This window comes from Colossoma macropomum, unplaced genomic scaffold (assembly GCF_904425465.1).
Source record: "Colossoma macropomum unplaced genomic scaffold, Colossoma_macropomum, whole genome shotgun sequence".
Classification (NCBI taxonomy): Eukaryota; Metazoa; Chordata; class Actinopteri; order Characiformes; family Serrasalmidae; genus Colossoma; species Colossoma macropomum.
The window spans coordinates 49,453,271-49,525,359 of NW_023494789.1; the positions used below are offsets into that span (position 1 = coordinate 49,453,271).

The window sequence follows — 72,089 nt, forward strand, 5'->3', positions numbered from 1 at the left end:
AGAGCAGGTACTGTTGGATCATTCTCAGCATTGCAGTAACACTGACATGGTGATGGTTTGTTAGTGTGTGTTGCGCTGGTACGAGTGGATCAGACACAGCAGTGCTGCTGGACTATTCTCAGTCCAGCAGTGACGCTGAGGTGTTTAAAAACTCCAGCAGAACTGCTGTGTCTGATCCACTCGCACCAGCGCAACACACACTAACACACCACCACCACCACATCAGTGTTACTGCAGTGCTGAGAATGATCCACCACCCAAACAGTACCTGCTCTGTGAGGGTCCATGGGGGTCCTGACCACTGAAGAACAGGGTAAAAGGGGGCTAACAAAGTATGCAGAGAATCAAATGGACTGCAGTCTGTAATTGTAGAACTACAAAGTGCACCTATATAGTAAGTGGAGGTGATAGACAGATAGATAGGTAGATACATTCTTTATTGATCCTGAAGAAAATTTAGCAATAATAAATAAATTGATGATAAAATGGACAATGAGCGCAGAAACAAGAAGGTGGTCATGATCGATGTATGTTCACAACAAGTAGGAGCATAATAACATTAAGATTTGTTTTTGACCTCTAGTGGTTTTACTTTGAAACTGCAGTATATGGGATTTAAGGGGGCCTAAATGGTGTCACACTTTTTTTCAGTCAGGAAATCCTATGAAATATTTCACTGTTAAAACAAATACTAATTTAATCGAGAATAAAAATTACTTGCATAGCCTACAGTACACATTGTAGTCCCTTACTGTTTGGCACTGTACAGTTTTTGTTGTTTTGGCTTTGTACTCCAGCACACTAAATCTAAAATCAAATAATGACAGTGCCACCTGTCACTTTTAGTTTTTGGCTATGTATGCTTATGCAAGACATACATCTGGAGGAACCTGTGTCGTATTTCTTGACTGCTTCCTGCTTTTTTGCAAAATGCAAAGTGATAGAATTAGCCACAAGCTGTCATCTACTTCTGCCTCTTGACCATGAATGGTAATGTTAGTAGCCTTTGCCATATTCATAACCTTCTTCATGTTGAAATGAAGTGTTATCTTCTCATTCTGTTTTTTTTTAAACTTACCTTACAAGAGCCTTTAGGTCTTCCTGATTTTCCACTATGTGTGTGTTGTGTCATCTGCATATCAAAGGTTATTGATGTTTCTTCTACAAACCTTAATCTTCAATCCTCTTCCTGCAGTCCTGCTTGTCTTGTTGTATGTTTGGCTTAAAGTTTTACAAAGTATGGTGATGGTGGGCAGCCTTGCCAAACTCCTTTGTCCATGTGGAACCTGTCTGTTTGCTCATTTTCTGTCATCACTGTGGTTTGCTGATCAGTGTAGAAGTTCCTTATTTGAACAAGAAGATGCTCTGGTATACCCATCTTCCTGAGGACATTCCTTAAATGTTATATAGTTGACACAGTTGAAAACTTTGCAGTAGTCAGTGATGCACAAGTTCTTCAAGTCCTTTTTGAATTCCTTGGCTTTTCAATTATTCAGCATAGTAGCAATCTCTAGTTACTTTGCCTTTCCTGAATCCTACTTGCAAATCTGGAAGTTCTTTTTCAGTGTAAGGCTCTATTCTGCGTTGAATGATCTTAAGCATGGGTGCCCATACTTTTGTGGCTTGAGATCTACTTTTTCCAGTGGACTGGTCATCGTGGTCTACCTTAAAAAAAGGCTGGCCTTTTGAATGCATTTCAGTGGCCTATGTCAATATTCAGCATTACAGGGCAAACTGCTCTAAAATCACACTAACCTTGTTCTGATGATTTGCACAGAATGGTGTCAGCTAGGTTTGTGTAGTCTGGACAACTTTTCTCTTCCTGAGTTCACTTTTAGCTGGGAATTCATCATCGTAGTTTCAGTGTATAGTTCGAATATACACACCTCGACATTCCCCTTCTTTGGAAGTGCCATGGCAACTTGACATCAAGCAGATGCATTTGGAGTTTGACACTGTGAAAAAATAGTCCTCTTGCTCTGCATGGAAGAGGTATGTTTTTGTTTTCTTTGTGCTCGGTGTCGCACTCATGATCTGAAAGAGTCAGTGTAGGTTACAAAAGGAAGACACAAAAATGGCGCTACACAAACTGGCTACCGATAAATTAAAAGCTTCTAAATTGCTAGAGAGGCAATCTGGCAGCAGTGCTTTAGGCAGACTGTGGCATAGCTCTGGTTACAAGCAGTAAATTAAAGAGACAGTGGCCACATTTCATGTCAGTCAATCAGTCAATCACATTAAACTAATAACCTGCTCGCTGCAAGAAGCAGTGGGAAAGTGTTGAAATTTGATAGCCTGTTTGAATGAGGCCCGATCTACCAACATGCACTGTGTGATTGACTGGTCGATTGTGATTGACTCGTCGATTGCATCTGACTGGTCGATCACGACCGACGTATCGGGTACCCCTGATCTCAAGCATAATTGTATTGTTTAGTGATAAAAAGAAAATAGTATGCTACTTTGTGCACTTGTTCTGGTGTCCTTCCTTTGGTACTGATATATAAATGGACCTCTTCTAATTTGCTAGCCATTGAGTAGTTTTCCAGATTTATTGGCTTAACTTGATCAGTACTTTAACCAAATCTTCAGCATCTTGAAATATATCCACTGCAATGTTATCAATTCCTGTGGCTTTATTTTTTCGCAGTGACATCAGGGCCTGTGTGACTTCATCTTCTAGTACTGAAAATTCTTCTCCCTACTTAAACACACCCACTAAACCTGACGATGAACAGATGAGACTATTTTATTGAACAAAGCAGAAAAGCCGCTGGATAACAGTGAGAACAGCGGGGGTCACATCTAGTCACAAAACTTCACTCTACAATAGACACTAAACCCACAACAACTAACCTACTACACAACACAATAAAACACAGACAACTCATGAACGCAATTTAAACTAACAAACGACGACATAACGACGACATGACGACATAACAATGACGATATAACAAAATATCCTTTAAATGGACACAGGAGGCGAGTGCGGGGCAGCTTTGCAAACCCCTAAAGTCCTTTCTAAAATGTAGAGCAAGTGGCAGATGCCACATAGCCAGTTAAGGGTCAGCCATTCCAGTGGCCCACGCAGTTCCAAACAAAGTCTCAAAGATTTGCAGGAGCATGTCACCCCCCCTGTGGGGTCTCATGCAGCATGTGTTTTGGAATGTCCATTGCACTTTTCAACAAAATGCCATGGTGCACCCTCTCCATTGCCAAGGGTGCCCCTGACTCTCTCTCAGGTCTCTGTGTCTCTGGTGTGACAGTGCCTCCTGGACTGGTCTCTTGTTTGTGGTACTGGTACAGAGCAAGTCTGTTTTTTGTGGACAACAACAGTTCATCGCCCTGCCTGGACCTGATAAACTACCTCGCCCAGGCACTCTTCTACCACACAGGGGCCATCCAGCAACTGGTGTTTGGGGCACTCTGTGGCACAAGTTGTGCAGTCACCCAAGCCGCAAGTGAAAAAGGCTGTCCCTGGCAATGTGAGCCAAATGCCCGTTTCTGGAGAGCACTGGCTGCACCCTGGTGGTTCCTAGCAAGCTGATGCATGGCATGGAGATGGTGATGGAGCTCCTTGGCATGCCCCGCTCCAGGTGTGCTGTGCACCTTCAACTCTGGCGGACAACAAAAGACCATTTCTGTGGGCATTTGGAGCTTGTGGCCAAACATATATAGCTGGAATAAAACTGGTAGGTTCCTACATGGAGTAGAGACACCGCAGCAGCACTTGGGGGAGGTGTCATTCCCAATTGTACAAGTACTGGTCAGTGACTATAGTGAGCTGAGAAGAGGACATTAGATTAAAATACACAATGAGGCCATCACTCTAAGAATGGAGCAGTATAGCTCAGGCAGTCACTGAGTTCAGCCATAACTGCTGCCTTGAAGTTGTACCCCAGTCACTGTGGAGCTTCTCTGAAACTCTGAACCAGCAGAAGAACTCCTCAACTCATCACACCGCTATTAAGCTTCCTTTCTATTACCAGCACAAGTATATTGTGGCATCAGCTCAAAAGAAGAACCAAAGGATGCCGTTTATAGCTTGCTGCATGCTAAAGATGACAACATTGGCATTATGGAGCTATTACGAAATAAAGAGTAGGCATGTGAACATTTTGGCATATTTTGTGGCTGGTTCTGCTAAGTGAAACGAGGTGAGACAGGGGACCCATGCATGATTTTTGTTTTTAATAGACCAAATATTTCTACTGTCACGCCTGGTAGTATACTGTTAAAACTTGCTGATAGTGTGCATTGCTAAAAAGCTAATGCCAAACATGTGGAGTCACATGAAGATTTTACACCTTTATCTGGAATAATTTCAAAGTTACACAAGTGTACACAAACTTCTTTCTACATGCACACAATTATTTTTGAGCTTAAGCCATCTCTCTTCTGCTGTGGTAAATCATGACTATTAGACCTGGCCTTCAATTTGGACCATAAATGTCAAACCCAACATCTGACTGTCAGTTTAGAATTTCAAAAAGGAAAAGATTGACGTTTTTTCCTGTCTTATTGTAAATCAAAACGTGCCTGGTTGATTCCGCTGTCAGTTCTTACTAATGTTACTGGTCAATCTGACAGGGTAGCCCTTCAATCCAGCTCCCAATGGGAGAGGTAGCCTGGCTGTATCTCCAAGATACCATGGAGGGTAAAAAATTGGGTAATTTTCCATCAGGCATTTCAACAATTTAACCCTTTTGTTTTTCCAACTAAAACTTTACAATTAAAGAAACACTACAACTACTAATCAGTACTACAATACTTACAGTGTATACATACAACAAGCATGATGATTCTATTAAACCAAAGTGAACAAAAATTACCCTAACCCTAACCCTAGACTTTTTTTTCCACAGAAACCTTTAAGCCTTCTCTCCTGTGAAGGTTCCCTTCTGCTTTTCTGCAATTAGGGCAAAATAAAGCATCATATGCTGGAACATAAAACTTGTACTCATATGTAAAAAGCTTCCCAGAATAAGAGTGCTGATAAAGGATCAGATTCCTCTCTTATTTACTATGATTTTACTAACTGTAGCAAATCCTAGATCAGCAGTACTCTACTGTTTCCTGAATAGAGGTCATGAAAAACAAATGCAGTGCCATCAGACATGTATTAGTACAAACTCAACTTGCATGTTATAGCTTTAAATAAACAATATAGTCCAGTGTTTTGGCTAGGCTAGATTTAGTTCAAACTGTGTCACAGAGTGTACATCGCAGTGTAACAGTCTAGGATAAGTTTTTTCTCTTCCAGCAATGGGCCTCAAGGTGCAAACTGTCCTAGCTTGCCTCTTCACTGAGATACATCATCTATAACATACACTCAGAGGTCTGATTACATGGCACAAAATCGTGAAATAAAAAATCGATTTTCTTTGACTTAGGCTTGTAAAGACTGAACTCTAGGAATGAACTTCATTTGGTTCAATCTTTGTGAGGAACAGACTGCATGTTAAATACATTTTGACATATCTGAACATTTTTTGATCTCGGAATCCATAAATAAGAGGACTGAGTAACCTTGGAATAACATTAGACAGTATATAGGTACTGAACAAAACTGTGCTTATATATCTAGGGAACAATGCTAAGAAGAAATAATTTATAAGTGGGGTGATATAGCCAAGCATACAAAGAAGGAGCTGCAAACCATGGAGCAAAATAGTGTTCCGGGCTTTTCTGGCAGAAGCCTGATCAGAGGTTGCAGCTTTAGCTGCCTGAAGAACCCTGAGGTACGTAAAGAACAGCGTTATCCACACACATGATAAATAAAGGGACTCAATAGAGATCACTCTCATGAGGTGCTGATTTGTGTTAAAAAGACTTTTCGGATAGCAAATAATGGATGTTAAGAAAAGACTGATGGGTTCATTCACCAAGACAATGATGACATCGGTTAGTGCAGGAACAGAGGTCAATATCCATATAAGGCCTATGAGAATGTAGGTCCTGTTCACTGTGCAAAGCTGATGGTGATGCAGTGGTTTGCAGATGGCAATGTAGCGTTCCAAGGCCATTCCAGCTAGATTCAGTGGAGTGTTTTCTGCAGTTGTTGTGGCAATAAAAAGCAGAAAACTGCAGATTGTAACATTCAAAAGCGGAAGTGCATAATTCAGAACATACAGAGTAACTGAAAGGAAAAGCATAATTATGTCATTGATGACAAGGTGAATGTACAGAATGTATCTTGTGTCGGTGTAGAAAACTGGATTTTTAAAAAAGGCAATCACAAACATTCCATTGATGTAGGTTATGATGACACCCAACCCAACTACAGTTAAGTTCTTCATAAAATCGTCTTCAAAATCATTCTGGCTTGAGTTCATTCTCACTGAAACAATCTTTCTATGAATTGTCTCATTAAGCTATTTAGTCAAACAGAAATACAATAAATATTTGCTGTGTAATTTCTGTTAATTATTTACAGAAGATACTTCTTGTTAGTTATATTAAAGAAAGGATAAAAAGGATGAAAACTTTGGATGTTGCCTCCAGCATAGACTCCAGCAGATGTTAAGATGCTACTTTATACTGTTTTAGGCTCTGTTATTGTGGCTTGCTTTTCCCTTGTGGTAATATGACAAAAGCAGCCAAACCTAGATGATAACAACAACATGACATTCAACACAATAATACTCATCTCAAGAGTACCAAGTTTCATATTGAAACACAAAGCAATGTGCAACAGTTTTTCATTTCACTGTGTATAATGTTTAATTTTATTTATTTATTTATTCAGATAACTGGCGGCACGGTGGCGCAGTGGGTAGCGCTGTTGCCTCACAGCAAGAATGGCCTGGGTTTGATTCCTGGCCGGGTGACCAGGGTCATTTCTGTGTGGAGTTTGCATGTTCTCCCCGTGTCTGCGTGGGTTTCCTCCGGGTACTCCGGTTTCCTCCCACAGTCCAAAAACATGCAGTCAGGCCAATTGGACATGCTAAATTGCCCCTAGGTGTGAGTGAGTGTGTGACTGTGTATGTCTGTCTGTCTGCCCTGCGATGGACTGGCGACCTGTCCAGGGTGTATCCTGCCTTCCGCCCAATGACAGCTGGGATAGGCTCCAGCACCCCACCGCGACCCAGAAGGATAAGCGGTTTAGATGATGGATGTATGTATTTATTCAGATAATAATTCCTCGAGATATATTTTTTTATATTTTTGTACAATCCTGACAAAGCTTCACTCTGTATTACAGTGTTTTTAGTATTGCACCCCTCTCATTCCAATTTCTGCTCTACATTGGCTTCATTTGACACACATAAATTATGTTCACAACAAGTAGTAGCATAATAGGTAAATAATTTTATCAGGTTCATTTCACTAGTGGTTTAACTCTGAAATGTCTATGCTAGATTTAAGGGGGCCTAGAGGGTCTTTACCTTTTTTCAGTTAAGAAGTCCTTAGAAATAGTCCAATGTTAAAAGCAATACTAATCTATTTTAAGCAAGATTTAAAATCACTTGCATAGCCTACGATATACTCTGCAGTGTATTAGTATTGTGTAATGTAAAGTTTTTGTTCTTTCAGAATCAGATTTATTTGCCAAGCATGTTGACACACACAAGGAGTTTGGTTCCAGCCATTGGTGTCTCTCTAGTATTATATGCAATATACAGACAATGCATATGTAATTTATAGACAATACACAACATACGCTATACACACTATACACAGTATGCAAGCATTTTTATGGGGGCACCTCTGTCTGGGAGAGTGACTGCAGATGTTGTGATGAATCATGGCCAGGAGTGCAGAATTTCAGGCCGCCAACACAGAAATTATGTTAGGGCCCCGCACATGTCCCGCATGTGCCGCCAGTTTCATGACTAACTGGGCCCCCCCTTCAGGAAGCCCACACTAAGCCCTTATATGAGGGAAACCCACATTAAACCCTCATATACATATGCAGGAACTCCATGCTGGCAGCCCAAACTAAACCCTCAAATGAGGGTCTAAGGTTGGCTGCTGAAATAGGGGCCCATATATGCCTTGATTTCACTGACCGGGGCTCAAAATGAGCAGTGCACAGTGGCCCAAATTTTTAGCACACATTTTTAGCCCATTTCTGGGATGGCCAAGATTATCTCAATCAAGTGTGGCAATCCACACTTAGTCCCTTTTATATGGCCTGAGTGTGGGTTTGGCTGCACTGGGGCTGTCAACACTCAAGTAAATTTAACTGAAGTATATACATGACTACAAATAAATTTTGTTCATTAAAAATCAGACAGCATCCTAGCCATCAACAAAAATTCAAGTTAGTTGTAAACCATAATCAGCATCCAAAGCTTGAAGTGTCCACAGATATGGCTCACCAAGGTTTCATTTGCGTGTGAGGTACACACTCCATGCTGCAGAAGATATCCAATAACCAGAAACTCCCAACCTCAGAAACCTTCTGACTGCACAAACCTCAACCAAATACACTATAATGGGTGTCCCACTCAGAGGGAAGTTCAAACCCAGGTTTCCCCGTGTATTCCCCAAATGTAAACCAAGTGTGCCACTAACACAGGCTCAAAGAGAACCTAAATGCAAAACTAATGTAATGCTAGAATACAAACTAAAGGGTTTAAGGAGCATGCCTGAAGTGCATACAAAGACTGAGCAAGACTGAAACAAGGCTTTGCTTTTAAATAGGTTTAAATGGGGACATACCCAAGGAGGAGTACCATAGAGTGTTGTGGGCATACTTAGCCCAGATAAGATGCTTGGACCAGGAGGAGGGATTGGATGAGGCCATCCAGTTGACAAATTGGATGAGGATGAGGCCATCCAGTTGACAAAAGCCCCCCAGAACTGACTGTCAAACTGAGGACCTTGTTCAGACACTATATCTGAAGATGACCTGTTGATCTGAACTCCAGAGGAGTAGGACTGCATTCCCCTTAGCAAAAGCGAGTGCCAGTAAAGCAAATTTGCAGGCTTTGGAGAACTGGTCAACCACCACCCAATTTGTAGTGTGAAGGGCTGTGTCTGCTGGGAGACCACCCCTGGTTCTAAGGATCGCCCATCAATAGCCGATTGGATGATCCAATGAAACAAGGGCTAGGCGTAGAATTCAGGCAAGGGCTGCATCAATGAAATTGCCTGGGCTGCATCAATAAGTCCACAGAAGCTTTGAGATCTTCCTCCCACTGGTGTCCCCAGGAGATGGAGATATTTAGGAACACCCTAGAGCCTAGGGGAGGAGAGACCAGGTCCATCACAGACCTCCCTTCCCATAGCGGTCTTTGGCTTTTCCCTGGAGTGTGGTGTATGGTGCATGCTACACTAACCACAATACAAACACCTGGCTTCCTTTTTACGTGCCTCCAGCTCTCCAATACTTTGTTTGGTGTGCCCCAGCTACATGGACTCGACTTTAGCCACATCCAAGAAGTGGGTTATGGTGGGTGGAACTGAGGGGACGTCCTTAGTACACTGGGAGTGGTCGGCCTCTCTGCTGCAGTGATGATCCCAGAAGTGATTGTCTAACTGCAAGGAAAGCTTAATGAGACTCTCTAAAGTCAAAGGAGGATCTCTAGAAGCCAGCCTGTCCTTGAGTTCCTTACTCAGGCCTTGATGGTAGGCGGCCATGAGTGCAGCATTCCAACCACTCTCGGCCACTAGAGAGATTAATTAAATAGCGCAGTCCACCAGTGACCTCCTCTCCTACTGTATGCGAAGGAGGCAAGGACCAGAATCCCCTCCACCGACAGGGTTGTCAAACACATAGCGCAAAGATCAGTGAGCACTGAAGTAGGAAGCTACTCCGTGGATCCCCTGCATACCTTTCAGGAGGGGGTAGTTGGGGGTCGGGCCGGGGACTCTGTTCACCAGTGGTCTGGTGGGCTGGTTGAGGAGCAGGTGTAGGAGCCGCAGGGGGTGCTACTGCAGAAGGTGCTTCAACAGGACCAGTCTGCAGGGCTAGGGTTAATGTCTGCAACTGAGTCAGAATCTGTCTACCAACCATAGCACCCTGATTGGCCAGAGCTGTTCTGAGTTGTTGCAATTTCACACTTAACAAAGATCAGAATGTCAGAACGTAACAGACTTTCTTATCACAACTCTTTATTTTCCGCCCCTTCCACTGCAAAGGAGGTGGAAAAAGGTGCACAGGAGCGCTCTTTAAACAATGGGCTCGAAAACGAGAGAACTTGAATTCCCACCTAAACACTACAGCGGGAGGGAGAACAAAGGACTACAAGGGAAATAGGCTAGCATAAAATAAGCACCAACTGAAGGTTCCTTAACTAATGATTTATTTAATTTCACACCTAACAAACATAGTGAGAACGTAACAGACTTTATCGCAACTCTTTATTTTCTTCCCCATTTTTTAAAAGTACAAACAGTGCAGCTACTCAAGAGGACGACAAAAGGGCTCAAGAAGCTAGAAAAAAAAAAGATGCGAGAGAAAAATCCTCGTCTCTACCCAAGATACCGGCCGGGTTGTTTGCAAGAACATCATACAAAGACTGAGCAAGGCTGAAACTGAGCCGTGCTCTTAAATAGGCCATCCCACAGGTGTAGTGGCTCTCCCCTGACTAGGAGCAGCCCCACACTGCCCTCTGGTGGCTGACATGGGTCGAGCTCTGGTCCTGGCCCTTACTCACATGCTTTCAAAACTGGGATAGGGCCTGCTACTATGAAAAATAAAATAAAATAAAAAAAAAAACAAACACATTTTAAATCTTAAATAAATAAATGAATATAAAAAACAAACACATCAATAAACAAGTCTTTTAATGCCATTAATGCCTTTGCATACATTAATAATTTATTTTTTATTTATTTTCCATGTTGTTAAACACAAACACACAAAGCACACACAAAAGTCCAATTATTGTCTCATTTTGCAGTCATATTTGACAACTTAAATATTTGTGTCAATAATGTCATATGAGAGTGATGTTCTGAAGTCACTGAAGGTGTGTTGTAGCTTGTGCAGCAGTCAAAGACTGCAGCTGCCTTGCTCCAGTGAGATTTTAATGTGATATGACGTGATGTTCTGCAGCCACGACAAAAGTTGGACAAAATGTCTAACCAGTATGCATTGTTTAAAGTCCATGCGTCACTGCAAATGGCCACATTAAATCAAATCACAGTTTTCATTCCGGTCAAGCAGGGGCACACCTGATTCCAGTTCTTTAATAAGTTGATTTAAGCCTTCAATCAGCTGATTAGTTATTAAGATGTGCTCCTGCTTGGTAGGAATGAAAACCTAGATATTTTGCTGTTTGTAGATATCTACAAACAGCAATCTACTGATGGGAACTCTTCTTCTTTCAAAATAAAGTTCTGCTGTTGCCAGGCTGATTGTTTTGGGGAAGGGGCATCTATGCAACTTTAGAAAATGAATTTGATTTAATGATCAGTGCTTGTGTAAAGGTTATTGCAATTTTAATCTGAATATGAATCTGATTATTATTGCTTAAACTAAAAAGGAGGTCAGGGTAACTTGGATTTTATTTAAAGTCTACAGACCAATGCAGGGAAGAGACAGACACTTGTGCCGAGGATGCTTCAATCAAAGTAACTTTATTGGGTAAATATGACACTACAGTTGGATAACTTGGTTAATAAACAAAAAAAAAAAGAAATAAAAACAAGGGAATGGCTCAGGTAATGTAACTTATTTCACAGTGTAAAATGGTATGCAAAGGTGGCTGAGGGTGCTCCTTGGGAAAGCGGCTCGGGCCTTAAGGACAAAGGATCTATAGGGCAACTTAACCTAACTAGCATATATCTAAAAGAGAATTCTTATCAAATAAAATAGCGTCGAACCTTGACTGCACAAATGAAAGCCTTACTTTGAAGTCGGGAGACAGGACTGCGGGTCCTCTGAGATGGGTCGCTTGAGTATCGGCTGGAGCTTGCACGCTAGGCATTCCTTCGCTGGCCCTGGAGTCTTGGTGGGACTTCGCACAGGCAACGCGCTGCAGTTGAGGACTGACTTCGGCGGCTCGCCTGCCCGAGGAGGAAGCTTGGAACCAGGGCAGTCTTCTGGGGAGGGTTCAGTTTGCTGGTCGAGGCGCGGCTCTGGCTGGGCTTCAGAGTCTCTGGGCTTCTTCTTAGAGCTGTTTGAGGATGGAGCTTGGGACCAGGGCAGTCTTCTAGTGAGGATTTGGGTTCACTGGTCGAGGTGTGGCTCTGGCTGGGCTTCAGAGTCTCTGGGCTTCTTTTTAGGGCTGGAGAAATGCAGTCAAATTTCGAGGCTAATAACCTGAATTACTACCTATCTTCGCCAGAGCTGAAACTTGAAGAAATTCCTTACTTGGCCATGTAAAGAAATCTTCACTTTCTTCTCTAAGGTTGGGTTAAACTTAAAGGTATACACAAAAGACAAACTACACGAACAACAAAATCCAGATCTGATCTAAGTGTTCTAAACTTCTAAACTTTCTTTCTAACCACTTTCTAAGCCGGCACAGACTTGTGGAAGTTTCTCCTCTCGAACGTGAGCTCGAACTGACTGGAACGGGCATGCATGCCGGTTTTACCTGGCTGTTGGCCCCTCCCTTCGTGGGTGGAGCGAAGGTGGTGATAGGTTCTCTTACCTAGCAGGTAATTAGCTATTCCTAGTTCTAGATTCTGATTGGGGGTGGTTTCTCTGTGAGTGCCTTCCCAGGGAACTCACTTCTTTGTTCCCTCTAGATTTGAAAAGCTTAGTTAGATTAAACCAAACAGTTTCAGATCATTGCATTAAGTTCCTAAAACCACACAGACAAACCTAACATTTGTACATCAACCTACAGTTTTTATCCACATTACCTGAAACAACTATTGTAAAGGCAGAAATAGTCTTACAGCTAACCCTTTTGGGTGTCTTTTCATGGCAGGAGATTTAACACAGTAAAATCATCACTTCAAAGAATAAAGTCAAGTAAACGAGAATAGTAAAATAGAAGGCTAGATATAATAAGTGAAAAGAAAACCTAGGTGCATGCTTAGTGTTCTAAAATCACTACTTTAAATGGTTACTTCACACTTTAAGTCACTGGGTACACATATACAAGCACCATCTCTTGCAAATTAGATAGGATTGATAGTCAAACATGTATATCAATAAGTGTTTCTGGGGTCCTTTGTGAGCAACAGTCCTTACGGTGGCGATGTGGCAATTCTTGTTTTCATACCTTGGGGTGCTGTGGGTCCATGTTTGAGGTCCTCAAGGGAATTTAGAAAGTCTTAGATTTTCAGTTCCGATTGTCATAGCAGTTCAGTTTTTGGTATGTCTGGTTTAGTTAAAATGAGTCCTAACGAATGGTTGCAGTTTGGAGTGGGTATATACTTTAGCAATATGCTTTCTGTTACTTAAAGATAAAGTTGTCCACAGGACTTTGGAGAGCCATATGCCACATTCCGGGGGGGGGGTATCCTATTTCTTCTGCTGGGTGAGGGAGAGGGGTGCTGGTTCTTGATTCAGCTGTACATTTGACTGAGTCTGGGTTGGGGGTGTTAAGCCTGACAGATTTACACCTCACTTCCAGACTTGCTGGAACCAGAAGGCCCTTAACTTTTGGGTAAACACTCAGCTGGAAGTGAAGTTCCGGCCATTGTTCGCTACACTTGCATGGACCTTCAAGGTCATGACTTAATTTTAGAAAGCAATATAATCTTATTGTGGTATTGGTGGTGAAGAGCCAGAAGAAGCCATTATTTCTGCTAAAGGAAATGCTTTTTTGTTGAAGAAAACAGAAAAGACAACCGGATTACAGTGAGGACAGGGGAGAAGGTCATTTCCAACCATAACACATGACTCTACAGTAGACTCTAAACCCACACCAACTAAACCCCAGCCCAACACAATAAAACGCAGACATCTATAAACTGGCTGGCAGATGGCACATAGCACTCCCCTTAAGGGTCAGCCATCCTGGTGGCCCCATAGTCTGAACATGTGGCAGGGCATCCAGGCCATCACCAATTACAAGTCATCTCCACCTGCTTGTGACAGTGATGCCTCCCTTCCAGACGCGCTAAACAACTTCTATGCTCGGTTTGAAGCACAGAACGGCACGACGGCGAGGAAAACCACACCCCCTCCAAGTGAACAGGTACTGTGTCTGTCCACAGCTGATGTGTGGAGAACTCTACACAGAGTCAACCCACGAAAAGCTCCAGGATCCGACAGCATACCGGGCAGATTGCTCAGAGAATGCACTGAACAGCTGGCTGATGTTCTCACGGACATATTCAACATCTCTCTGAGCACTGCAGTCTTTCCAACATGCTTCAAGTCCACCATCATCATCCCTGTGCCGAAGAAGTCTCCAGTGTCCTTCCTCAATGACTACCGTCCCATTGCACTCACTCCAATCATCATGAAGTGCTTTGAGAGGCTTGTCATGAGGCACATTAAAACCAACTTCCTCCTTCACTGGACCCACTGCAATTTGCATATTGCCCCAACCGCTCAATAGATGACGCCATCTCCACCACACTCCGCCTGGCTCTCACCCACCTGGACAATAAAGACACTTATGTCAAAATGCTGTTCATAGCATTTTTCATAGCATAGTATGGCTGCCGTGTTGCGAGCTCCCGCTTACTTTTGCAGTTTTTTGTTGTTTTTGTGTTTGTTTTTAACTCTTTTTGCACTAAATGTTATTGGTTTTATCACCTACGACCGACAAACACTTCTGGAAATCAGATCGTCGATCACTCACCGGAAACCGGACTTTGAGTTCCATAACGCCGATCCTTTGTTTGCTAACACTGGAGAGGCGCCACTCATCTGGGCCGCCCGGCCACGCACCCGTCGAAGACGCCGGAAAAGAGGCAAGAGAGCCGGCGTGCTCGTCAGACTCAGACACCGTGCCCATCGGCCGCCTCTTCCCACCATATTACTGGCTAACGTGCAGTCCTTGGAAAACAAGTTGTGTGAGCTTCATGCACGGCTCGCCTTCCAGCGAGAGATCCGGGACTGCAGCGTTATCTGCCTCACAGAAACGTGGTTATCCGATGAGGTCCCTGATAATGCCATCGAACCCGCCGGGTTCTCTCTGCACCGCGCCGATAGAACCAAGCAGCTCTCCGGGAAAAGCAAAGGAGGAGGTGTATGTTTTCTGATCAACAACGCTTGGTGTGATCGGAGGAATGTACATTTCATCGAGTCTTTCTGCTCGCCGGATTTGGAATATCTCATCGTGTTTTGCCGGCCGGCGTGGCTGCCCCGTGAGATAATGGGACTCTGTCTGGCCGCGGTGTACATCCCCCCGCAGGCGGACTCGGACCTCGCGCTCGGGAAGCTACACGAGGCTATCAGCAAGCAGATGACTGCGCGCCCGGAGGCTGCACTTATTGTTGCGGGGGACTTTAATCGGAATAACCTGCGAACCTACTGTCCGACATTATTCCAGCACGTAAAATGTTTCACTTGGAAAGACAGGATTTTAGACCATGTTTACTCCAGCATCCGGAACTGTTACAAATCCCTCCCCCGACCCCCGTTCGGCAAATCAGATCACTCCTCCATCCTGCTCCTGCCCACCTATAGGCAGAAGCTGAAACGGGGGCCGGTCACTACCAGGGAGGTGCGCCGCTGGTCTGACCAATCAGACGCTATGCTGCAGGATTGTTTTGATCATGTGGACTGGGAAATGTTCCGTGATTCGTCGGGCAGCGTTGACGAGTACGCAGACACAGTCACCGCCTTCATACGCAAGTGTGTGGATGACGTAGTGCCCTGCAGACAAGTCCGCGTTTACCCCAATCAGAAGCCCTGGCTGAACTGTGAGGTGTGCTCCGCCCTCAGCGCACGCAGCGCTGCATTCAGAGCGGGAAATACGGAGGAGTACAAGCAATCCAACTACGCTCTCCGTAAATCCATCAGAGAAGCTAAACGCGCGTACAGAGTGAAAGTGGAAGCACAGTTCAACACAGCCAACACACGAAGCTTATGGCAGGGGTTAAATACAATCTCTGACTATAAAACTGCCTCTCGCACTCTGCCCAGTACCAGCGCTGATCTGCTGGATGAGCTTAATAACTTCTACGCTCACTTTGACGGAATTCCCGCAGCACCACTGGAGAGTGCCCCGCCCACCGCTGATCCCAACCCCCCCTCCGTCTCCGTAGCTGATGTGTGCAGAGCCTTCAAGAGGGTGAACCCACGCAAGTCAGCAGGACCAGATGGCATTCCCGGGAGAGTGCTTAAAGCCTGCTACAGGGAACTAGCAGGAGTTTTTGCAGACATTTATAACACCTCACTGTCTCTCTCGGTCGTGCCAGCTAGTTTCAAACTAGCCACCATTGTGCCAGTTCCAAAGACAGCCAGTATTACCTGTCTGAACGACTGGCGACCTGTTACCCTGACCTCCATCGTAAGCAAATGCTTTGAGAGGCTGGTCAGGGATATCATCTGTTCCTCACTGCCTGCCACCCTGGACCCACTGCAATTTGCATATAGGCGGAATAGATCCACCGACGATGCAATCGCCCTGACCCTGCACACTGCCCTCTCCCACCTGGAAAAGAAGGACACGTATGTGAGAATGCTGTTTGTAGACTACAGTTCAGCATTCAACACAATCGTTCCTTCGAGGCTCGACTGCAAGCTCCGGGATCTGGGTCTGAACAGCACACTGTGCAGCTGGATCCTGAACTTCCTGACGGACCGACGGCAGGTGGTAAGGATGGGAAGTATCACATCCTCCTCTTTGACCCTCAACATCGGAGCCCCCCAGGGTTGTGTGCTCAGCCTGCTCCTGTACTCTCTGTACACCCATGACTGCATTGCTAGACACAGCTCCAACGTCATCATAAAGTTTGCTGACGACACAACAGTTGTGGGCCTGATCTCCAACAACGATGAATCGGCCTACAGAGAGGAGGTTAAAATCCTGGAAAACTGGTGCCAGGAGAATAACCTCTCTCTAAATGTCAGTAAGACCAAGGAGCTGATCGTGGACTTCAGGAAGCAGGAGAGAGTACACCCATCGATTTCCATCAATGGGACTGCGGTAGAGAGGGTCAGCAGCTTTAAGTTTCTCGGTGTTCACATCAGCGAGGACCTGACATGGGCAGTGCACACCTCACAGGTGGTGAAGAAGGCCCACCAGCGCCTCTACTTCCTCAAAAGGCTGAGGAGGTTTGGCCTGAACCCCAGCATCCTCAAGACCTTCTACACCTGCACTGTGGAAAGCATCCTGACGGGCATCACCACCACCTGGTACGGGAACTGTACTGTTCGTGAGAGGAAATCTCTGCAGAGGGTGGTGCGGACAGCACAGTCCATCACCGGGGTTCAGCTCCCTAACCTATTGGATTTATACACCAGCCGCTGCCTGAGGAAATCCAGAAGGATTATGAAGGACCCCTCCCATCCTAGCCACTGTCTGTTCTCTCAGCTGCCGAGTGGTAGGAGGCTCAGAAGCTTAAAAGCCAGAACCAGTCGGCTCAAAGACAGCTTCTTCCCCCATGCAACCAGGCTATTGAACAGCCAGTAATCACTGCTCTGCCCAGCCCAACCCTTCCCATTACACGTACGTGCACCCACTGTACTCCTGCACTTTACTTGCATAGTTGGACTTTGAATACCTATCCAAAGACAATACTCTCCCCCTGTGCTTCCACTTAACTTCCTGTACCTTGCACTTTACTAAATACTCTGCCACCTACTGTACCATCTTCTACCTCCACACCTAGTGTGATTATTTGCACATCTACATAGCATTGTAATATCCATTACTATATATAGTATATAGTTGATTACACCCACCCTACATTCCCAGTGCAATATTATATGTCTCGGTGCAATATTATTATTTTTAAGTTATTGTGTAAGATTATATGTATATATTTTAGTTAAATTGGTTTTATCTATTCTTCTATCCTATCTATAGTTTTGTTTATCTATGTTGTAAATACTGTTCTCTGCATAATTTGTGGAACTCGCACTCAAGTTTTTCACTCACCTGTGTCCCTGTACTCTTGTGATGTGACAATAAATCTGATTTGAATTTGATTTTTTGAATTTAGACTTCAGTTCAGCATTCGACACCATCATCCCTCAGCAGCTGATTGGAAAACTGAGCCTGCTGGGCCTGAACGCCTCCCTCTGTAACTGGGTCCTGGATTTCTTGACTAAGAGACCTCAGTTAGTCAGGATAGGTAATAACATCTCCAGCACCACCATACTGAGCACCGGTGTCCCTCAGGGCTGTGTGCTCAGTCCGCTGCTGTTTACCCTGCTGACTCATGACTGTACTGCAAAGCACAGCTCAAATCACATCTTTAAATTTGCTCATGACACGATTGTGGTGGGTCTGATCAGCAAGAATGATGAGTCAGCGTACAGAGAGGAGTTGCAGTGGCTAACAGACTGGTGCGGAACCAGCAACCTGTCTCTGAATGTAGACAAAACTAAGGAGATGGTTGTTGACTTCCGAAGAGTGCGAGGTGACCACCCCCCACTTAACATCACTGGCTCTGCTGTGGAAATCGTCCAGAGCACCAAGTTCCTCAGTGTCCACATCACAGAGAACCTCACCTGGTCCCTCAACACCAACTCCATAGCCAAGAGAGCCCAGCAGCGCCTCTACTTCCTACGGAGACTGAAGAAAGCTCATCTCCCCCCTCCCATCCTCACCATGTTCTACAGGGGGACTGTGGAGAGCATCCTGAGCCACCAGCGTCGTGAACGACCCCATCCATCCCTCACACAGACTTTTTTCACTGCTGCCATCTGGCAGAAGGTACCAGAGCATCCGGGCCATCACTGCCAGACTCTTCAACAGCTTTGTCCCTCAAGCAATCAGTTTTTAAAATAACATCCCCCCCACAACACACACACACACACACACACACACACACACCTCTTTTGATGCTCTACTTGCACTATCTATCTGGAACATTGCTATTAATACTGTCTTTACACTGTTTTACTACCTCAGTAACTGCCGTGTTTATGTATGTTATCTGACGTAACTTACAGATCACAGCATGTTAAATATGTCTGCACTTCATGTCCAGAAATCTGTGCTGTGTCGGTGCTACATTGTCCTGTCTGTTTACTTTGTCTAATGTCTGTTTAATTATCGTATTTATTGTATTGTTTAAGTAATTTTTGTTTGCACACTGTCTGCACTGTCTGCACGTTCGCACTTGTAATTTTGTACTTTTGTACTTTTGTTCCTTGTTGCACCTTGTCCCTGGAGGAATGTAATTTCACTTCACTGTGTACTTGTACATAGATGGTATGACAATAAAAGCCTTGACTTGACTTGACCTGAACCAAGTGTGTGAGGTGTGGGTTTCAGAATGTCTATTATCCTGGCAGACACAAGTGCTGCAGAGCATTTGCTCCATGGGTACCCCCAACTCCCTCAGGACTGTGTCTCTGGTGTGACAGCACTTCCTGGGCTGGTGGGGTCTCTTGTTTGTGGGGCTGGTATGGGCCAAATCTGTCTCTGTGCATCACAACAATCCATCGCCCGCCCAAACCCGATACACCACCTTGTCAGGCGCTCTTTTACCATGCACAGGCCTTCCTATGGTGACTGGAGTTTCCCTTCCTGTGGCACGGGTTGTACAGTCACACCCATGCCCCAGGTGCCTGTGCCCTTGTTCCTAGTGAGTTGATGCATGACTTGGAGACAGTAGTGGAGCCCCTTGGCATACCCTGCTACAGGTCAAGTCAAGTCAAGTCAAGTCAAATTTATTTGTATAGCGCTTTTTACAACTGATGTTGTCACAAAGCAGCTTCACAGAAATCAATTAAAGACAAAGTTTTAACATGAAATGTAAATCCTCCAAGTGAGCAAGCCAGGGGCAACAGTAGCAAGGAAAAACTCCCTCAGAGCTGAGGAAGAAACCTTGGGAGGAACCAAGGCTCACATGGGGGGACCCATCCTCCTCTGGTCAAACTACCTACAAAATTATTATACTACTAATATTAATAGTACTAGTAGTAGTAGTAGTAGTAGTAATAATAGTAATAGCAGTAGTAGTAGTAGTAGTTAGGAGTCCATGAAAACTTCAGTGTAGAGTGGGAGTGGGCAGCTAGTCCAAGTCAAGTGGCGGTAGCTGGGCAAGTGGCGGCGACTGGGGCGTGGGCAACTGGTCTGAAGCGGGTAGCAGGAGAGCTCCGCAGACAATCATCCATCAGTGTCCGTCTGGCAGGTGGGGAGTCGTTTACTCGGAAAAAGGTAGGGAGATGGAATTAGTTTTGTTCTGTTTGAGTGTATGTAAAACAGAGAATGTGAACATTTCCAGAGTGTGGCTAATGACTCCGGCAAATCTGACTATAACAGCTTAACTAAAAGGAGAGAACCAAAAGGACACACAGACACGGGAGCACCCTGAAACAATCTGGCATCCCTCCGCTCCACCTTCCACAAACCTGAGTGTTCGCGTGTGAGCGGCGGGACGACAGCACCAGCGTCTCAGTTTACTATAATTCCCTGCGTCCATGGACCCCTGGATCTGCTGCCTTTATCTAAGGGGGAACATTAACTACCAAAAGCTAAACTAAACAAGTGAGTTTGCAGCCTAGATTTGAAGATTGCGACTGAGTCTGAATCCCGAACATTTTCTGGAAGATCATTCCAGAGTTTGGGGGCTTTATAAGAAAAGGCTTTTCCCCCAGCTGAAACCTTCTGAATTTTGGGAACTATTAAAAAGCCAGCACTCTGTGATCTGAGTAATCGTGGTGGCTCATAATGGGAAATAAGGTCTTGGAGGTACTCAGGAGCGAGCCCATGTAGGGCTTTATACGCCAATAAAAGAACTTTGTAATCAATACGGAATTTAACAGGCAGCCAATGGAGTGATGATAGAACTGGACTGATATGATCAAATTTTCTAGTTTTAGTGAGGACCCTGGCTGCAGCATTTTGAACTAGTTGAAGTTTACTTAAATTCTTGCTGGTGCATCCTGACAGTAGTGCATTACAGTAGTCTAGCCTTGAAGTAATAAAGGCATGTACTAATGTTTCTGCATCGTGCAGCGATAAGGCATTTCTTATTTTGGCGATGTTGCGAAGATGTAAAAAAGCTGTCCTAGTGATACTGCCTATGTGTTGATCAAATGATAAATCTGGATCAATTATGATGCCAAGATTTTTTGCTGCTGAACCAGGTATAACTGGAAAGTCAGCAAGATTTAAAATTAAATCTGGTAATTTATTTCTTGCCACTTTTGGACCCAGAAGGAGAACCTCTGTTTTGTTACTGTTTAGAAGGAGGAAGTTACGTAACATCCAGCCTTTCATGTCTTTTACACAGTCCTCTATTTTCTTTAACCTGTATTTGTCATCATGCTTGGCTGATATGTACAATTGTGTATCGTCTGCGTAACAGTGAAAGTTAATGCCATGGCTACTTATAACTGTGCCTAACGGTAACATGTATAATGTAAATAATAATGGTCCTAAAATAGAGCCTTGCGGAATTACAAATCTTACTTTTGAATAATTGGAAGATGAATCATTTACCTTTACGAACTGATAACGTACCGTTAAGTAAGATTTGAACCACGATAGGGCTGTCCCTGTGATTCCAACCATGTTTTCTAACCTTTCTAGGAGAATATTGTGGTCTATCGTATCGAAAGCTGCGCTGAGATCAAGTAGTACCAACAGGGATACGTAGCCTTGATCAGAGGCAAGAAGAAGATCATTTGTTATCTTAACTAGAGCTGTCTCAGTGCTGTGATGTGGCCTGAATCCAGATTGGAATTTTTCATATATGTGGTTCTTATGTAGATATGAACTAAGTTGTTGGGCTACAGGTATGCTGTCCTTCTCCGACTTCGGCGGGTGAACAAAGACCAGCCTTGTGGGTGTCCTGAGCGCGCGGCCAAACATAACATGAGCAGGTGTGAACCTGGTTGACTTCTGCACGACTGAGGGACATGCCAGCAGGAACGGGGTAGATGTCAGTCCCAACTGCACCAGTGCTGGTCAGCGATGATGGTGAGCTGAGTAGGGGGCATTTGATTAAAAAGCTCCACGAGGCTGTCACTCTGAGGAGGGATCAGCACAGTCCAGCCAGTCACAGACCCCAACTAGCTGGTCACACTCTTCAACTAGCAGCTCCAACTAGCTGAGCCTCCCTTCTATTACCATCTCCAGTGTATTGTGGTGTTGGATCAGAAGAAGAACCAGAGTACGCCATTTTTTGCTCAAGGAAAATGCTCTTTTATTGAACATGGCAGAAAAGGCCTGTGAATAACAGTGCGAATAGCTGGGGAGGTCACCTCAAGCCATACAACTTCACTCTGTGGTTCAGAATATCTCCATTATTTTACAACTGAATTTCAGGATCTATAGGTGGATAAAGGACTATATTTGTGGATATCTTAGTTGGCTTTGAATTACGTATCTTCTGTTGTTCTATTTTAGTCAAATCATTTTTTATAGAATTTTTATAGCATTTTCAGAGGCAATAAACATTACAATTTCAGTCAGTTGAATATGGTATATTGATATGCAGTCATGTTCTTTATATTCAAGTACACAGCCTGCTGTATGCTAGTAAGGACAATATGGGTATTTTGTAGCTTTTACAAAATAGAAAGTAGGCATGTGAATATTTTGGTATGTGTCATACACAGGTTGTGGTAGGTTCTGCTAAGGGAAATGAGGTGAGGTGAGGGGCCCATGCATGAAATTTTCAATAGGCCAAATATTCCTACTGTCACTCCTGGCAGGATATTGTTAAAACTTGCTGATAGTGTGCATTCCTAAAAAGCAAATGCAAAACATGTGGAGTCACATGAAAGACAGATATTATACATTAAGCTGAAATAATTAGTTACACACATGTAACACAACTGTGTTACAGAGTGTACATCACAGTGTATCAGTCTAGGATATATTTATTCTCTTCCAGCAATGTGCCTTTAATCTAGTGCCATATTTTAGAATATATTGAATATGGTTTAACTTGCAGTAGGTAGACATCACATGTGCATCATTCATACCAACACTTTGTTAAGGTGCAAATTTTCATGGTTGGCCTCCCCACTGAGATACATCATCTATAACATACACTTACAGCTCTGATTAAATAGTCAGAAATCATGAAATCAAATTTCAATATTCTTTGACTTGTAAAAACTAAACTCTAAACACTAAACAATCTGACAGGGTAGCCCTTCAATCCAGCTCCCAATGGGAGAGGTAGCCTGGCTGTATCTCCAAGATACCATGGAGGAAAAAAATTGGGGAATTTTCCATCAGGCATTTCAACAATTTAATCCTTTTGTTTTTTGAACTAAAACTTTACAATTAAAGAAATACTACAACTACTAATAAGTACTACAATACTTACAGTGTATACATACAACGAGCATGATGATTCTATTAAACCAAAGTGAACAAAAATTACCCTAATCCTAACCCTAGACTTTTTTTTTCACAGAAACCTTTAAGCCTCCTCTCCTGTGAAGGTTCCCTTCTGCTTTTCCGCAATTAGAGCAAAATAAAGCATCATGCTGGAACATAAAACTTGTGCTCATGTGTACAAAGCTTCCCAGAATAAGAGTGCTGATAAAGGATCAGATTCCTCTCTTATTTCCTATGATTTTACTAACTGTAGTAAATCCTTGATCAGCAGTACTCTACTGTTTCCTGAATAGAGGTCATGAAAAACAAGTGCAGTGCCATCAGACATGTATTAGTACAAACTCAACTTGCATGTTATAGCTTTAAATAAACAATGTAGTCCAGTGTTTTGGCTAGGCTAGATTTAGTTCAAACTGTGTCAGAGTGTACATCGCAGTGTAACAGTCTAGGATAAGTTTTTTTCTCTTCCAGCAATGGGCCTCAAGGTGCAAACTGTCCTAGCTTGCCTCTTCACTGAGATACATCATCTATAACATACACTCAGAGGTCTGATTACATGGCACAAAATCGTGAAATAAAAAATCGATTTTCTTTGGCTTAGCCTTGTAAAGACTGAACTCTAGGACTCAACTTCATTTGGTTCAATCTTTGTGAGGAACAGACTGCACGTTAAATACATTTTGACATATCTGAACATTTTTTGATCTCGGAATCCATATATTAGAGGACTGAGTAGCCTTGGAATAACGTTAGCCATTAAATAGGTACTGAACAAAACTGTGCTTCTATAGTTTGGGAACAGTGCTAAGAAAAAGTAGTTTATAATTGGAGTAATATAGCCAAGCATACAGAGAAGGAGCTGCAGGCCATGGAGCAAAATAGTGTTCTGGGCTTTTCTGGCAGAAACCTGATCAGAGGTTATAGCTTTAGCTGCCTGAAGAACCCCGAAGTAAGTAAAGAACAGCGTCATCCACACACATGATAAATAAAGAGACTCTACAGAGATTGTTCTGATGAGGTGCTGATTTGTGTTAAAAAGACTCTTAGAATAGCAAGTAATGGATGTTGAAAAAATACTGATGGGTTCATTCACCAAAACAATAATGATATCAGTTAGTGCAGGAATAGAAGACTGAAGCCACATCAGGCCTATGAAGATGTAGGTCCTTTTCACTGTGCAAAGCTGAGGGTGATGCAGCGGTTTGCAGATGGCAATGTAGCGTTCCAAGGCCATTCCAGCTAGATTCAGTGGAGTGTTTTCTTTAGTTGTTGTGGCGAACAGAAGCAGAAAACTGCAGACTGTGACATTCAAAAGAGGTACAGCATAAACGAGGACATGCAGAGTAACTGAAAGGAAGAGCATAATTATGTCATTGATGACGAGGTGAATGTACAGAATGTATCTTGTGTCGGTGTAGAAAACTGGATTTTTAAAAAAGGCAATCACAAAGATTCCATCAATGTAGGTTATGATGCCACCCAACCCAACTACAATTAAGTTTTTCATAAAAGCCTCTTCAAAAGGATTCTGGCTTGAGTTCATCCTCACTGCAGCAAGCTTTGGATGAATTCTCTTATTAACCTGTTTAGTCAAAGAGAAATACGCAAAATATTTGCTGAGTAATTTCTGTTAAATATTCACAGAGGATACTTCTTTTTAGAAAGAACTGTATTAATAGTAAAGAAAGGATAGAAACATTGGATGTTGCCTCTAGTAAAGACTCCAGCAGATGTTAAGCTGCTGCTTTATACTGTTATAGGCTCTGTTATGGTAGCTTGCTTTTCCCTTGTGGTAATGACAAAAGCAGTCAAACCTAGAGGATAACAACAACATGACATTCAACACAATAATCCTCGTCTCAAGAGTACCAAGAAAGTTTCATACTGAAACATAAGGCAACAGGTTTTACTCCACTGTGAATGTCTTATTTTTAATCAGCTTCCAGCATAGCAAGCAAAGTTTATTTATATAGCACTTTTTACAACAAGTGTTGTCACAAAGCAGCTTTACAGAAAAATCCAGGTCCAAGCCCCATGAGCAAACCAGTGGCAACAGTGGCAAGGAAAATCTCCCTAAGAACAATAGTTCTACAACTCTCTAACAAAAGTTCTGAGTGAAACCATATTAACAAGGAAATATGTAACAATTACACTTTTCAACACTTCTTCCCTTTTTCCCCTTTTCCCCCCAAGTTTTACCCATAAAAGAATCATTATAGGTAATTTATCAATGGCTATTCTAACCTATGCATTATAGAAAATAGCAAATTTCAAAAACAAGTTAAATCAATTTTGAACAATGCAAATTTAATTAACAACACTATGTTTTTAAGCTTTTTTCACCACAAGAATGTGTTTTTTTATCATTTTTTTTTTGTTGTTTTTGTTTTGCTTTCATTCTTTTTTTCCATTAGCTCAGTCACAAAGTCAGTCTAACAGAAGGCTTGTGTTGCCTCTTGATCATTCTTAGTTTATCAGCTGAGCCTACCGCACTGTGAATATGGTGACATCATCCCAGAGGAGGCTGACATTCTGTGTTTAAGGTATAGATGGAGCAGACATAGCTGGTGCAGCCATTTCTGTGCTCTCCAATGATCCTTGCCTTACATCACCGCCCTTAGCACTGCTTACTGTGTTCTTCTGTTTCAGAGCAGGCCTGCAAATGAACTTCATGTCTGTGTACATGCTCCCCATCAGATGACACTGGACTAGATTGACTGTGAATAACCCCAGAGAGCGAGGTTTTGGCTCAAACCAGGTCTCCTCTCTTTAGCATATTAGCCCTGCCCCTCCTTCTGGTTCTCCTGTCCAGTCCAAACGTTGCCCTCACACCTGGATGGAGAAGGTCCAGGTGAGACTTTGGCTTCTCCCTATTAACATTTATTCCAGGGAAAGCCCTGTTTTTATATGCAGAGTGATTCAATACTGGAAAAAGAAACGTTAGAGCTTGATTGAGTGAGAGAGAGATGTGACATTTTCTTTAGTCCCTCTTTCAAGGTTGCAACTGCTCGTTCTGCCAAGTCATTTGAAGCAGGGTGATAGGGCACTGTGTGCACGACAGATCCCATTTTTCTACATGAACTCCTGAACACCTCACTGGTAAATGTGGGCCCATTATCAGTGACCACAACAACTGGTAAAATGTGTAGCTAAGCACTTTCAAGGTCTTTGGGACAGTGATGTTTGACACAATGGGTGCATCTGCATTTAGTCCACTAGCACCAAAAAAGTGTGCCCCATAGATCAGCAAAATCCAAGGGCAGCCTGGACCAAGGACGCCCTGACTACTTCTAAGGATGTAGTGGAGCTGGTCCTGGCAACTTCTGGTTGCTTTGAGGTTGTAAACATGCTTTTACCTTCCCTTCTATGACATGGTCCATTCCAGGCCACCAACCAAATGTCCTGGCAAGGCTTTTAATCCTTGAAGCTCCTAGGTAAGCTTCATGTAACTCCTCCATTGCCGGAGCATGTGCTGGGGGAGGAACCAGTACTCTGGATTCCCAAAGAACACATATCCAATAGGCTTTTCCATACAGTGAGAAAGAATGCATAAGAAAGGATGATGCCTTTGCTTGCCTGGATCAAAGTGCACAAGCAGTTTTGTTGAATGCAGCAGCTTCTTCACCTGCAGATAGGTCTTATTAGGAGCTTGAAAAACACAATTACTGCACTTCAAATGTGGCCCAGCCTCCAACATCCTCTTCAACACTTGTTCTAGATTTCGTAGGTACTCCTCCTTGGTTTTGCCTGTGACTAAAACATCATCTAAATAGAAAGCAATCCCAGGAATATCCTTCAGTAGATTATCTGTTTTGCATTGTAAAATTGCTAGACTGGAAGCCACCCCAAACACCAAGCAGTTGCTTTTGAATAAGCCTTTGTGTTTGTTAATGGTTATATACTGTTTAGAATTCTTATCAAGCAGCAGCTGCTGGTAATTATGACTCATGTCCAGCTTTGTGAAAGTTTTGCCAACAAACAGCATAGCAAACAGATCACTACCCATGTTAGAGGGTGTGTGTCTACTTTTAAAGCCTGGTTTATGGTCAAATTATAGTCCCCACATATCTGTACTGAGCCATTCTGTTTCTGGAACTGGTACTGCTGGGGCTGCCCAGTTGGAAAACTCCACTGGCTCAATGATACCTAATGTCTGGAGCATGTCCAGTTCTGCTTCCACCTTGTTTATATCATATGGCACTGGGCGTGATTTGAAAAAAGTGAGGTTGCGCCTGGGCATCTACACAGTCTCATCGTTACGCCACGGAGATTGGCCAGCTCTTTCTTAAAAACTTCAGAGTATTTTGCTAGAATATCTTCGACAGCCGACACATGCTTAATCTCTGACCAGTATATCAATTTTTCAAGCAGATCATGGCTCAGCAAACTTAGACCTATCCCAGCCACCACCAACAGATTTGCTTTAATCCTCTGGCTTTAGTAAACTATGCATACCTCTTTGGCCCCAAGAATTCAAATGCACTACACCAGTGTGAGTTTTGAGTTTGATGTCAGCATCTGAAATTGCAGGTGCTGCAGGTGCTGCACCAGGGTGCCACAGTGTCTTGTACCTTTTCTCATTAATCACTGAAACAGAGGCACCCATGTTTAACTCTTTCCCATCAACGTCTAGTACTGCACAGATGGTTTTAGCCTGGGGCTCTCAAATGTGGAGTATATTATAGGAACACTCTTCCTACTCTTAGCACCTCTGCAATTTTTAGTTATGTACCCTTTTTCTGGCACTTGTGACAAACAAAGTCTTTAAAACAACAGTCATTAGCAAAGTGTGGTCCACTGTAATAGTAACATTCAGCTGGAGGACTTTCCTGACTTCCCTTTTGATATGTAATGGACAGTGCCCAACGATGCCACTCACCCAGCTGTGTTTAAGTCTCTTGTGTTAGTAGCCACTGACTTTATTGGTTGTACAATCTCAAGCACCTTTTTGAAATTCAGTGTGGTTTCTCCTAAAGCTGCATGCTGTCATCATTTATGCCACAGATTAACCTGTTGCACAAGATGTCCCCTAACACTGTTCCAAATTCACAGTTCTCAGAGAGCTGCCATAGCTCCACCACAAACACAACCACCATAACTCCTGCGTGACTGTGACTGCATGATGACAGAAGGCTTAGGGTTGTGATAAGTCCATGCTTTTCACAGAGGCATGTTTGTAGCATTTGGCCCCACAAACACTGAAAGGGATCGAACGCTGCTTAGCTCCATTTGCAATGCCATTCATCAAGAAAAAAATGCTCCTTTGGCATATTCCAGCTAGTTACTGTTTTATCATTCACAAATTCACTCAGGGAACCAAATGCTACTGTTTCTTTTGCATATGAAAGGTTACTGATGTTTCCTCTACAAATCTTGACTCCTCAGTTCTCTTCCTACAGTCGTGCATTTTTTTTTTTTGTTATATGTTTAGCATAAAGGTTGAACAAGTATAGTGATAGTGGGCAGCCTTGCCGAACTCCCTTGCTGATGTTGAAGCAGTCTGTTTATCCATTTTCTGTAATGACCGTGGTTTGCTGATCAGTGCAGAGATTCCTCATTAAAATAAGATGCTCTGGTATACCCATTTTCCTGAGGACATTCCTTATTTTTGTAGTCGACACAGATGAAGGCTTTTCAGTAGTCGGTGAAGCACAAATTGACTTCCTTTTTGAATTCCTTGGCTTTTCAATTATTCAGCATACACTAGCAATGATATCTCTTGTTCCTTTGCCATTCCTGAATCCTGCTTGCATGTCTGGCAGTTTTCATTCAGTGTAAGGCTGTAGTTGGCGTTGGATAATTTTGAGCATGATTTTATTGCCATATAGTAAAATAGAAATTGTATGTATGGTAGTTGGCACACTCTTTCTGGTCTCCTTCCTTTGGTATTGGAACATAAGCTGACCTCGTCCAATCTGCTAATTATTGGGCAGTTTTTCCAGATTTTTCTGGCATATTGATTCCTGTGACTTTCTTTTTTTTGCAATGAAGGCTCTTCTCTCTACTCAAACACACCTGCTAAATCTAGCAAATAACAGATGAGTTAAATCAGGTGTGCAGGTAAATCTTGCCTTAAGGCAGGGGTCACTAATTTTATCCTTTAAGGTTTTCATATTTTGCAGGATTTTATTGTAATCAAACAAGGGCTACACTTGATTCCAGTTGTTTAATAAGCTGATCTTCAGTCAGCTGATTAGTTATATGATCCTACTTGGTAGGAATGAAAACCTGCAGCCAAACTGGCCCTTTGTATATAAGATTGGTGAACCTTGCCTTATGGTGCAGTCTACTGATTAGAACACTTCTCCCTTGAAAATAAAATGTTCTGCTGTTGCCTTGCATGAACTTGATGATGTGTGTGCTTGCATGGTCCCTCATGTTCATGACTTAATTTTATTGTTTGAATTGTATAATTGAATAAAACATTCAGTTAAAATTGTAACTGAAATTTTTATATTATTATAAATGAAAAACAGGACTCACAGTAACAGTAGAAACACTACTTCAGTCTAGATTACACCATTGATCACATCATAAACAGACCAGGCAAATCAGCCAGTTCCCCTGTCTGGCACCAATACATGCACGTGACACTGTATTTTACAGATATTGTGGTTTAGAGCTTTGGATTATAAGCAATTAAATTACTTTACCAGGAGTAGAACTTTTGGACCCCACTTTCTTAAGAAGAACCAGAACTAGGAGGCCAGCCTTGCATCTACAGCATTAATCTTTTTTTGTTGTTGTTGTGAGCACAGTTCACAGACACCATGCTGACCTGCTCAACATAGAAAATGGCCATGTTTATATAGGCTGGCTCAGGCACATTGTTGCCTGGACCATTGCTAAATTAGATAAAGAAGCAACAGCTGTTCTTAACCTACACATAGACAGCTAGGAATAACTGTTCACAATGTCCTCCCATTGTCCTCTCAGGTACAGCTCACATAAAACACACACAGATCACATACATATTATAACATGTAATACTGAATATAATATTACACATAAAGCATATAATACAACAGATACTTCACAGGACTTACCAGCACATTTTTACTTCTTAGAGGACACACTTTTAAACAGATTGTACAGTTGTTTTGACATAATTAATGCAGATTTAGTCACATGATGGTGTGCTTCACTAGCAGTGACATTTTAACTTACTAGAATCAACTCTCTTTTGTCTTTAGTGTCATGTTAATTAATAATGTAGTGACAGAGCTGTCCAGCAGTCAGCTAAGAAGCGAGCTCTCCCATTACTTTTGGTCTTGTAAAATGGAAGATTATAGACAGGTGACAAATTATGGAAAAAATCTACAAAGTGTCAAGTAAGGTGTTGGGCCACCATGAACTGCCAGAATAGCTTTAATGTGCCTTGGCACAGATACAGGCCTGAATCGATCTCTTAGTGAATACCACATATGCACTCACCCACTTGTGGAGAGTAAAAACATACAATGTATTTGTGCAAACTTTGAATTGCTACACTTCCATTTGTAAATTATTTAGATCTATAATTTAGACCTAGATTTAAAGACATTATATTTAGCTATTAGTCTGTTATTATTAAGAAATATGCTTTAAGAATGGCCATGTGGCTATGATGATTGAGTATCTCTTAAATATAAAAAAGCTTTCCTGAGAGATTCATGAAAATCTGCCTTTAAACATATAACACACTGTAAATATGTGTTTAAGTACTTCATTTCCATCCAAATCCAGCAGTCACACAGACTAAGCTGCAACCTTTACAATAACCAGTTCACAAGAAAAATAGCGTTTGATATGACTCACAAATTTCTGGTCTCGAACTCCATAAATCAGAGGACTCAGGAGTCTTGGCACAATGTTTGTGAGCAGATAATTAAAGAAGGTGATTTTAGTTCGATGAGATGGGAAAAATGGAATAAGCATCAGATCCAATACAGGGGTTACGTAAGACAACATGCAGAGAAGTAACTGACCACCATGTAACAGGATTGTATTGCGCGCCTTTTTAGCTGAACTTTGATGATGGACAGATGAGGCTACTTTGGCTGTAAAAAGAACTCTGAAGTAAGTATAGAACAGGGTTATCCACACAATAGGCATGTAAATGGTCTGTGCACCAATGGTCTTTTGCATATGATACTTTGAGTTGTATACAATAATTGGCTGGCAGTAGGTAAGAGAGTTAAAATAAGAACTGGGTTGCAATGCAATGACAATAATAACATCAATTACTGCAGGAATAGCTCCAATACCCCATATCACACAAATGAGGATGTAGGTCCTATTCAGTGTGCAGATCTGAGAGTGATGCAATGGTTTACAGACAGCAATGTAACGTTCTATTGCCATGCCAGCCAAAATCACAGGAGTGTTCATATGAGTAGTTGAACCTATTGCCATTAGCAGGAAACAAAAAGAAACGTTCACGTAAGGCCATGCATAAGTCAAAACATACAAAGTAACTGATATGCAAATCATGAGAATGTCATTGATGACAAGGTTAATGTATAAAATATATCTAGGGTCTTTGTGAAATACAGGGTTGCGGACAAATATGACCACCAACATTCCATTTATGCCATTAATGATTAGAGCAAGAGAGACAATAACAATGTTTTTTGCAAAAGCTTCCTGGTAAGTGTCCGTGGTTCTAAATTGATCTGCTGTCACATTCATTGCTTTGTTTCTCTCTGACAATGACCTAAAGAAAACAAAATTTCTTAAGAGAACAATTAATAAAAACAGGCATAAACATATATCATAAAAATAAAAGATATATTCACATTAATATAATTTAAGCCAGAATGTAAGACATCATTAAAATTTCCACACCATAGTGCCTAAATGTATTCCCAGTAGCTAGGTACCTGTACAAGACTTATTAATATTATATTCAGTATTAAGGATGTAACGGGTTTGCAATTTTAATATTATTATTGCTAGAACCTTATGAGAGGGTGTGAGGTAACCCGGATAGAGAAAAACACTCGCACCAAGGATGCTTCAGAAAAGGGAATTTATTAGCTAAATATCAAACTACTTTTGGACTACATTCAATGATAAACAACAGAAAATGAAAGACAAAATAGCTTGAGTAAGTTAGAGTGATTCACAGCTAAATGGTATGAGGCAGTGTGGTTTGGGAAGTCACTTAGGAGAGCCTCTAGAGAATTAACCTAAGCATGGACTGGAATAACTATATGGCTGGATGTACCTATAAAAGTTCTCTTATTAAATAAATTGGCGTCAGGGCCCTGACTGCAAATTGATGGAACCAGCTTACGTTGGAGTCAGGGGCTGACTTCAGGAGGGGTCGTCTCAGGACAGACTCGATCGAAGGCTGGAGCTCACGTGGTGATTCCTCTCCTCGCTGGCCGTGGATGCTGCATCTCCATGCGGGCACGCGCCTTTCCGTCAGTGATTGGGCGGAGGCGTCTCGTGGCTGTCTGACGGTGGAGCTTGGGCAGGCTTTCGATGGTCGATCTGTTCACAGATCAGTGCGTGGCTCTGAGTGCGATGCTGGGTCTCCGTGGTGTCAAACCCGCTCCCACTCCGCTGGCGAGGTTCAGGTTGCAATCAGGGTTCTGAGGCTGGTGTTACTAATTTAACTAACTACCTCTCTTCAGTAGAATCAAAAGTGATATATTCTTCCTGGCCAGACAAGAGCTATCTACCTTCCTTCTCTGAGGGTGGTTTAAACTTAAGGTGTGTAGACGAACAGGCAAGTTACAAAACAAACAAATGTTTCAGATCTGAAAATTTAGCGTTCTAATACTTCTGACCTGTCTTTCTGACCAAGGCCGGCACAAACTTAGAAACTTAGCTATTCTTTGTTCTGAACGCAGGAATCTGCAACCAAATTTGCGGTGCACTCTGGTTTTGCTCGGCTGGAGGCCCTACCCTTTGCAGGTGGAGCCAGAGTGCTGATAGGTTCTCCTCACCTAACGGTTAACTAGCTGTTCATTGTTTCCAACTCTGATTGGTTGTGCATAATCTTAGGAACGCCTTCCCCAGAATCACTGCCTTCTTTGTTTCAGTTAGTTTTAAACAAAGAAAAAGAAACATTCTTATATCATCAAATTGGTTTAAATTACAAAATCAAGGAATGAACAACTAGAATATTCAGGTATATTTATAAGAGAGAGTTTAACCCTTGTTACCTGATACACAACACATGTTAAAGAACTCAGGTAATATTTGCCTATAATATCTGAATATGAACCAATGCATGGAGAAATAAAATCAACAGCGAAAGAAAAGGAACAAAAGAAAGAAAAGAAAACCACATTCAGGATACATATTCGTAAATGGTCTAAATTCATTACAATGAAGTGGTTGTCTCTGTCTGTTATCAAAGTTATACTCTACATATTTCTAGCACTTAATAGTAGAAAAAGATACAGGTAATATTTAGGTACTACCCAACAACAAGATTAATACAACAAGTAGTACTGCTTACAGATTATATAAATGTTGATAATCAAGCAGACAAAGCAAGAAGTTTCTCGTGTTCCTTATAAGCACAAGTCCTTACGGTGGTGATGTGGTATTTGGTGGTTTCACCCCTTGGGGGTGCTGTGGGTCCATGCTTGAGATCCCTAGGGAATTCAGAAATTTGGAATTTTGCCACCCAAAGTCGTACGAGTTCAGTTTTTGGTATGTCTAGTTTAGTTAAAAAGAGTTCTGACGAATGGTTGCAGTTTGGAGTGGACATATACCTTAGAAATGTACTTTCTGTTATTTAAGATAAAGTTGTCCACAGGACTTTGGAGGGCCATATGGCCAATATCCCAGGGAGTCGTCGTCCTGTTGCCCTCTAGGTCAAGGGAGAGGGGTGCTGGTTCCTGTTTCAGCTGTAAATCTGACTGAGTCTGGGGTTGGGGGGGTGTTAAGCCCACAGATTTACCTCTCAACTCCAGACTTGCTGGAGCCAAAAGGCCCTTAACTTTGGGTTGTTGATACGTTAGAAACACTAACCTAGGGGCAAAGTTCAGCTAGTGTTCGTTAAAAGGTTGAAATCTGTATGTTTATACCTTATTATAAACAGGTTGGTATCAAGTTTGCAGTCCAATACCAGATCTCTTACATTTCTTTAGCCACTGAAAAGAGCTGTTACAGAGAAGAGCTCAACTGCTGGATTTGTTCAGATCACTGCTGTTTTATAATGTATCAACATCAGGGGAATACAGAGGCGTGTAAGACAGAACTATAAAGGTAAACTTCATCTGTAAGCTGATTAATAAAGTCAATATATGTTCTTTGGTGCTGCACAGTAAAGTGATAAGCCTAGTCATTTAGTTTTATTATATTATTAATAGCTTTTAGTTTCTCTGAAAACTACTTTTCTCATTAAATGAAAATTATGTATATCACAACAGCAACCTTCCAAAAGCTGTTGAGTGCTACTCAGCACTGCAGTAACACTGATGTGGTGGTGGTGGTGTGTTAGTGTGTGTTGCGCTGGTCTGAGTGGATCATACACAGCAGTGCTGCTGGAGTTTTTAAACACCTCAGTGTCGCTGCTGGACTGAGAATAGTCCATCAACCAAAAATATCCAGCCAACAGCGTCCTGAGGGCAGCGTCCTGTGACCACTGATGAAGGACTAGAGGATGACCAACACAAACTGTGCAGCAGCAGATGAACTATCGTCTCGGACTTTATATCTACAAGGTGGACCGACAAGGTAGGAGTGTCTAATAGAGTGGACAGTGAGTGGACACAGTGTTTAAAAACCCCAGCAGCACTGCTGTGTCTGATCCACTCGTACCAGCACAACACACACTAACACACCACCACCACGTCAGTGTTACTGCAGTGCTGAGAATGATCCACCACCCAAATAGTACCTGCTCTGTGAGGGTCCATGGGGGTCCTGACCACTGAAGAACAGGGTAAAAGAGGGCTAACAAAGTATGTAGAGAAACAGATGGACTACAGACTGTAATTGTAGAACTACAAAGTGCACCTATATAGTAAGTGGAGCTGATAAAATGGACAGTGAGCTTAGAAACAAGGTGGTCATAACGTTATGCCTGATTGGTGTATGTTTATAGATAGATGTCTTATAACAGCTTTGTATTGTTTGCAACATTAATAATTTAGCTTTTGTTGATAAAAACTCCATTATCCTTCCCTGGCATCTCATTTTAGGACTAAAATCAGCTTGGCAACTATGGATTGGCCTAAATATTCTCTGACCTCTCTTATGACATCTTCCACTGTAACATTTCATTAAAAAAAATCAATTAAAAAAATGAATCTGTATATATTTTGTGTCACAATCCTTTAGAGTCCTGTATATTTATATTTTCTGAATATACTGAAAGTACTCTTCTCCCAAATGGTCTCATCACAATCATGCAAATGATTTGTAACACCATTCAAGCACATTTTATACCAGGTATCGGCCCGATAGACCTATTAACAACTTCTCTTGGAAAACAGTTTGCTTAAGAGAGCTCAAAGGCCCTATCCAAGTGCTTGCCTTAAGCTTCAAGGTCCATGTTGTTTAATTTAGCCAGGATCCACGGAATAGATTTCAGTAAAGATACCTACCTTATCATCATATAACACACGCACAAGGCCAGCACAAGAATAAAAAGCAGAAATTTATTTATATACATAAGAAATCCATATTAAAGTCAAGCCTCTTTTCAACTGCAGGGCCAAATGGTTCTGAGCATGAAGGGTAACCATTCCAGTGGCATTTCCATACAGACATGATTTGACATTGAATGCTTAAAAACTGTGCTTAGTGTGGTTTTCTTGACATAATTAACTAACTGTGTTCAGGGCTACAGAACTGTTCTGTGAGACGATGTAATGACGTAGGCATTTGCTGATTGGTTCTATATTTATGCCAGTATTGTGTCACCACATTGTACATTATTTCAAATCTGAAAACAATCAAATGAGTTTAGATCACTAGCACAAATGCCAAATAAATGGAAGCAGCACACATTTTTAAATCCACCACTCAAAAAATGTCAAAGGTCTAATCTAACCATTTCTAAGTGTCTGTGTGTAGGTATTAGGAGTTAGCTATTAGTTAGCCACACTTTTGTGTAGTTTCCTCCTGTATTTCCTGGCAGTACAGCAGATTGAAACTGCAACTGCAACTGGTGTCATAAGAATGGCACTGTACGGCCCTGGGGACCATTTGGCTCCACAGTGGAAAAAAGGCCTTAGGTACTAGCCTGTTCTGGCACAAAGGTTGTGTCCAAAAATCTGTCTCAGGCTCTTAAGCCACAAGGGTTGAACCATAGGTGAGGTCTGGTCCCAAACTGAGAAGGAAGACCTAGGAGGTGGCACTGCTGTGTGCAGTGTTGTGTAATCAAATGCCAGCTCAACGAAAATCTCTGGTGCTGCAGGGTTATGCACTAGACAAGTCTGGTAGTGGCTTGCTTGTACTTTCTAGGATACTGGGTGGCACTGTGGGGCCAGGTTCTGGCTTGTAGGTGATCTCCAGGACATTTAGTGGTGCTGTGGAGCCATGTACCAAATTGTTGATGCCCTTCAGGACACAAGGTGGTGCTGTGGGAATTGTCAGTTTGACAGCTCCCTCCAGGACACTGGGTAGCATTATGGGACCTGGTTTCAGATTGACACTGCCCTCTGGGGCACTAGGTGGTGCTGTGAGGCCAGCTGCTGGTTTTATGGTGCCCTCTGGGACACTGGGCTGTCCCTTGGCATCCAGCCATTGCAGCCATGAGGGTCAGGATGAATCCTAGTCCAAGGTAACACACTCCTTAGACATGCAGCTGGGAGATAAAAGAGCAGGCATGGGAACAGATGTGGGCAAGGGACAAGGTGCGAGGGCATAGGTAACACTGGTAACTTAAGTCAGGCATTCACTAGAAATCTTGCTCTTTGGTGATAGCTCACAATGTACGTTTGAATTGCCCATCGTGTTCGGCCAAAGCCTGCGATTTATACAAACCAGATTCCAAAAAAGTTGGGACACTAAACAAATTGTGAATAAAAACTGAATGCAATGATGTGGAGGTGCCAACATCTAATATTTTATTCAGAATAGAACACAAATCACAGATCAAAAGTTTAAACTGAGAGAATGTATCATTTTAAGGGAAAAATACGTTGTTTCAAAATTTCATGGCGTCAACAAATCCCAAAAAAGTTGGGACAAGGCCATTTTTACCACTGTGTGGCATCCCCCCTTCTTCTTACAACACTCAACAGACGTCTGGGGACAGAGGAGACCAGTTTCTCAAGTTTAGAAATAGGAATGCTCTCCCATTCATGTCTAATACAGGCCTCTAACTGTTCAATCGTCTTGGGCCTTCTTTGTCGCACCTTCCTCTTTATGATGCGCCAAATGTTCTCTATAGGTGAAAGATCTGGACTGCAGGCTGGCCATTTCAGTACCCGGATCCTTCTCCTACGTAGCCATGATGTTGTGATTGCTGCAGAATGTGGTCTGGCATTATCTTGTTGAAAAATGCAGGGTCTTCCCTGAAAGAGATGACGTCTAGATGGGAGCATATGTTGTTCTAGAACCTGAACATAGTTCTCTGCATTAATGGTGCCTTTCCAGACATGCAAGCTGCCCATGCCACAAGCACTCATGCAACCCCATACCATCAGTGATGCAGGCTTCTGAACGGAGCGTTGATAACAACTTGGGTTATCCTTGTCCTCTCTGGTCCGGATGACATGGCGTCCCAGTGTTCCATAAAGAACTTCAAATTGTGACTCATCTGACCACAGAACAGTCTTCCATTTTGCCACACTCCATTTTAAAAGACCCCTGGCCCAGTGCAAACGTCTGAGCTTGTGGAGCTTGCTTAGAAATGGCTTCCTCTTTGCACTGTAGAGTTTCAGCTGGCAACGGCGGATGGCACGGTGGATTGTGTTCACTGACAATGCTTTCTGGAAGTATTCCTGAGCCCATTCTGTTATTTCCTTGACAGTGGCATTCCTGTTTGAGGTGCAGTGACGTTTAAGGGCCCGGAGATCACGAGCATCCAGTAGAGTTTTACGGCCTTGACCCTTACACACAGCGATTGTTCCAGATTCTTTGAATCTTTTGATGATGTTATGCACGGTTGATGATGATAACTTAAAAGTCTTTGCTATTTTACGCCGGGTAACACCATTCTGGTATTGCTGCACTATCTTTCTGCGCAACAATGGTGGAATTGGTGATCCTCTTACCATCTTGGCTTCAGAGAGGCACTGACACTCTGAGAAGCTCTTTTTATACCCAATCATGTTGTCAATTGACCTAATTAGTGTTAATTGGTCTTCCAGCTGTTCGTTATATGCTCAATTTCCTTTTTCCAGCCACTTATTGCTACTTGTCCCAACTTTTTTGGGATTTGTTGATGCCATGAAATTTTGAAACAACATATTTTTCCCTTAAAATGATACATTCTCTCAGTTTAAACTTTTGATCTGTGATTTGTGTTCTATTCTGAATAAAATATTAGATGTTGGCACCTCCACATCATTGCATTCAGTTTTTATTCACAATTTGTTTAGTGTCCCAACTTTTTTGGAATCCGGTTTGTATACTCATACTGTACGAAAACACTCAGTCCAGCTCACACTGCAGGTGAAATCCAATAAAGCTGTTTCATTCAAAACAACATGCTGCGCCTCAGAGTTCTGAGCAAAAACATTGGCTGAATCTCAAATGGCTCCATGCTCTCTAGTGCACCACATATTAAAAAAAGTGGCTCCTGCATCCATTCAGTGCATCACTTGTCTAATAAATATCCTTTTGGGATTCAGCCGTGTGTGCACAGTTCCATACTGGACAAACACTATTTTGGTGTAGAAGCCAGAACTTAATGCACTACATAAGAAGGAGGGGACCATTTGAGATACACCCATATCTGAAACCTACAACAGTTTTGCTAATTTGTTCCACACTGTGCACTGAAGCTGAGGACCAGGCGGTCTATAGACAGCTCTACAAAGACAAAAAAAACACTGTATTTATGTATACCTCGCAATTCAACTCACTCAAAGGGAGAAAAGTTGAAATAAATGGATGTTTTTTGCCTCCGTGTAGGAGCGGTGGCTGTGACTGTGTGTGGTTTTGGGTGCAACTTTGAGAAATCAGTTCGTGAGGCTGCTCACACTGTGAGATAAGCAATAATTTCTGATGTCAGAAATCCATCCGATCGTCTGGCTGCTCAGTCGGAGATTGTTTGGGCAGTTCATTGGGCATCGTTTCCCCTCTCACACTGCACAGCAAACGACGGCCGGTGAAGCTGAAATTCAGCCAGATCATGAACTTCAGTCGCCTCCAACCAAATCAGGCTTAAAAATGACACAGTGTATGCCTGGCTTTAGGCCTGTCCATCTGAGTGAGAGAGACAAAGGAAGAGGCCAAGACAGAGTGGGAGGGGGCATGACAAACCACACTGTAGAGGACCCCCTCACCCAGCACAGGTAAGGCAGCACATTCCAGGGCCAGAAAACAGAGCATGGGGCAAAGCCTGATATTCTGGCTTCCTTGCTTCATTACCTGGGAAGGGTAGAGAGGGCTCCAAAACGCATAGTGCTATGGCTTGCCTTTCTGCTCCTAGTCATCCTTGTTGAGGAACACACAGTTGCAACAGTAGCCCAGTCCAGAAGGCAGACATCATCTGAGTGTCTATTGTTAGCAGGATCAGGTAAATTGGGCCACACACACACAGTCAAAATCTTGCACTCAAAAAGGATGCAGTTTATTTCCAGTTTGTGTATCACCCTAACTAGAGAATTTCTTATTCTCAGCCATTTACCTCTCGCTGACCCACCTAGAGATAAGACAGCTATGTGAGAATGCTGTTCATAGACTTTAGTTTAGCATTCAACACAATTATCCCACAGCAACTGACTGAAAAGTTAAGCCTGCTGGGCCTGAAAACCTCCCTCTGCAATTTGTTCTGAACCTCCTGCCCAGGAGACCTTAGTCTGTCAGGATTGGCTACACCACCTCCAGTACCACCACACTGAATGCAGGCACTCCTCGGGGCTGTGTGCTAAATCCCGTTATTCACACTGTTGACTCATGACTGTGCTATGTTGCGGACCCTCCCACCCCTCTCATGGACTCTTCACCCCCCTACCATTTGGCAGAAGGTACTGGAGCATCCATTCCACACTCATCACCAGACTTTGCAACAGCTTCTTCCCCAAGGCAGTCAGACTACTGAACACACTAATGTAGACTGACCACACAACCCATAACCATCACTGCATATCTACACTTCAAAATGAGTTATTATTTGAATGCTGCTATCAAATCACAATTCATATATATTGCATATTGTTTTGTATACAGTATACATGTATACTGTATTGGTGTTTATTGTTCTGTATACTTATTGTCTGGTCTATATATTGTATATTCTGCTACTCGTTTCAAGCAGTGGTGTATCTGCACTTCATGTTGCCCCGTGTAATATGCTGCTGTTATGTGTTGCACCACTGGGTCTGAAAAACAACATTTAGTTCCAATATATACAAGTCATATTGTGGAATAAAAATAAAGACCACTTGAACACTGCAGCATGACACAGTACAGTTAGTAAATCGAACTCAGAAATATCCGTGCACCGGTTGAGTACCTGTGTCCATTTCTCTTCACACAACAATACATGTGAAAGTAGTTCAAGCTGTCTAGAGGGGATTGATGGTAACATGATTTAACAGACAATGCTAGTGTGAACAATAACAAACAGCAGCAGCAATATAAAAGTTTTGATTTACCTTTTACTCGGTTTTTAGTTTTACAGTCACAAACAGCGGTGCTGATCTGCTCTTTTTTTTAATGGCAGTTATCTTACTTGTTGCAATATGTGGTGATTCTGTGATGACTGACCAATCAATGGTCTATACAGTTCCCCATGTACCAGACTTCTTTGAGCTTTTCTCTTTTCAGCAGTTAGGCAGCTGATATACCAAAGCACAAACAAAGCATCACGTTAGGGCAAAAAATAGTGTATAAATGAAGTGCCTTCATACACAAATATTAAAATAAAATGACTTTGCAATGTGTAGTATTAATAAAAAACGTGATCCAATCTTTTGGATAGGCTAAATCTGGTAAAACATTGTGTAACCTGCAGTAGCTAGACATCATATGTGGCTTTATTCTTTTCAACACTTATTCTTAAGGTGCAAATGATCTGGCCTTGCTTTTGCATTAAAATTCTTTGGCTTGGCATTGTAAAACTAGTCTTGAATTTTATTTCATTAGCTTTAGGTTTAACTTTTGTATTAAATAAACTACATGTTAAATACATTCTGACATAGCTGAACATGTTTTGATCTCGGAATCCATATATAAGAGGACTGAGTAGCCTTGGAATAACATTAGCCATTAGTTAAGTACTGAACAAAATTGTGCTTCTATAGTTTGGGAACAGTGTAGCCACCCAGCCAGAAAGTTGTAAAGGCGACTGATGGTTTATGAAGATTTTAATACCGTGTGATATCATAAACACACCTTAAGAGCTATGGAAAACCAAAAACAGAAAAACATTTTCATGAAGAAAACAAAATACAGTTCAATTTCTCCAGTAAAAATGAGAATATGAAGATTTCATACCGTAATAAAGAAACAAGGCTATATTTTAGCTTGCTCACGCAGTCTCTTAGCTCATACGCAATCAGTGAGTTAAGAACTATACATATAGAAGCGCACTTTACTTATCCTTACACAAACTTATGCTTAACCTGCATAATATGCCACAAAACAAAATCAACAGTACAGCATTTAACATATATATATATGAGTGATTCTAGACAATCATAACCAAACAGTTTCAGCTTCAGTTCTTAGTTTCAGATAGCATTACTATGGAGCGAAATAGACCAGTTTCAACTAGCAAATTAGCATTACAAAATCGTAGCTTTGAATGTGAATTAGAATGTATATAGAAAAACACATGCATTATAAAGAAAGAAAAAGAGTTACAAAACCAAACTCAAAACACAAAATACCTTGTTCCCGCTCTAGCTAGGAGCTCAATCTGCCGTTTTTCTCTTCCATTTCACGTCTCCCAAGTTCCCTGTTTTGTCCAGAAATCGCGCCAGCGTCCGTGACCCGGCCGCGAGTTTTTCATTCTTTACAAGACGCGCGATGTCAAAATAAGAGTACCCTATCGTTTGTACATATTTCACAAAAAGAAAATTAGTGCGGGACAGAAATATTCTAAAGATGAACTAAAACCATATTAATTTAAACATCTCTTACAAACAAAGCTAAGAAAAAGTAGTTTATAATTGGAGTAATATAGCCGAGCATACAAAGAAGGAGCTGCAGGCCATGGAGCAAAATAGTGTTCCGGGCTTTTCTGGCAGAAACCTGATCAGAGGTTGCAGCTTTAGCTGCCTGAAGAACCCTGAAGTAAGTAAAGATCAGCGTCATCCACACACATGATGAATAAAGGGACTCTACAATGATTGTTCTGATGAGGTGCTGATTTGTGTTAAAAAGACTCTTAGGATAGCACATAATGGATGTTGAGAAAAACACTGATGGGTTCATTCACCAAAACAATGATGATATCAGTTAGTGCAGGAACCGAAGACAGAAGCCATATCAGGCCGATGAAGATGTAGGTCCTTTTCACTGTGCAAAGCTGATGGTGATGCAGCGGTTTGCAGATGGCAATGTAGCATTCCAAGGCCATTCCAGCTAGATTCAGTGGAGTGTTTTCTTTAGTTGTTGTGGCGAACAGAAGCAGAAAACTGCAGACTGTGACATTCAAAGGAAGTACAGTGTAACTCAGGACATGCAGAGTAACTGAAAGGAAGAGCATAATTATGTCATTGATGACAAGGTGAATGTACAGAATGCATCTTGTGTCAGTGTAGAAAACTGTAAAACTTGCGTTTCCCTTGTGGTAATGACAAAAGCTGACAAACCTAGATGATAACAACATGACATTCAACACAATCATTTTCATCTTAAGAGTACCAAGAAAGTTTCATATTGAAACACAAGGCAATATACAAAAGATTTTCATTCCACTGTGTACAATGTTTTATTTTTATTTATGTATCCAGAGAAACATATCCCTGGAGATAGCCAGTCTATTTGCTTAGTTTTTGAACAATCCTGATGTATTTAAGCTTCACTCTGTATCACTTTATGGTTTCAGTATTGCATTCCTCTCATTCCAATTTCTGTTCTAAACTGGCTTCATATGACACATATACACCGATCAGCCATAACATTTTGAATACCTCTTAGTTTCTATGCTCACTGTCCATTTTATCAGCTCCACTTACTATATAGGTGCACTTTGTAGTTCTACAGTTAAAGACTGTAGTCCATCTGTTTCTCTGATACTTTGTTAGATAGATAGATAGATAGATAGATAGATAGATAGATACTCTTTATTGATCTTGAAGAAAATTCAGCAATAATAAATAAATTGATGATAAAATGGACAATGAGCGTAGAAACAAGAAGGTGGTCATGATCGATGTATGTTCACAACAAGTAGGAGCATAATAACATTAGGATTTGTTTTTGACCTCTAGTGGTTTTACTTTGAAACTGCAGTATATGGGATTCAAAAACAGTTTTATATATAAATTATATATTTATATGCAGTCAGGTTCCTTATATTCATGTTTATAGTTTGCTGCATGCTGAAACTGACAACATTGGCATTATGGAGCTATTACGAAATAAAGAGTAGGCATGTGAACGTTTTGGCATATTTTAAAGTTGTGGCTGGTTCTGCTAAGTGAAACGAGGTGAGACAGGGGACCCATGCATGATTTTTGTTTTTAATTTTGCCAAATATTCCTACTGTCAGGCCTGGTAGTATACTGTTTAAAACTTGCTGATATTGTGCATTGCTAAAAAGCTAATGCCAAACATGTGGAGTCACATGAAGATTTTACACCTTTATCTGGAATAATTTCAAAGTTACACAAGTGTACACAAACTTCTTTCTACATGCACACAATTATTTTTGAGCTTAAGCCATTTCTCTTCTGCTGTGGTAAATCATGACTATTAGACCTGGCCTTCAATTTGGACCATAAATGTCAAACCCAACATCTGACTGTCAGTTTAGAATTTCAAAAAGGACTAGATTGACGTTTTTTCCTGTCTTATTGTAAATCAAAATGTGACTGGTTGATTCCGTTGTCAGTTCTTACTAATGTTACTGGTCAATCTGACAGGGTAGCCCTTCAATCCAGCTCCCAATGGGAGAGGTAGCCTGGCTGTATCTCCAAGATACCATGGAGGAAAAAAATTGGGTAATTTTCCATCAGGCATTTCAACAATTTAACCCTTTTGTTTTTCCAACTAAAACGTTACAATTAAAGAACTACTACAACTACTGATAAGTACTACAATACTTAGTGTATACATACAACAAGCATGATGATTCTATTAAACCAAAATGAACAAAAAAAAAAGACTTTTTTTTCACAGAAACCTTTAAGCCTTCTCTCCTGTGAAGGTTCCCTTCTGCTTTTCCGCAATTAGGGCAAAATAAAGCATCATATGTTGGAACATAAAACTTGTGCTCATATGTACAAAGCTTCCCAGAATAAGAGTGCTGATAAAGGATCAGATTCCTCTCTTATTTACTATGATTTTACTAACTGTAGCAAATCCTAGATCACCAGTACTCTACTGCTTCATGAACAGAGGTCATGAAAAACAAATGCAGTGCCATCAGACATGTATTAGTACAAACTCAACTTGCATGTTGTAGCTTTAAATAAACAATGTAGTCCAGTGTTTTGGCTAGGCTAGATTTAGTTCAAACTGTGTCACAGAGTGTACATCGCAGTGTAACAGTCTAGGATAAGTTTTTTTCTCTTCCAGCAATGGGTCTCAAGGTGCAAACTGTCCTAGCTTGCCTCTTCACTGAGATACATCATCTATAACATACACTCAGAGGTCTGATTACATGGCAAAACATTGTGAAATAAAAAATCGATTTTCTTTGGCTTAGCCTTGTAAAGACTGAACTCTAGGACTGAACTTCATTTGGGTCAATCTTTGTGAGGAACAGACTGCATGTTAAATACATTTTGACATATCTGAACATTTTTTGATCTCGGAATCCATAAATAAGAGGACTGAGTAACCTTGGAATAACATTAGCCATTATATAGGTACTGAACAAAACTGTGCTTATATATCTAGGGAACAATGCTAAGAAGAAATAATTTATAAGTGGGGTGATATAGCCAAGCATACAAAGAAGGAGCTGCAAACCATGGAGCAAAATAGTGTTCCGGGCTTTTTTGGCAGAAACCTGATCAGAGGTTGCAGCTTTAGCTGCCTGAAGAACCCTGAAGTAAGTAAAGAACAGCGTCATCCACACACATGATAAATAAAAAGACTCAATAGAGATCGTCTCATGAGGTGCTGCTTTGTACCAAAAAGACTTTTCGGATAGCAAATAATGGATGTTAAGAAAATACTGATGGGTTCATTCACCAAGACAATGATGACATCGGTTAGTGCAGGAACAGAGGTCAATATCCATATAAGGCCTATGAGGATGTAGGTCCTGTTCACTGAGCAAAGCTGATGGTGATGCAGTGGTTTGCAGATGGCAATGTAGCGTTCCAAGGCCATTGCAGCTAGATTCAGTGGAGTGTTTTCTGCAGTTGTTGTGGCAATAAAAAGCAGAAAACTGCAGATTGTAACATTCAAAAGGGGAAGTGCATAATTCAGAACATACAGAGTAACTGAAAGGAAGAGCATAATTATGTCATTGATGACAAGGTGAATGTACAGAATGTATCTTGTGTCAGTGTAGAAAACTGGATTTTTAAAAAAGGCAATCACAAAGATTCCATTGATGTAGGTTATGATGCCACCCAACCCAACTACAATTAAGTTCTTCATGAAAATTTCTTCAAAATCATTCTGGCTTGAGTTCATTCTCACTGAAACAATCTTTCTATGAATTGTCTCATTAAGCTATTTAGTCAAACAGAAATACAATAAATATTTGCTGTGTAATTTCTGTTAATTATTCACAGAAGATACTTCTTGTTAGTTATGTTTGGATGTTGCCTCCAGCATAGACTCCAGCAGATGTTAAGATGCTACTTTATACTGTTTTAGACTCTGTTACTGTGGCTTGCTTTTCCCTTGTGGTAATATGACAAAAGCAGGCAAACCTAGATGATAACAACAACATGACATTCAACACAATAATACTCATCTCAAGAGTACCAAGTTTGATACTGAAACACAATGCAATGTGCAACAGTTTTGCATTTCACTGTGTATAATGTTTAATTTTATTTATTTATTTATTTGTTCATAATTCCTCGAGATATATTTTTTTAAATATTTTTGCACAATCATGACAAAGCTTCACTCTGTATTACAGTGTTTTTAGTATTGCACCCCTCTCATTCCAATTTCTGCTCTACATTGGCTTCATTTGACACACATAAATTATATTCACAACAAGTAGTAGCAAAATAGTTAAATAATTTAATCAGGTTCGTTTCACTAGTGGTTTAACTCTGAAATGTCTATGCTAGATTTAAGGGGGCCTAGAGGGTCTTTACCTTTTTTCAGTTCAGAAGTCCTTAGAAATATTCAAATATTAAAAGTAATACTAATCTATTTTAATCAAGATTTAAAATGATTTGCATAGCCTACAATATACTCTGCAGTGTATTAGTATTTTGTAATGTAAAGTTTTTGTTCTTTCAGGATCAGAATCAGATTTATTTGCCAAGCATGTTGACACACACAAGGAGTTTGGTTCCAGCCATTGGTGTCTCTCTAGTATTACATGCAATATACAGACAATGCATATGTAATTCATGGACAATACACAACATACGCTATACACAGTATGCAAGCATTTTTATGGCGGCGGCTCTGTCTGGGAGAGTGACTGCAGATGCTGTGATGAACGGTGGCCAGGAGTGCAGAATTTCAGGCCGCCAACATAGGGGCTCTAACATGGGGCCCCGCACATGTCCCGCATGTGCCCCCAGTTTCATGACTAACTGGGCCCCCCCTTCAGGAAGCCCACACTAAGCCCTTATATGAGGGAAACCCACATTAAACTCTCATATGCATATGCAGGGACTCCATGCTGGCAGCCCAAACTAAACCCTCAAATGAGGGTCTAAGGTTGGCTGCTGAAATAGGGGCCCTAACATTGGGAGGCCCATATATGCCTTGATTTTACTACTGACCAAGGCTCAAAATGAACAGTGCACAAATTTTTAGCACACATTTTTAGCCCATTTCTGGGATGGCCAAGATTATCTCCAACATTGAGGCCCACATGTGCCCACCATTTCACATTATATGCAGTCCCTTTTATATGGCCTCAGTGTGGGTTTGGCTGCACTGGGGCTGTCAACACTCAAGTAAATTTAACTAAAGTATAAACATGACTACAAATAAATTTTGTTCATTAAAAATCAGACAGCATCCTAGCCATCAACAAAAATTCAAGTTAGTTGTAAACCATAATCAGCATCCAAAGCTTGAAGTGTCCACAGATATGGCTCACCAAGGTTTCATTTGCGTGTGAGGTACACACTCCATGCTGCAGAAGATATCCAATAACCAGAAACTCCCAACCTCAGAAACCTTCTGACTGCACAAACCTCAACCAAATACACTATAATGGGTGTCCCACTCAGAGGGAAGTTCAAACCCAGGTTTCCCCGTGTATTCCCCAAATGTAAACCAAGTGTGCCACTAACACAGACTCAAAGAGAACCCAAATGCAAAACTAATGTGATGCTAGAATACAAACTAAAGGGTTTAAGGAGCATGCCTGAAGTGCATACAAAGACTGAGCAAGACGGAAACAAGGCTTTGCTTTTAAATAGGCTTAAATGGGGACATACCCAAGGAGGAGTACCATAGAGTGTTGTGGGCATACTCAGCCCAGATAAGATGCTTGGACCAGGAGGAGGGATTGGATGAGGCCATCCAGTTGACAAATTGGATGAGGATAAGGCCATCCAGTTGACAAAAGCCCCCCAGAACTGACTGTCAAACTGAGGACCTTGTTCAGACACTATGTCTGATGATAACCTGTTGATCTGAACTCCGGAGGAGTAGGACTGCATTCCCCTTAGCAAAAGGGAGTGCCAGTAAAGCCAATTTGCAGGCTTTGGAGAACTGTTCAACCACCACCATGATTACAGAGTTGTCTTTGGTTGTGGGCAACCCCATGACAAAATCCATTGAGAGGTGGGACCACGGATGTGAACGAATGGGTAATGGGTAGAGAAACTTGCTCGTCTTGCTCATAGGTTCCTTGTTATGAGCACAGACTTGGTAAGCCTGCACATCTTGTTCCATGCAGGGCCACCAGAGCCACCTTCTAAAGAACTCCATGATACGGGTAACACCTGGATGAGCCGCAAATGATGAGGTGTGCCCCCACTGAAAACCCTGGAATCTTACAGAAGTGGGCACATAGAGCTGGTCTGGTGGTCTCCCACAAGGGTCAGGCTCCCTCTGGAGTACATCCTGAATGGTGCTTTCTAACTCCCACCAGATTGGTGCCATGACTCCGTGAGCTGGGGATTATGGTCTCAGGAGAGTGATCAAGGGATGGACACTTCCACTGACAGGAAAGGGCATCAGGCTTCGCATTCTTCCACCTGGCCTGATGGGGATTTATCTGTTTGGCCTGATGGATGTAAGCCAAATTTTTATGATCTGTCCAGACCAGGAACTGATGCTTGGCCCCCTCCAGCCAGTGCCTCCATTCCTCCAGGACTAACTTAACTGCCAGCAGCTCCCTATCCCACACATCCTAATTACGCTCAGCAGGAGTGAGAAAATGAGAAAAGAAAGCACAGAGGTGTCATTTTTCTTTAGGGCCAGATTGCTGGGAGAGGATGGCACCTACACCAATATCACAGACATTGACCTCAACAAGAAGGGGAGTTCAGGATCTGGGAGCTGCAGGACTGAGTCTGTGGACAGCTGATCTTTAAGCTCCTCAAAAGCCTTCTGGGTTTCTGGTGTCCACCGAAACAGCCGCACTGCATTTTTGGTGAGGGCGATTAAAGGTGCAGCCACTATGCTAAAATTTCTGATGAACTGCTCAAAGAAATTTGTGAAGCCAAGAAAGCGAGGTGAGAAAGCAAGGCGCAGAGTTGTGGGAAGGGGCCATTCTCTAACTGCCATGGTCTTGGCCGGGTCCATACTTAGTTGACCCTGGGAGAAAAGAAAGCCCAAGAAAGTCACCCATTGTGCGTGGAAAAGAGATTTCTCCAAGTTAACATAAAGATGGTTTTCCAAGAGCAGCTGGAGAATTCTTTTCAAATGCTCAATGTGTTCATCATGTGTCATCCAAGCTTTCAGTGCTTCAAAGGCAGTATTCATAAGGAGTAGGGGGATAAGTCCTTGATACTGAACTTGACAATAGTCAGTACAAGGTCAAAGATCTCCATTCTTTTTCCCCCACAAAAAAGAACCCGGCTCTTACTGGTGAGTTAAAAGGCTGTAAGAAATCTCAGGCCAATGACTTCTGAATATAGTCCTCTATGGCCTTCTTCTTTGGGCCAGTCAAGGAGAACAGATGGCCCTGGGGAGGGCTAGTCCCAGTAAAGAGAACAATGGCGCAGTCATACGGTCTGTGAGCTGGCAGTTGGGCTTTTTATTTACTAAAGACCTCCTGAAGGTCAGTGGGGACACAAGATAAATTGGGACCTCCAGCTACCAGAGAGGTCTTGGCTTTCAGGTTGGAGGGTTTAAGACACTGACCCTGGCACTGGGGTCTCCAGGCCACCACAGACCGAGATAACCAGTCAAAAGTGGGATTGTAGGGTTGCAGCCAGGGGAACCCCAGCACCAGCGGCAGTTCGGGTGCGCTTATAAGATGCAAAGAAATTTCTCCTGAGTGCTGCCCAATTTGTAGCATGAAGGGCTGTGTCTGCTGGGAGACCACCCCTGGTTCTAAGGATCGCCCATCAATAGCCGATTGGATGATCCAATGAAACAAGGGCTAAGCCTCGAATTCGGACAAAGCCTTCATCAATGAAATTGCTTGGGCTGCATCAATGAGTCCACAGAAGCTTTGAGATTTTCCTCCCACTGTTGTCCCCAGGAGATGGAGATATTTAGGAACACCCTAGGGCCTAGGGGAGGAGAGACTAGGTCCATCACAGACCTCCCTTCCCATGGTGGTCTTTGGCTTTTCCCTGGAGTGTGGTGTATGGGGCATGCATGTGACTACAATAACCACAATACAAACACCTGCCTTCCTTTTTACGTGCCTCCAGCTCTCCAATACTTTGTTTGGTGTGCCCCAGCTACATGGACTCGACTTTAGCCACATCCAAGAAGTGGGTTATGGGGTTGGAACTGAGGGGACGTCCTTAGTACACTGGGAGTGGTCGGCCTCTCTGCTGCAGCAACGATCCCAGAAGCAATTGTCTAACTGCAAGGAGAGCTTAATGAGACTCTCTAAAGTCAAAGGAGGATCTCTAGGAGCCAGCCTGTCCTTGAGATCCTTACTCAGGCCTTGATGGTAGGCAGCCATGAGTGCAGCATTCCAACCACTCTCGACCACTAGAAAGATTAATTCAAGTCCACCACTGACCTCCTCTCCTACTGTATGCAAAGGAGGCAAGGACCAGAATCCTCTCCACTGACTGGGTTGTCAAACACATAGCGCAAAGATCAGTGAGCATTGAAGTAGAAAAGCTACTCCCTGGATCCACCACGTGCCTTTCAGGAGGGGGTAGTTGGGGTTCGGGCCAGGGGCTCTGTTCACCAGTGGTCTGGTGGGCTGGTTGAGGAGCAGGTGTAGGAGCCGCAGGGGGTGCTACTGCAGAAGGTGCTTCAACAGGACCAGTCTGCAGAGCTAGGGTTAATGTCTGCAACTGAGTCAGAATCTGTCTACCAACCATAGCACGCTGATTGGCCAGAGCTGTTCTGAGTTGTTGCAATTTCACACTTAACAAAGATCAGAACGTCAGAAGGTAACAGACTTTCTTATCACAACAGTCTATTTTCCTCCCCTTCCACCGCAAAGGAGGTGGAAAAAGGTGCACGGGAGCGCTCTTTAAACAATGGGCTCGAAAACAGGAGAACTTGAACTCCCACCTAAAAACTACAGGGGGAGGGATAACAAAGGACTACATGGGAAATAGGCTAGCATAAAATGAACACCAACTAAAGGTTCCTTAACTAACAAACAGTTTATTTAATAACAAACATAGTGAGAACGTAACAGACTGTATCACAACTCTTTATTTTCTCCCCCCATTTGTTTTTAAAAGTACAAACAGTGCAGCTACTCAAGAGGAAGACAAAAGGTCTCAAGAAGCTAGAAGAGAAAACAACATGCGAGAGAAAAACCCTCTGGTCTCTACGCAAGATATCGTCATTTGCAAGAACTTCATACAAAGAAAGAGCAAGGCTGAAACTGAGCCGTGCTCTTAAATAGGCCGTCCCACAGGTGTAGTGGATCTCCCCTGACTAGGAGCAGCCCCACACTGCCCTCTGGTGGCTGACATGGGTTGAGCTCTGGTCCTGGCCCTTACACACATGCTTTCAGGACTGGGATAGGGCCTGCTACAATGAAAAATAAAATAAAAAAAAACAACAAAAAAAACACAAATTTTAAATCTTAAAAATAAATAAACAAATGTAAAAAAACAAACATCAATAAACAAGTCTTTTAATGCCATTAATGCCTTTAATTTTAGAAAGCAATATAATCTTATTGTGGTATCGGTGGTGAAGAAGAGACAGAAAAAGCCATTATTTCTGCTAAAGGAAATGCTTTTTTGTTGAAGAAAACAGAAAAGACAACCGGATTACAGTGAAAACAGGGGAGAAGGTCATTTCCAACCATAACACGTAACTCTACAGTAGACTCTAAACCCAGACCAACTAACCCCCAGGCCAACACAATAAAACACAGTTATCTATAAACTGGCTGGCAGATGGCACATAGCACTCCCCTTAAGGGTCAGCCAACCTGGCGGCCCCATAGTCTGAACATGTGGCAGGGCATCCAGGCCATCACCAATTACAAGTCATCTCCACCTCCACCTTCCAGACGCGCTAAACAACTTCTATGTTTAGTTTGAAGCACAGAATGGCACGACGGCGAGGAAAACCACACCTCCTCCAAGTGAACAGGTACTGTGTCTGTCCACAGCTGATGTGCGGAGAACTCTACACAGAGTCAACCCACGAAAAGCTCCAGGATCCGACAGCATACCGGGCAGAGTGCTCAGAGAATGCGCTGAACAGCTGGCTGATGTTCTCACAGACATAGTCAACATCTCTCTGAGCACTGCAGTTGTTCCAACGTGCTTCAAGTCCACCATCATCATCCCTGTGCTGAAGAAGTCTCCAGTGTCCTGCCTCAATGACTACCATCCCACTGCACTCACTCCAATCATCATGAAGTGCTTTGAGAGGCTTGTCATGAGGCACATTAAAGACCAGCTTCCTCCTTCACTGGACCCACTGCAATTTGCATAATCGCCCCAACCGCTCAATAGATGACGCCATCTCCACCACACTCCACCTGGCTCTCACCCACCTGGACAATAAAGACACTTATGTCAGAATGTTGTTCATAGACTTCAGTTCAGCATTCGACACCATCATCCCTCAGCAGCTGATTGGAAAACTGAGCCTGCTGGGCCTGAACGCCTCCCTCTGTAACTGGGTCCTGGATTTCCTGACTAAGAGACCTCAGTTAGTCAGGATAGGTAATCTCCAGCACCACCATACTGAGCACTGGTGCCCCTCAGAGCTATGTGCTCAGTCCGCTGCTGCTTACCCTGCTGACTCATGACTGTACTGCAAAGCACAGCTCAAATCACATCATCAAGTTTGCTGATGACACGATTGTGGTGGGTCTGATCAGCAAGAATGATGAGTCAGCGTACAGAGAGGAGGCTAACAGACTGGTGCAGAACCAACAACCTGTCTCTGAATGTAGACAAAACTAAGGAGATGGTTGTTGACTTCCGAAGAGTGTGGGGTGACAACCCCCCACTTAACATCACTGGCTCTGCTGTGGAAATCATCCAGAGCACCAAGTTCCTCAGTGTCCACATCACAGAGAACCTCACCTGGTGCCTCAACACCAACTCCATAGCCAAGAGAGCCCATCATCGCCTCTACTTCCTACGGAGACTGACGAAAGCTCATCTCCTCCCTTCCATCCTCAGCATGTTCTACAGTGGGACTGTGGAGAGCATCCTGAGCAGCTGCATCATTGCTTGGTTTCGGAACTGCACTGCCTCTGATCGCAAAACCCTACAGCGCATAGTGAGGACAGCTGAGAAGATCATCGGGGTCTCTCTCCCCTTCATCATGGACATCTACACCACACACTGCATCCGGAAAGCCACCACCTTTTGAACTCACAAGGACGCCCCCCCCACAACACACACACACCACTTTTGATGCTCTATCTGGAACATTGCTGCTAACACTGTGTTTACACTGTTTTACTACCTCAGTAACTGCCGTGTTTATGTATGTTATCTGACGTAACTTCACAGTTACGATCACAGCATGTTAAATATGTCTGCACTTCATGTCCAGAAATCTGTGCTGTGTCGGTGCTACACTGTCCTGTCTGTTTACTGTGTCTAATGTCTCTTTAATTTATTGTATTTTTGTATTGTTTCTAGCATAATTTTTGTTTGCATGCTGTCTGCACATTTGCACTTTGTAATTTTGTACTTTTGTTCCTTGTTGCACCTTGTTCCTGGAGGAATGTAGTTTCACTCCACTGTGTACTTGTACATAGATGGAATGACAATAAAAGCCTGGACTTGACTTGACTTGAACAAAGTGTGTGAGGTGTGGGTTTCAGAATGTCTATTGTCCTGGCAGACACAAGTGCTGCGGAGCACCTGCTCCATGGGTACCCCCAACTCCCTCAGGGCTGTGTCTCTGGTGTGACAGCACTTGCTGGGCTGGTGGGGTCTCTTGTTTGTGGGGCTGGTATGGGCCAAATCTGTCTCTGTGGATGACAACAATCCATCGCCCGCCCAAACCCGATACACCACCTTGCCAGGCGCTCTTTTACCATGCACAGGCCTTCCTATGGTGACTGGAGTTTCCCTTCGCATGGCATGGGTTGTACAGTCACACCCACGTCCCAGGTGCCCGTGCCCTTGTTCCTAGTGAGTTGATGCATGTCTTGGAGACAGTAGTGGAGCCCCTTGGCATACCCTGCTACAGGTATGCTGTCCTCCTCCGACTTCGGCGGGTGAACAAAGACCAGCCTTGTGGGTGTCCTGAGCGCGCGGACATGAGCTGGTGTGAACCTGGTTGACTCCTGCACGACTGAGGGACATGCCAGCAGGAATGGGGTAGATGTCAGTCCCAACTGCACCAGTGCTGGTCAGCGATGATGGTGAGCTGAGTAGGGGGCATTTGATTAAAAAACTCCACAAGGCTGTCACTCTGAAGAGGGATCAGCACAGTCCAGCCAGTCACTGACCCCAACTAGCTGGTCACACTCTTCAACTAGCAGCTCCACTGTTGAGCCTCCCTTCTACTACCATCTCCAGTGTATTGTGGTGTTGGATCAGAAGAGGAACCAGAGTATGCCATTTTTTTGCTCAAAGAAAATGCTCTTTTATTGAACATGGCAGAAAAGGCCTGTGAATAGCTGGGGAGGTCAACTCAAGCCATACAACTTCACTCTGTGGTTCAGAATACCTCCATTATCTTACAACTGAATTTCAGGATCTATAGTTGAATAAAGGACTATATTTGTGGATATCTTAGTTGGCTTTGAATAACGTATCTTCTATTGTTCTATTTTAGTCAAATCCTTTTTTATAGAATTTTTATAGCATTTTCAGAGTCAATAAACTTTACAATTTCAGTCAGTTGAATATGATATATTGATATGCAGTCATGTTCTTTATATTCAAATACACAGCTTGCTGTATGCTAGTAAGGACAATATGGGTATTTTGGAACTTTTACAAAATAGAAAGTAGGCATATGAATATTTTGGTATATGTCATACACAGGTTGTGGTAGGTTTTGCTAAGGGAAATGAGGTCAGGTGAGGTGAGAGGCCCATGCATGAAATTTTCAATAGGCCAAATATTCCTACTGTCACTCCTGGCAGGATACTGTTAAAACTTGCTGATAGTGTGCATTCCTAAAAAGCAAAGGCAAAACATGTGGAGTCACATGAAAGACAGATATTATACATTAAGCTGAAATAATTAGTTACACACGTGTAACACAACTGTGTTACAGAGTGTACATCACAGTGTATCAGTCTAGGATATGTTTTTTCTCTTCCAGCAATGTGCCTTTGATCTAGTGCCATATTTTAGAATATATTGAATATGGTTTAACTTGCAGTAGGTAGACATCACATGTGCATCATTCATACCAACACATTGTTAAGGTGCAAATTTTCATGGTTGGCCTCTCCACTGAGATACATCATCTATAACATACACTCACAGCTCTGATTAAATAGTCAGAAATCATGAAATCAAATTTCAATATTCTTTGACTTGTAAAAACTGAACTCTAAGACTCAACTTCATTTGGTTCAATCTTTGTGAGGAACAGACTGCACGTTAAATACATTCTAACATATCTGAACATTTTTTGATCTCGGAATCCATATATTAGAGGACTGAGTAGCCTTGGAATAACGTTAGCCATTAAATAGGAACTGAACAAAATCGTGCTTCTATAGTTTGAGAACAGTGCTAAGAAAAAGTAGTTTATAATTGGAGTAATATAGCCAAGCATACAAAGAAGGAGCTGCAGGCCATGGAGCAAAATAGTGTTCCGGGCTTTTTTGGCAGAAACCTGATCAGAGGTTGCAGCTTTAGTTGCCTGAAGAACCCTGAAGTAAGTAAAGATCAGCGTCATCCACACACATGATAAATAAAGGGACTCTACAGAGATTGTTCTGATGAGGTGCTGATTTGTGTTAAAAAGACTCTTAAAATAGCAAATAATGGATGTTGAAAAAATACTGATGGGTTCATTCACCAAAACAATAATGATATCAGTTAGTGCAGGAATAGAAGACAGAAGCCATATCAGGCCGATGAGGATGTAGGTCCTGTTCACTGTGCAAAGCTGAGGGTAATGCAGCGGTTTGCAGATGGCAATGTAGCGTTCCAAGGCCATTCCAGCTAGATTCAGTGGAGTGTTTTCTTTAGTTGTTGTGGCGAACAGAAGCAGAAAACTGCAGACTGTGACATTCAAAAGAGGTACAGTATAAATGAGGACATGCAGAGTAACTGAAAGGAAGAGCATAATTATGTCATTGATGACGAGGTGAATGTACAGAATGTATCTTGTGTCGGTGTAGAAAACTGGATTTTTAAAAAAGGCAATCACAAAGATTCCATTGATGTAGGTTATGATGCCACCCAACCCAACTGTAATTAAGTTCTTCATAAAAGCCTCTTCAAAAGGATTCTGGCTTGAGTTCATCCTCACTGCAGCAAGCTTTGGATGAATTCTCTTATTAACCTGTTTAGTCAAAGAGAAATACGCAAAATATTTGCTGAGTAATTTCTGTTAAATATTCACAGAGGATACTTCTTTTTAGAAAGAATTACAGAGAAGACTGTATCAATAGTAAACAAAGGATAGAAACATTGGATGTTGCCTCTAGTAAAGACTCCAGCAGATGTTAAGCTGCTACTTTATACTGTTATAGGCTCTGTTATGGTAGCTTGCTTTTCCCTTGTGGTAATGACAAAAGCAGTCAAACCTAGAGGATAACAACAACATGACATTCAACACAATAATCCTCATCTCAAGAGTACCAAGAAAGTTTCATACTGAAACATAAGGCAACAGGTTTTACTCCACTGTGAATGTCTTATTTTTAATCAGCTTCCAGCTTAGCAAGCAAGCAAGCAAAGTTTATTTATATAGCACTATTTACAACAAGTGTTGTCACAAAGCAGCTTTACAGAAAAATCCGGGTCCAAGCCCCCATGAGCAAGTCAGTGGCAACAGTGACAAGGAAAAACTCCCTAAGAGCAATAGTTCTACAACTCTCTAACAAATGTTCTGAGTGAAACCATATTAACAAGGAACTATATAACAATTTCATAACACTTCTCCCCTTTTTTCTCCTTTTCCCTCAAGTTTTACCCATAAAAGAATCATTATAGGTAATTTATCAATGGCTATTCTAACCTATGCATTATAGAAAATAGCAAATTTAAAAAACAAGTTCAATCAATTTTGAACAGTGCAAATTTAATTAACAACACTAAGTTTTTTTTTCACCACAAGAATGTTTTTTTTTATCATTTTTAGTTGTTTTTGTTTTGCTTTCATCCTTTTTTTCCATTAGCTTAGTCACAAAGTGAGTCTAACAGGAGGCTTGTGTTGCCTCTTGATCATTCTTAGTTTATCAGCTGAGCCTACCTATCATTCTCAGCACTGCAGTAACACTGATGTGGTGGTGGTGTGTTAGTGTGTGTTGTGCTGGTACGAGTGGATCAGACACAGCAGTGCTGCTGGAGTTTTTAAACACTGTCCACTCACTGTCCACTCTATTAGACACTCCTACCTTGTCAGTCCACCTTGTAGATGTAAAGTCAAAGACAATAGCTCATCTGCTGCTGCACAGTTTGTGTTGGTCATCCTCTAGTCCTTCATCAGTGGTCACAGGACGCTGCCCTCAGGACGCTGTTGGCTGGATATTTTTGGTTGGTGGACTATTCTCAGCCCAGCAGTGACACTGAGGTGTTTAAAAAACCCAGCTCCAGATCCACTCACACCAGCGCAACACACACTAACACACCACCACCACGTCAGTGTTACTGCAGTGCTGAGAATGATCCACCACCCAAATAGTACCTGCTCTGTGAGGGTCCATGGGGATCCTGACCACTGAAGAACAGGGTAAAAGGGGACTAACAAAGTATGCAGAGAATCAAATGGACAATGAGCGCAGAAACAAGAAGGTGGTCATGATCAATGTATGTTCACAACAAGTAGGAGCATAATAACATTAAGATTTGTTTTTGACCTCTAGTGGTTTTACTTTGAAACTGCAGTATATGGGATTTAAGGGGGCCTAAATGGTGTCACACTTTTTTCAGTCAGGAATCTTATGAAATATTTCACTGTTAAAAGAAATACTAATTTAATCGAGAATAAAAATTACTTGCATAGCCTACAGTACACTGTGTAGTCCCTTACTGTTTGGCACTGTACAGTTGTTGTTGTTTTGGCTTTGTACTCCAGCACACTAAATCTAAAATCAAATAATGACAGTGCCACCTGTCACTTTTAGTTTTTGGCTATGTATGCTTATGCAAGACATACATCTGGAGGAACCTGTGTCGTATTTCTTGACTGCTTCCTGCTTTTTTGCAAGTTATAGAATTAGCCACAAGCTGTCATCTACTTCTACCTCTTGACCATGAATGGTAATGTTAGTAGCCTTTCCCATAATCATAACCTTCTTCATATTGAAATGAAGTGTTATCTTCTCATTCTGTTTTTTTTAAACTTACCTTACAAGAGCCTTTAGGTCTTCCTGATTTTCCACTATGTGTGTGTTGTGTCATCTGCATATCAAAGGTTATTGATGTTTCTTCTACAAACCTTAATCTTCAATCCTCTTCCTGCAGTCCTGCTTGTCTTGTTGTATGTTTGGCTTAAAGTTTTACAAAGTATGGTGATGGTGGGCAGCCTTGCCAAACTCCTTTGTCCATGTGGAACCTGTCTGTTTGCTCATTTTCTGTCATCACTGTGGTTTGCTGATCAGTGTAGAAGTTCCTTATTTGAACAAGAAGATGCTCTGGTATACCCATCTTCCTGAGGACATTCCTTAAATGTTATATAGTTGACACAGTAGAAGACTTTGCAGTAGCCAGTGATGCACAGGTTCTTCAAGTCCTTTTTGAATTCCTTGGCTTTTCAATTATTCAGCATAGTAGCAATCTCTAGTTACTTTGCCTTTCCTGAATCCTACTTGCAAATCTGGAAGTTCTTTTTCAGTGTAAGGCTCTATTCTGCGTTAAATGATCTTAAGCATGGGTGCCCATACTTTTTTGGCTTGAGATCTACTTTTTCCAGTGGACTGGTCATCGTGGTCTACCTTAAAAAAAGGCTGGCCTCATCCTTCTTTAATATTCAGCATTACAGGGCAAACCGCTCTAAAATCACACTAACCTTGTTCTGATGATTTACACAGAATAGTGTCAGCCAGGTTTGTGTAGTCTGGACAACTTTTTTCTTCCTGAGTTCACTTTTAGCTGGGAATTCATCATCGTAGTTTCAGTGTATAGTTCGAATATACACACCTCGACATTCCCCGTTCTTTGGAAGTGCCATGGCAACTTGACAGATCAAGCAGATGCATTTGGAGTTTGGAGTCCTCTTGCTCTGCATGGAAGAGGTATGTTTAACCAAATCTTCAGCATCTTGAAATATATCCACTGCAATGTTATCAATTCCTGTGGCTTTCTTTTTTTGCAGTGACATCAGGGCCTGTGTGACTTCATCTTCTAGTACTGAAAATTCTTCTCCCTACTCAAACACACCCACTAAACCTGACGATGAACAGATGAGACTCTTTTATTGAACAAAGCAGAAAAGCCACTGGATAACAGTGAGAACAGCGGGGGTCACATCTAGTCACAACACTTCACTCTACAATAGACACTAAACCCACAACAACTAACCTACTACACAACACAATAAAACACAGACAACTTAAACACAATTTAAACTAACAAACGACGAAATTAACAACAATGACGACATAACAAAATGTACTTTAAATGGACAGAGGAGGCGAGTGTGGTGCAGCTTTGCTACCCCTAAAGTCCTTGAAATGCAGAGCAAGTGGCAGATGCCACATAGCCGGTTAAGGGTCAGCCATTTCAGTGGCCCACACAGTTCCAAACAAAGTCTCAAAGATTTGCAGGAGCATGTCACCCCCCCCCTGTGGGGTCTCATGCAGCATGTGTTTTGGAATGTCCATTGCACTTTTCAACAAAATGCCATGGTGCACCCTCTCCATTGCCAAGGGTGCCCCTGACTCTCTCTCAGGTCTCTGTGTCTCTGGTGTGACAGTGCCTCCTGGACTGGTCTCTTGTTTGTGGTACTGGTACAGAGCAAGTCTGTTTTTTGTGGACAACAACAGTTCATCGCCCTGCCTGGACCTGATAAACTACCTCGCCCAGGCACTCTTCTACCACACAGGGGCCATCACAGCAACTGGTGTTTGGGGCACTCTGTGGCACAAGTTGTGCAGTCACCCAAGCCGCAAGTGAAAAAGGCTGTCCCTGGCAATGTGAGCTAAATGCCCGTTTCTGGAGAGCACTGGCTGCACCCTGGTGGTTCCTAGCAAGCTGATGCATGGCATGGAGATGGTGATGGAGCTCCTTGGCATGCCCCGCTCCAGGTGTGCTGTGCACCTTAAACTCTGGTGGACAACAAAAGACTTTCAAAACATAACACATTTCTGTGGGCATTTGGAGCTTGTGGCCAAACATATATAGCTGGAATAACACTGGTAGGTTCCTACATGGAGTAGAGACACCGCAGCAGCACTTGGGGAAGGTGTCATTCCCAATCGTACAAGTACTGGTCAGTGACTATAGTGAGCTGAGAAGAGCACATTCAATTAAAATACATCATGAGGTCATCACTCTGAGAGTAAGGCAGTATAGCTCAGGCAGTCACTGAGTTCAGCCATAACTGCTGCCTTGAAGTTGTGCCCCAGTCACTGTGGAGCTTCTCCGGCACTCTGAACCAGCAGAAGAACTCCTCAACTCATCACACCGCTATTAAGCTTCCTTTCTATTACCAGCACCAGTATATTGTGGCATCAGCTCAAAAGAGGAACCAAAGGATGCCCTTTTTCTGCTCAAGGAAAATGCACCTTTATTGAACAAAGCAGAAAAGCCAATGAAAAAGACAAGAATAAAGGGGGGAGGTCGCTTGTAGCCATACAACTTCACTCTATGATGCAGAAAATCTCAATTATTCCACTTTTGAATTTCATGGGCTGTAGCTGGATGAAGGAGTATGTTTGTGGAGATTTTACTTGGCTTTGAATAATGTATCTGTAATGTATGACAAAAACAGTTTTATATATAAATTATATATTGATATGCAGTCAGGTTCCTTATATTCATGTTTATAGTTTGCTACATGCTAAAGATGACAACATTGGCATTATGGAGCTATTACGAAATAAAGAGTAGGCATGTGAACATTTTGGCATATTTTAAAGTTGTGGCTGGTTCTGCTAAGTGAAACGAGGTGAGACAGGGGACCCATGCATGATTTGTTTTTAATAGACCAAATATTCCTACTGTCACGCCTAGTAGTATACTGTTAAAACTTGTTGGTAGTGTGCATTGCTGAAAAGCTAATGCCAAACATGTGGAGACACATGAAGATTTTACACCTTTATCTGGAATAATTTCAAAGTTACACAAGTGTACACGAACTTCTTTCTACATGCACAAAATTATTTTTGAGCTTAAGCCATCTCTCTTCTGCTGTGGTAAATCATGACTATTAGACCTGGCCTTCAATTTGGACCATAAATGTCAAACCCAACATCTGACTGTCAGTTTAGAATTTCAAAAAGGACTAGATTGACGTTTTTTCCTGTCTTATTGTAAACCAAAATGTGACTGGTTGATTCCGCTGTCAGTTCTTACTAATGTTACTGGTCAATCTGACAGGGTAGCCCTTCAATCCAGCTCCCAATGGGAGAGGTAGCCTGGCTGTATCTCCAAGATACCATGGAGGAAAAAAATTGGGGAATTTTCCATCAGGCATTTCAACAATTTAACCCTTTTGTTTTTCCAACTAAAACTTTACAAATAAAGAAATACTACAAGTACTAATAAATACTATAATACTTACGGTGTATACATACAACAAGCATGATGATTCTATTAAACCAAAATGAACAAAAAATTTGCCTTTTTTTTCACAGAAACCTTTAAGCCTTCTCTCCTGTGAAGGTTCCCTTCTGCTTTTCCGCAATTAGGGCAAAATAAAGCATCATATGCTGGAACATAAAACTTGTGCTCATATGTACAAAGCTTCCCAGAATAAGAGTGCTGATAAAGGATCAGATTCCTCTCTTATTTCCTATGATTTTACTAACTGTAGCAAATCCTAGATCAGCAGTACTCTACTGCTTCATGAATAGAGGTCATGAAAAACAAATGCAGTGCCATCAGACATGTATTAGTACAAACTCAACTTGCATGTTATAGCTTTAAATAAACAATGTAGTCCAGTGTTTTGGCTAGGCTAGATTTAGTTCAAACTCACAGAGTGTACATCGCAGTGTAACAGTCTAGGATAAGTTTTTTCTCTTCCAGCAATGGGCCTCAAGGTGCAAACTGTCCTAGCTTGCCTCTTCACTGAGATACATCATCTATAACATATACTCAGATGTCTGATTACATGGCAAAACATCGTGAAATAAAAAATCGATTTTCTTTGGCTTAGCCTTGTAAAGACTGAACTCTAGGACTGAACTTCATTTGGGTCAATCTTTGTGAGGAACAGACTGCACGTTAAATACATTCTAACATATCTGAACATTTTTTGATCTCGGAATCCATAAATAAGAGGACTGAGTAGCCTTGGAATAACGTTAGCCATTATATAGGTACTGAACAAAACTGTGCTTCTATGTTTAGGGAACAATGCTAAGAAGAAATAATTTATAAGTGGAGTGATATAGCCAAGCATACAAAGAAGGAGCTGCAGGCCATGGAGCAAAATAGTGTTCCGGGCTTTTCTGGCAGAAACCTGATCAGAGGTTGCAGCTTTAGCTGCCTGAAGAACCCTGAAGTAAGTAAAGAACAGCGTCATCCACACACATGATAAATAAAGGGACTCAATAGAGATCACTCTCATGAGGTGCTGATTTGTACCAAAAAGACTTTTCGGATAGCAAATAATGGATGTTAAGAAAATACTGATGGGTTCATTCACCAAGACAATGATGACATCGGTTAGTGCAGGAACAGAGGTCAATATCCATATCAGGCCTATGAGGATGTAGGTCCTGTTCACTGAGCAAAGCCGATGGTGATGCAGAGGTTTGCAGATGGCAATGTAGCGTTCCAAGGCCATTCCGGCTAGATTCAGTGGAGTGTTTTCTGAAGTTGTTTTGGCAATAAAAAGCAGAAAACTGCAGATTGTAACATTCAAAAGGGGAAGTGCATAATTCAGAATATACAGAGTAACTGAAAGGAAGAGCATAATTATGTCATTGATGACGAGGTGAATGTACAGAATGTATCTTGTGTCAGTGTAGAAAACTGGATTTTTAAAAAAGGCAATCACAAAGATTCCATCAATGTAGGTTATGATGACACCCAACCCAACTACAATTAAGTTCTTCATAAAAATGTCTTCAAAAGCATTCTGGCTTGAGTTCATTCTCACTGAAACAATCTTTCTATGAATTGTCTCATTAAGCTATTTAGTCAAACAGAAATACAAGAAATATTTGCGGTGTAATTTCTGTTAATTATTCACAGAAGATACTTCTTGTTAGTTATATTAAAGAAAGGATAAAAAGGATGAAAACTTTGGATGTTGCCTCCAGCATAGACTCCAGCAGATGTTAAGCTGCTACTTTATACTGTTTTAGACTCTGTTACTGTGGCTTGCTTTTCCCTTGTGGTAATATGACAAAAGCAGCCAAACCTAGATGATAACAACAACATGACATTCAACACAATAATACTCATCTCAAGAGTACCAAGTTTGATATTGAAACACAAAGCAATGTGCAACAGTTTTGCATTTCACTGTGTATAATGTTTAATTTTATTTATTTATTTATTTATTCAGATAACAATTCCTCGAGATATATATTTTTATATTTTTGTACAATCCTGACAAAGCTTCACTCTGTATTACAGCGTTTTAGTATTGCACCCCTCTCATTCCAATTTCTGCTCTACATTGGCTTCCTTTGACACACATAAATTATGTTCACAACAAGTAGTAGCATAATAGTTAAATAATTTAATCAGGTTCGTTTCACTAGTGGTTTAACTCTGAAATGTCTATGTTAGATTTAAGGGGGCCTAGAGGGTCTTTACCTTTTTTCAGTTCGGAAGTCCTTAGAAATATTCAAATATTAAAAGTAATACTAATCTATTTTAATCAAGATGTAAAATGACTTGCTTTAACATGGGGCCCCACACATGTCCTGCTTGTGCCCCCAGTTTCATGACTAACTGGGCCCCCCCTTCAGGAAGCCCACACTAAGCCCTTATATGAGGGAAACCCACATTAAACTCTCATATGCATATGCAGGGACTCCATGCTGGCAGCCCAAACTAAACCCTCAAATGAGGCTCTAAGGTTGGCTGCTGAAATAGGGGCCCTAACATTGGGAGGCCCATATATGCCTTGATTTCACTACTGACCGGGGCCCAAATTTTTAGCACACATTTTAGCCCATTTCTGGGATGGCCAAGATTATCTCCAACATTGAGGCCCACATGTGCCCACCATTTCACATTATATGCAGGTAATCCACACTTAGTCCCTTTTATATGGCCTGAGTGAGGGTTTGGCTGCAGTGGGGCTGTCAACACTCAAGTAAATTTAACTAAAGTATAAACATGATTACAAATACATTTTGTTCATTAAAAATCAGACAGCATCCTAGCCATCAACAAAAATTCAAGTTAGTTGTAAACCATAATCAGCATCCAAAGCTTGAAGTGTCCACAGATATGGCTCACCAAGGTTTCATTTGCGTGTGAGGTACACACTCCATGCTGCAGAAGATATCCAATAACCTCAGAAACCTTCTGACTGCACAAACCTCAACCAAATACACTATAATGGGTGTCCCACTCAGAGGGAAGTTCAAACCCAGGTTTCCCCGTGTATTCCCCAAATGTAAACCAAGTGTGCCACTAACACAGACTCAAAGAGAACCTAAATGCAAAACTAATGTGACGCTAGAATACAAACTAAAGGGTTTAAGGAGCATGCCTGAAGTGCATACAAAGACTGAGCAAGACTGAAACAAGGCTTTGCTTTTAAATAGGCTTAAATGGGGACATACCCAAGGAGGAGTACCATAGAGTGTTGTGGGCATACTCAGCCCCGATAAGATGCTTGGACCAGGAGGAGGGATTGGATGAGGCCATCCAGTTGACAAATTGGATCAGGATGAGGCCATCCAGTTGACACAAGCCCCCCAGAACTGACTGTCAAACTGAGGACCTTGTTCAGACACTATATCTGATGATAACCTGTTGATCTGAACTCCGGAGGAGTAGGACTGCATTCTCCTTAGCAAAAGGGAGTGCCAGTAAAGCCAATTTGCAGGCTTTGGAGAACTTTGGTTGTGGGCAACCCCATGACAAAATCCTTTGAGAGGTGGGACCACGGACGTGAACGAATGGGTAGGGGGTAGAGAAACTTGCTCGTCTTGCTCATAGGTTCCTTGTTACGAGCACAGACTTGGTAAGCCTGCACATCTTGTTCAATGCAGGGACATGAGAACCACCTTCTAAGGAACTCCATGATATGGGTAACACCTGGATGAGCCGCAAATGACGAGGTGTGCCCCCACTGAAAACCCTTTGACACAAAGAGCTGGTCTGGTGGTCTCCCACAAGGGTCAGGCTCCCTCTGGAGTACATCCTGAATGGTCCTTTCTAACTCCCACCAGATTGGTGCCATGACTCCGTGAGCTGGAGATTATGGTCTCAGGAGAGTGATCAAGGCGTGGACACTCCAGTGACAGGAAATGGCAGGAGTGAGAAAATGAGAAAAGAAAGCACAGGGGTGTCATTTTTCTTTAGGGCCAGACTGCTGGGAGAGGATGGTACCTACACCAATATCACAGACATTGACCTCAACAAGAAGGGGAGTTCAGGATCTGGGAGCTGCAGGACTGGGTCTGTGGACAGCTGATGTTTAAGCTCCTCAAAAGCCTTCTGGGTTTCTGGTGTCCACTGAAACAGCCGCACTGCATTTTTGGTGAGGGCAATTAAAGGTGCAGCCACTATGCTAAAATTTCTGATGAACTGCTCAAAGAAATTTGCGAAGCCAAGAAAGCGAGATGAGAAAGCAAGGCGCAGAGTTGTGGGAAGGGGCCATTCTCTAACTGCCATGGTCTTGGCCGGGTCCATACTTAGTTGACCCTGGGAGAAAACAAAGCCCAAGAAAGTCACCCATTGTGCGTGGAAGAGAGATTTCTCCAAGTTAACATTAAGATTGTTTTCCAAGAGCAGCTGGAGAATTCTTTTCACATGCTCAATGTGTTCATCTATGTCATCCAAGCTTTCAGTGCTTCAAAAGCAGTATTCATAAGGAGTAAGGATAAGTCCTTGATACTGAACTTGTTAAGTTCCCAATAGTCAATACAAGGTCAAAGATCTCCATTCTTTTTCCCCCACAAAAAAGAACCCGGCTCTTACTGGTGAGTTAAAAGGAAATCTCAGGCCAATGACTTCTGAATATAGTCCTCTATGGCCTTCTTCTTTGGGCCAGTCAAGGAGAACAGATGGCCCTGGGGAGGGCTAGTCCCAGTGAAGAGAACAATGGCGCAGTCATATGGTCTGTGAGCTGGCAGTTAGGCTTTTTGTTAACTAAAGACCTCCTGAAGGTCAGTGGGGACACAAGATAAATTGGGACCTCCAGCTGCCAGAGAGGTCTTGGCTTTCAGGTTGGAGGGTTTAAGACACTGACCCTGGCACTGGGGTCTCCAGGCCACCACAGACCGATATAACCAGTCAAAAGTGGGGTTGTAGGGTTGCAGCCAGGGGAACCCCAGCACCAGCTGCAGTTCGGGTGCGCTTATAAGGTGCAAAGAAATTTCTCCTGAGTGCTGCCCAATTTGTAGTGTATGCGAAGGAGGCAGGGACCAGAATCCCCTCCACCCACAGGGTTGTCAAACACATAGCGCAAAGAATAGTGAGCATTGAAGTAGGAAGCTACTCCATGGATCCCCTGCGTGCCTTTCAAGAGGGGTTAGTTGGGGTTCGGGCCAGGGGCTCTGTTCACCAGTGGTCTGGTGGGCTGGTTGAGGAGCAGGTGTAGGAGCCGCAGGGGGTGCTACTGCAGAATGTGCTTCAACAGGACCAGTCTGCAGAGCTAGGGTTAATGTCTGCAACTGAGTCAGAATCTGTCTACCAACCATAGCACGCTGATTGGCCAGAGCTGTTCTGAGTTGTTGCAATTTCACACTTAACAAAGATCAGAACGTCAGAACGTAACAGACTTTCTTATCACAACTGTCTATTTTCCTCTCCTTCCACCACAATGGAGGTGGAAAAGGGTGCATGGGAGCGCTCTTTAAACAATGGGCTCGAAAACGGGAGAACTTGAATTCCCACCTAAACACTACAGCGGGAGGGAGAGCAAAGGACTACATGGGAAATAGACTAGCATAAAATGAACACCAACTGAAGGTTCCTTAACTAACAATTTATTTAATTTCACACCTAACAAACATAGTAAGAACGTAACAGACTTTATCACAACTCTTTATTTTCTTCCCCCATTTTTTTTTAATAACAAACAGTGCAGCTACTCAAGAGGAAGACAAAAGGTCTCAAGAAGCTAGAAGAGAAAACAACATGCGAGAGAAAAACCCTCTGGTCTCTACCCAAGATACCGGTCAAGTCATTTGCAAGAACTTCATACAAAGACTGAGCAAGGCTAAAACTGAGCCGTGCTCTTAAATAGGCCGCCCCACAGGTGTAGTGGATCTCCCCTGACTAGGAGAAGCCCCACTCTGCCCTCTGGTGGCTGACATGGGTCGAGCTCTGGTCCTGGCCCTTACGCACATGCTTTCAGGACTGGGATAGGGCCTGCTACTATGAAAAATAAAATGAAAAAAACAATAAACACAAATTTTAAATCTTAAAAATAAATAAATGAATGTAAAATACTAATAATTTATTTTTTATTTATTTTCCATGTTGTTAAACACAAACATACAAAGCACACACACACAAACACACACAAAAGTCCAATTATTGTCTCATTTTGCAGTCATATTTGACAACTTAAATATTTGTGTCAATAATGTCATATGAGAGTAATGTTCTGAAGTGACGTTCTGAAGTCACTGATGGTGTGTTGGAGCTTGTGCAGCAGATGGAGCAACTACAGTGCCTGATGTCAAAGACTGCAGCTGCCTTGCTCCCGTGAGATTTTAATGTGATATGACGTGATGTTCTGCAGCTGCGACAAAAGTTGGACAAAATGTCTAACCAGTATGCATTGTTTAAAGTCCATGCATCACTGCAAATGGCCACATTAAGTCAATCACAATCAAAGTTTTCATGCTGGTCAAGCAGGGGCACACCTGATTCCAGTTCTTTAATAAGTTGATTTAAGTCTTCAATCAGCTGATTAGTTATTAAGATGTGCTCCTGCTTGGTAGGAATGAAAACCTAGACAATCTACTGATGGGAACACTTGTTCTTTTAAAATAAAGTTGGCTGATTGTTTTGGGGAAGGGGCATCTATGCAACTTGAGAAAATAAATTTGATTTAATGATCAGTGCTTGCATGGACCTTCAAGGTCATGACTTAATTTTAGAAAGCAATATAATCTTATTGTGGTTTCGGTGGTGAAGAAGAGACAGAAGAAGCCATTATTTCTGCTAAAGGAAATGCTCTTTTGTTGAAAAAAACAGAAAAGACAACCGGATTACAGTGAGAACAAGGGAGAAGATCATTTCCAACCATAACACATAACTCTACAGTAGACTCTAAACCAACACCAACTAACCCCCAGCCCAACAAAATAAAACACAGACATCTATAAACTGGCTGGCAGATGGCACGTAGCACTCCCCTTAAGGGTCGGCCAAACTGGCGGCCCCATAGTCTGAACATGTGGCAGGGCATCCAGGCCATCACCAATTACAAGTCACCTCCACCTGCTCGTGACAATGATGCCTCCCTTCCAGATGCGCTAAACAACTTCTATGCTTGGTTTGAAGCACAGAATGTCATGACGGCGAGGAAAACCACACCTCCTCCAAGTGAACAGGTACTGTGTCTGTCCATAGCTGATGTGCAAAGAACTCTACACAGAGTCAACCCACGAAAAGCTCCAGGATCTGACAGCATACCGGGCAGAGTGCTCAGAGAATGCGCTGAACAGTTGATGTTCTCTCGGACATATTCAACATCTCTCTGAGCACTGCAGTCATTCCAACATGCTTCAAGTCCACCATTATCATCCCTGTGCCGAAGAAGTCTCCAGTGTCCTTCCTCAATGACTACCGTCCCATTGCACTCACTCCAATCATCATGAAGTGCTTTGAGAGGCTTGTCATGAGGCACATTAAAGACCAGCTTCCTCCTTCACTGGACCCAGTGCAATTTGCATAATCGCCCCAACCGCTCAATAGATGACGCCATCTCCACCACACTCCGCCTGCCTCTCACCCACTTGGACAATAAAAACACTTATGTCAGAATATTGTTCATAGACTTCAGTTCGGCATTCAACACCATCATCCCTCAGCAGCTGATTGGAAAACTGAGCCTGCTGGGCCTGAACGCCTCCCTCTGTAACTGGGTCCTGGATTTCCTGACTAAGAGACCTCAGTTAGTCAGGATAGGTAACAACATCTCCAGCACCACCATACTGAGCACCGGTGCCCCTCAGGGATGTGTGCTCAATCCGCTGCTGTTTACCCTGCTGACTCATGACTGTACTGCAAAGTACAGCTCAAATCACATCATCAAGTTTGCTGATAACACGATTGTGGTGGGTCTGATCAGCAAGAATGATGAGTCAGCGTACAGAGAGGAGGTGCAGCGGCTAACAGACTGGTGCGGAACCAACAACCTGTCTCTGAATGTAGACAAAACTAAGGAGATGGTTGTTGACTTTGGAAGAGTGCGTGGTGAGAACCCCCCGCTTAACATCACCGGCTCTGCTGTGGAAATCGTCCAGAGCACCAAGTTCCTCGGTGTCCACATCACAGAGAACCTCACCTGGTGCCTCAACACCAACTCCATAGCCAAGAGAGCCCAGCAGCGCCTCTACTTCCTACGGAGACTGAAGAAAGCTCATCTCCCCCCTCCCATGTTCTACAGTGAGGACAGCTGAGAAGATCATCAGGGTCTCTCTCCCCTCCATCATGGACATCTACACCACACGCTGCATCCGGAAAGCCACCAGCATCGTGAACGACCCCATCCATCCCTCACACAGACTTTTTTCCCTCAAGCAATCAGGTTTTTAAACTCACAAGGACTGAAATAACAACACACACACGCACACACACACACACACACACACCTCTTTTGATGCTCTACTTGCACTATCTATCTGGAACATTGCTGCTAACACTGTGTTTACACCGTTTTACTACCTCAGTAACTGCTGTGTTTATGTATGTTATCTGACATAACTTACAGATCACATCATGTTAAATATGTCTGCACCTCATGTCCAGAAATCTGTGCTGTGTCGGTGCTACACTGTCCTGTCTGTTTACTGTGTCTAATGTCTCTTTAATTTATCGTATTTATTGTATTTATTCTATTTCTAGCCTAATTTTTTTGTACGCTGTCTGCACATTCACACTTGGTAATTTTGTATATTTGTTCCTTGTTACACCTTGTCCCTGGAGGAATGTAATTTCACTCCAATGTGTACTTGTACATAAATGAAATGACAATAAAAGCCTTGACTTGACTTGAACACAGTGTGTGCGGTGTGGGTTTCAGAATGTCTATTGTCCTGGCAGACACAAGTGCTGTGGAGCACCTGCTCCATGGGTACCCCCAACTCCCTCAGGGCTGTGTCTCTGGTGTGACAGCACTTTCTGGGCTGGTGAGGTCTCTTGTTTGTGGGGCTGGTATGGGCCAAATCTGTCTCTGTGGATGACAACAATCCATCGCCCGCCCAAACCCGATACACCACCTTGCCAGGCGCTCTTTTACCATGCACAGGCCTTCCTATGGTGACTGGTGGCACAGGTTGTACAGTCACACCTACGTCCCAGGTGCCCGTGCCCTTGTTCCTAGTGAGTTGATGCATGTCTTGGAGACAGTAGTGGAGCCCTTTGGCATACCCTGCTACAGGTATGCTGTCCTCCTCCGACTTCGGTGGGTGAACAAAGATCAGCCTTGTGGGTGTCCTGAGCGTACGGCCAAACAGAAAATGAGCTGGTGTGAACCTGGTTGACTCCTGCACGACTGAGGGACATGCCAGCAGGAATGAGGTAGATGTCAGTCCCAACTGCACCAGTGCTGGTCAGCGATGATGGTGAGCTGAGTAGGGGGCATTTGATTAAAAAACTCCATGAGGCTGTCACTCTGAAGAGGGATCAGCACAGTCCAGCCAGTCACAGACCCCAACTAGCTGGTCTCCAGTGTATTGTGGTGTTGGATCAGAAGAAGAACCAGAGTATGCCATTTTTTTGCTCAAGGAAAATGCTCTTTTATTGAACATGGCAGAAAAGGCCTGTGAATAACAGTGCGAATAGCTGGGGAGGTCACCTCAAGCCATACAACTTCACTCTGTGGTTCAGAATATCTCCATTATTCTACAACTGAATTTCAGGATCTATAGTTGGATAAAGGACTATATTTGAGAATATCTTAGTTGGCTTTGAATAACGTATCTTCTATTGTTCTGTTTTAGTCAAATCCTTTTTTATAGAATTTTTATAGCATTTTCAAAGGCAATAAACATTACAATTTCAGTCAGTTGAATATGGTATATTGATATGCAGTCATGTTCTTTATATTCAAGTACACAGCCTGCTGTATGCTAGTAAGGACAATATGGGTATTTTGGAGCTTTTACAAAATAGAAAGTAGACATGTGAACATTTTGGTATATGTCATACACAG

General features: G+C 42.4%; 6 protein-coding genes and 2 pseudogenes across 6 annotated transcripts in view; all 8 read right to left on the reverse strand.

Moving 5' to 3' along the window:
• Positions 1–5,414: 5,414 nt before the first annotated feature.
• Positions 5,415–6,338, reverse strand: LOC118807678 (odorant receptor 131-2-like). The gene has a single exon (XM_036569707.1). It carries the CDS (start codon positions 6,336–6,338, stop codon positions 5,415–5,417), a length of 924 nt encoding a protein of 307 aa, XP_036425600.1.
• A 17,569-nt stretch (positions 6,339–23,907) lies between these two features.
• LOC118807679 (odorant receptor 131-2-like) lies at positions 23,908–24,831 on the reverse strand. Its single transcript, XM_036569708.1, has one exon. The coding sequence runs from the start codon at positions 24,829–24,831 to the stop codon at positions 23,908–23,910; it is 924 nt and encodes a 307-aa protein (XP_036425601.1).
• Positions 24,832–31,025: 6,194 nt separating this feature from the next.
• On the reverse strand, positions 31,026–31,958 carry LOC118807680 (odorant receptor 131-2-like). Its single transcript, XM_036569709.1, has one exon. The coding sequence runs from the start codon at positions 31,956–31,958 to the stop codon at positions 31,026–31,028; it is 933 nt and encodes a 310-aa protein (XP_036425602.1).
• Positions 31,959–36,656: 4,698 nt separating this feature from the next.
• LOC118807681 lies at positions 36,657–43,206 on the reverse strand (annotated as a pseudogene).
• Positions 43,207–45,249: 2,043 nt separating this feature from the next.
• On the reverse strand, positions 45,250–46,172 carry LOC118807682 (annotated as a pseudogene).
• A 9,358-nt stretch (positions 46,173–55,530) lies between these two features.
• Positions 55,531–56,699, reverse strand: LOC118807611 (odorant receptor 131-2-like). The gene has a single exon (XM_036569649.1). It carries the CDS (start codon positions 56,697–56,699, stop codon positions 55,776–55,778), a length of 924 nt encoding a protein of 307 aa, XP_036425542.1. The 3' UTR covers positions 55,531–55,775.
• A 6,039-nt stretch (positions 56,700–62,738) lies between these two features.
• On the reverse strand, positions 62,739–63,662 carry LOC118807683 (odorant receptor 131-2-like). The gene has a single exon (XM_036569711.1). The coding sequence runs from the start codon at positions 63,660–63,662 to the stop codon at positions 62,739–62,741; it is 924 nt and encodes a 307-aa protein (XP_036425604.1).
• A 5,959-nt stretch (positions 63,663–69,621) lies between these two features.
• The window catches only part of LOC118807684 (odorant receptor 131-2-like), a 3,782-nt gene continuing 1,314 nt past the window's right edge, over positions 69,622–72,089 (reverse strand). Inside the window, exons 2-3 of the mRNA XM_036569712.1 lie at positions 70,923–71,429; positions 69,622–69,668 (exon numbers count right to left, since the gene is read on the reverse strand). Of these exons, the coding sequence (XP_036425605.1) occupies positions 69,622–69,668; positions 70,923–71,429 (554 nt within the window). The remainder of the gene's footprint in view (positions 69,669–70,922; positions 71,430–72,089) is intronic.

What these genes read in the sequence shown, in the direction of transcription:
- LOC118807678 (XM_036569707.1), bottom strand. Translation starts at nt 6,338, where the DNA reads ATGAACTCAAGCCAGAATGATTTTGAAGACGATTTTATGAAGAACTTA.
- LOC118807679 (XM_036569708.1), bottom strand. Translation starts at nt 24,831, where the DNA reads ATGAACTCAAGCCAGAATCCTTTTGAAGAGGCTTTTATGAAAAACTTA.
- LOC118807680 (XM_036569709.1), bottom strand. Translation starts at nt 31,958, where the DNA reads ATGAATGTGACAGCAGATCAATTTAGAACCACGGACACTTACCAGGAA.
- LOC118807611 (XM_036569649.1), bottom strand. Translation starts at nt 56,699, where the DNA reads ATGAACTCAAGCCAGAATCCTTTTGAAGAGGCTTTTATGAAGAACTTA.
- LOC118807683 (XM_036569711.1), bottom strand. Translation starts at nt 63,662, where the DNA reads ATGAACTCAAGCCAGAATGCTTTTGAAGACATTTTTATGAAGAACTTA.